The 72,089-nt window shown below is 36.4% G+C and overlaps 2 protein-coding genes, 1 long non-coding RNA gene and 1 pseudogene across 10 annotated transcripts; all 4 read right to left on the reverse strand.

The window, feature by feature from the left end:
• Window positions 1–3,052: 3,052 nt before the first annotated feature.
• LOC122056743 (uncharacterized calcium-binding protein At1g02270-like) lies at window positions 3,053–7,784 on the reverse strand. 6 transcript variants are annotated; one of them, XR_006133374.1, is made up of 11 exons: window positions 7,511–7,565; window positions 7,320–7,424; window positions 6,917–7,241; window positions 5,521–6,831; window positions 5,356–5,432; window positions 5,172–5,286; window positions 4,970–5,095; window positions 4,173–4,208; window positions 3,978–4,088; window positions 3,791–3,898; window positions 3,053–3,562 (listed from the first exon to the last, which is right to left on the reverse strand). XR_006133374.1 is itself a non-coding variant. In XM_042618837.1 (10 exons), exons 1-10 carry the CDS (start codon window positions 7,583–7,585, stop codon window positions 3,317–3,319), a joined length of 1,281 nt encoding a protein of 426 aa, XP_042474771.1. In that variant the 5' UTR covers window positions 7,586–7,784; the 3' UTR covers window positions 3,053–3,316. The 6 variants fall into 6 exon arrangements, 5 of the variants coding, with proteins under 5 accessions (XP_042474771.1, XP_042474769.1, XP_042474770.1 ...); XM_042618837.1 differs by lacking the exon at window positions 4,173–4,208 and having other exon boundaries at window positions 3,053–3,559; window positions 5,521–5,741; window positions 7,136–7,241; window positions 7,320–7,418; window positions 7,511–7,784; XM_042618835.1 differs by lacking the exon at window positions 4,173–4,208 and having other exon boundaries at window positions 3,053–3,559; window positions 5,521–5,741; window positions 7,136–7,241; window positions 7,511–7,784.
• Window positions 7,785–17,926: 10,142 nt separating this feature from the next.
• LOC121968429 lies at window positions 17,927–32,510 on the reverse strand. Its single transcript, XR_006108138.1, has 3 exons — window positions 32,116–32,510; window positions 31,611–31,670; window positions 17,927–18,202 (listed from the first exon to the last, which is right to left on the reverse strand). It is a non-coding gene; the product is annotated as an uncharacterized LOC121968429 (long non-coding RNA).
• A 1,034-nt stretch (window positions 32,511–33,544) lies between these two features.
• Window positions 33,545–33,667, reverse strand: LOC121968740 (annotated as a pseudogene).
• Window positions 33,668–34,035: 368 nt separating this feature from the next.
• LOC122056744 lies at window positions 34,036–41,037 on the reverse strand. Of its 3 annotated transcripts, XM_042618842.1 has the most exons (8): window positions 40,855–41,037; window positions 40,528–40,603; window positions 39,997–40,400; window positions 36,343–36,480; window positions 36,218–36,260; window positions 35,395–35,457; window positions 35,188–35,302; window positions 34,036–34,384 (listed from the first exon to the last, which is right to left on the reverse strand). In XM_042618842.1, exons 3-8 carry the CDS (start codon window positions 40,374–40,376, stop codon window positions 34,251–34,253), a joined length of 873 nt encoding a protein of 290 aa, XP_042474776.1. In that variant the 5' UTR covers window positions 40,377–40,400; window positions 40,528–40,603; window positions 40,855–41,037; the 3' UTR covers window positions 34,036–34,250. The 3 variants fall into 3 exon arrangements, with proteins under 3 accessions (XP_042474776.1, XP_042474775.1, XP_042474774.1); XM_042618841.1 differs by lacking the exon at window positions 40,528–40,603; XM_042618840.1 differs by lacking the exon at window positions 40,528–40,603 and having other exon boundaries at window positions 34,038–34,384; window positions 39,997–40,476.
• Between the last annotated feature and the right edge of the window lie 31,052 nt (window positions 41,038–72,089).

Genomic DNA, 72,089 nt, shown 5'->3' on the forward strand with positions numbered 1-72,089 from the left:
GTTAAGGAAGACTTCATTGAAGTTTAGGTTGAGGTTTGTTTCAAATTTTGAACATTTGAACCTCAAAACTTCTAAATCTGGGTTTCCTAAAGGTTTAGGGATTCCAAGTCATTGTTGGTGCAATGACAGAAGTTTACCACCATGTCTTTAGGGGGAGGGACTCTTTAAAGGCATGAAAATTATTTTTCATGAACCTTGAAAGGTGGTTAACCTTCTTTAAAGAAAATGCTCATGGACGAGCTTTTGAACTTGAAATGGGGAGTGGATATCCTCATTATTTCAAGTGGAAACTCAAGTGGTTAGAAAATGCTCAAGGTTGGGTATTTGTCTACATTGAGGGAGAAGTTAAGGATAAATGAAGGGTATGAGACCTTCATTGTCGTGTTGATCACAACGAGTGATGTTGTGAACAACGATGAGCAACTCTTCAGGGGGAGAGTTTTTCAACAATGGATTTGTTGAAGTGTGCCCAAAATTGGAGCATCGGTTGATGTGTGTCCAAAGATGGGTTGATGTGTTTTATTAGTAAGGGGTTGATGTGTGCCAATAGGGGAAAGGGCTTGTGAAAGGGAGTAAGTTAGGCTTTCATTACCTAGAGGGAGTTTGCCCTCTTAGGGGGAGAATGAAGAGCTTAACTTATGCTTTCATTACCTAGTGGCATGAAGAATGAGGCTATGGGATTAGCCTAACTTACATGTGGTATTGTAAGTGTGATTGTAGTATTGTCAAACATCAAAAAGGGGGAGATTGTTGGTGCAACATCCCTCAGGTCAAGGTTGACCTGGTTAACCAAGCTGAGTCTTGGTTTGGGTTTAGATGTTTGACAATAAGATATTGATCGAAGAAGAGTCAAGTAGGTCAAGGTTGACCGGATACTTGACTGGGAAGTCCTAACTGGCATGTTAGGCAGAAGGAAATCCCGTGAGTGAAGCGGTGAAAGTCCTAGTGAGTGAAGCTAGGCAGAAGGAAATCCTGGTGAGTGAAGCCAGGTGAAAGTCCTAGTGAGTGAAGCTAGGCAGATGGAAAACCCTAGTGAGTGAAGCTAGGTGAAAGTCCTGGTGAGTGAAGCCAGACAAAGGAAATCCAGATGGATCAAGGATGATCGGACATCTGGTGTTGGGAAGTCCGAGTAGGTCAAAGGATTGACTGGATACTTGGCAAGGAAGGAAATCCAGATGGGTCAAGGTTGACCAGACATCTGGTGGAAGTCCAAGTAGGTCAAAGGATTGGCTGGATACTTGGCAAGGAAGGAAATCCAGATGGATCAAGGATGATCGGACATCCGGTGTTGGGAAGTCCAAGTAGGTCAAGGGAGTGACCGGATACTTGCCACGACGAGTAAAAGTCCAAGTGGGTCAAAGGATTGACCGGACACTTGGTGAGTCTGGCAGGTCAAGGGAGTGACCGATGCTAGGCATGATGTACCAACAGTCAAGGTTGACCGGATGTTGGTTAGGAGTTTGGGACTTGGTTTTGGGCAAAACCAAGTCGGATCGATCCGTGGATCGATCCAGCTTGGATCGATCGCTGGATCGATCCATCTCTTGCACAGAGGAGCTCTGGATCGATCCGTGGATCGATCCAGAGGTCCCGATCGATCAGCCGATCGATCGGGCCGCTTCGCGCGATAAGCGCCGGATCGATCCGTGATCGATCCTGCGCTGGGTACAGAGGCGCTCTGGATCGATCCGTGGATCGATCCAAAGCCTCCCCGATCGATTCGGAACATTTGAATCGATCGGGATCCGACCGTTGGCGTCGTTTATAGCTGCAGGCGTGCGATGGCTGCGAGCATCTCTTAACCGATTCATTCCAGCTCTTCACCAGCTTCTCCACAGCTCTCTACAAGCACGTGATCGCCAGTTCTTGAAGGTTCTTGGAGGCTTTCCAAGTTAAGAGGCGGATCCATTGCAAGAGGAAGAAGTTAGGGTTAGGGTTTTCACTGCATTTCTTGTAAGCTTTTACTTAATCTTTACTACCCTTTCTTCTTCTTGTACTGAGAGTCTTGTAGGGCTTCTCCGCCCTCGGTAGTTACCGAAAAGGAGTGTTTCATAGTGGAGGGTGCGTGCGTGGTGTGGATCCTTGGATTAGTCACCTCCTTTGGAGGTGGATACCAAGTAAAATCCTAGTGTTAGCGTGGTTGTATTTGTTTCTGTATTTTCCGCTGCATATCCTTGAAGAAACAAGCAACGCCAAGCGACGAGCACGCGACGAGCTATTCACCCCCCCTCTAGCTACTTTTGGTCCTAACACATGCTTCATGAAGGCGCCTTCAAGCTGGTTTTCCAACTTGTGCTTCTTTTCCAGCTCCATTGCATTGCCTTCCGATGCTCCGATAGTTTGGGTTATTCGGCCAACCGAAATAGGGCTCACCGGAACCCAATTTCCGGCCTTCCTCGAACAGGCTTCCATCCGGCTTCTCGTCTCTCGAACGCCGCGCACGTTCTTCTCGTCCACCGGAGTACTCTTCCGGAGCTCTCTTGTCCTTCGGACGCACCAAGCCCGTCGGCTCCCTTCCCGTGTCGTCCTTCTCGCTAGCTGCGTCTTCCGCTCGATTTTCTGCGCTCCTAAGCTCCTGCACACTCAGACACAGGGATCAAACATAAAACAAGACCTAACCAACTTGGTTGATCATATCAAAACACCCACGGGATCAACATATATTATTCTTTTAATGAGTTAAATTTAATATATTAAATTAGTCATTAATTTAATGATCTCATAATTAACTCTCAGAACTAATACCAACAAGATCAACATCATATTATATCAACTACGAATTATAACTATTATAAATTTATTTAAGATAATACTAATTTGTCTTATATTACCATAACTATAAAATTATAATTATTACAATTATATTGTAGCTATAAAATTATAACTTCTACAAGTATATAACTACTACAATAATATTTCAAAAGGTAACATGTGCGTAGACGAAATTCTTTTTGATAATAAATAAGAAAGAGATGTTAGACTATTCCAATTAAAAGGAATGCCCTTTCAATTTTTATCAACACTTGTAATCGCTAATATAATAATGGTAAAATTATCAATAAAAAATATGGATACATTTCTTTTATCATGGAAAATTTATTACAGGCACACGAATAATATGTATATTTTTACAAGTACAAAGATATGATAAAAAAAAAATGAGAACTGAATTTTTGACCTGTTCATTGATATTTTCACACAAAAATATTAATTTGAGCAAAAACAAGATCAACAACAAAAAAGATCACTCAAGAAGCAAAATTTCCTTCAGCTGCATCAGCATTTTCAAGAACTGCTCAGCAAATTCATCAGAAGTTCAGAAACTTTGTGGAGAAAATGACAAATTCACAGGAGAAAACACCACAGTTAATGGTGCATGGTCCGAAAGCGAGTAATTCTCCGGCCACATCCCCTCCTCAACTTCCGGCGGAAACAGAACTGCATCTTTAACACTGAATCCTAATGCAACAGGCTTTGCGGTGTTTGATCCCCACTCGGTTCCCAGCTCTATGCTTTCCTGAGGATGCTCTGACCATGTTGGACTTGGACACCAAATTCGCTGCTGAACAATGATGTTTTAACCCAGTCGAGTTAATTTCCAAAGAAGAGCAGTTTCGAATAACATATTCAGAAATGAGAAGGCTAACACATTCAAGGATAATTACTGAGTTATGCTGAAATGTGAGATTTTTTCCAAGTAGCCTCGTTCAAATAGAATTTGAACATGCCGAATGATAGTTTACTATACATGAACTTGGACGATAAGGAACATCGCAGACTTGAAATTTACCTGAAATTCTTCATGATCCACCATACCATTTCCATCAATGTCAGCTTCAGTCCACAAGTCTTTTGCATCTTCAGGAATAAGGCCATCGCGATGACCAGTCAGACCTAACTGCATCGATTCAAGGAATGAGATCATGCACTTTAATAGTGTTAAAAAGGGTAGCCTAATCTTTATCAAACATTAGTACCTGGTGGAGTGCCTGACAGAACCCGGGATAGGTAATGTAGTCACCAGGACTGTCGGCTTTAAGGAACGCAAAGGCATTTTCTTCAGAAAGAGAAGCTGCTTGCAAAAGATACTGAAACAACAAACTGCAAATAGTTAGCGAAATCCCTTTGTGAAGAACTTTCTCTGTGCGTAACCTGGAAAAGAAGGCCCATACATTCCACAAGCACCATAGTTCATTTAGTTAGGATACCTGCGGAATATAAAAGAACAGAGAATGATTTTAAAACTCGTACGATGCCAAAATTAAATCTCTGCTCAAAATCCAACAAACTCTAAATGTCTAATTAAAACTCATCCCAAAGCCCCAACTGTAATTTTATCTCGCTATTCCGTGGGCTAACATGTTGTTTTATAACACATGTTATTTGATGTGAGTTTATATGTGTAGAATCCATCAACCCATATTCTCTTATTATTAATGGCTTGATAACAAAACTGTATATAGAAGGTGTTGTCCCCGTAGAAAAGGATAACTTGAGACCTCCCCGCTTCTCATTGGCGAGGAGAGTACGGCAACCTTACCGTAATCCTTATGGAAGATCCGCCTGCTGTTCTTCTTCTCAAGACCACCAGATTTCATGGATGAAACTAAGACGATGACAAATTCGCTACATTCAGATTCATCATTTTTATTTCGTTTATTAAATTTCGATGTAACTAGATCCTGTGCACGAATTTTTTTTGAATTCATGAGGTTTGCTAGAATTTGCTTTAGGATTCATGATTAAGAAAACCTCAGACACCAACCCCACAGTTGTGTCATCTAATAGCTGCATCATTTGCACAACCCTTCATATAGAGATGTATAGGTCTATTTTTCATTTTGTTAGTTAAGATTTAAAATCACCAAGCAAAGCAAACTGCCAACTTTAGTATGTACTTGTCAATCGAAATGGGACTATGTATTTATAAATGAAAAATATACCTCAGAGTTTGAGAAAGATTATTTACCTTAATAATGGCAAAGGCTGATTCTTTCCAGCTAGTTCGAAGAGGTTTCCTAGAGTTGTTCGGATTTAAAAGCCATATAAAATCAACACCGCAAATGTTCCCGTGATGGTTACGGTGGCTCACCCACTACAAATTAGAAACACGATAAGGAAAGCAAGTTTAGAAGTATCTGCATAACGCCTGAAATTATATAGATTTTTACCCTGTGGCAATCAGCATCGCTGTCGGTATAATGGTGAGCTGCATCGTACGATGACACAAAACCTTGTGATATGAGAAACTTGTATACTTGACCTCGTTTGCTTCCGTTCCAATCTCTGTAGCAGATGATAGATTACAGAAAATCTGATTCAACTCAAACTTTCAAAAGGCAATGAAATACCAACCCACAAAGTATGATAGGAATAGGACTAAGATCGTTCTCCTTTTGATATGTCTCGATGGACTGAAGTATCTTGTATACCTAACAATTACAACGACAAAATACAGTCCCTGTCAGGGTTCCTTTGGACTGAAAAAAATGAAATAGATCAGAGACGATAATATAGTACCTGTTGCAAGCGGACTATACAGAGACTAGCATCGTGTGGAAATAGCAAATGTGTATTTACGATAATAATTTGTACATTTATGCTGCTACTACACCCTTGCCATAAAGGAACAACTGATTCAACACGTAGTAGCTGCGCAACACGGTCTCCCAAATCATTAAAGAGCATCTCACGATAATCTATAATCGTAAAACAGTCTCTCCGAACAGCAGTGAGGAGCCCTGTAATACGAGCATACGAATTTAATTCAACTAGAGATTCAGTATCAAGTTGCATGATGAAAAGGAGATGAAACATTCTGATTTCAACTAGCGATCACTGAATCGTTAGGCACTAATCATATATCTAGTTCAGGATGTTTCCATCATAGAATATGAAGTGTCTGATTTCACAAAATATGTTGAATTTTTTAAATATGATTTAAGCAACTTCAGCTAGGAATCCAGATGATCTTTGCAAAATGAAGGGGAATCTAATGGCTAATATGGCATTTATGTAGGGATTCAATGCACAAAAGGCCGTCATACTTCAAGACAAAAGGCTGTCAAATCAAATTTCAACCCTTGAACTTTGAACAATGATACCGTTTAAGTTTATTTGCTTACAGACATCCATTCACTAGAACCTAGGTCATACTTGCGGTTAATTATTTAGCGATAAAAATAATAAGGGAAAAAACCTATAGGCTTACACCTCACTCTAGAATCTCAAAAATTCTATGACAACGTCTTGGACCTAATGCAGATCTGCTATAATAAGGAACAACTACACTTAAACTGCCGTTGAATTACAAAGTTTCATAGAATTCCCTTGATTGCTCTGTCGTAGCACCAAAGATACACAATGTCAAACAAAAAATAAAGAGTTGAATAGAGAACAAATTACTCAAGAGAAAATCTGATTATGCCAAAGATATTCAAACATAATTGGACCCTTTTAAAACCCCAACCTAAACAAATTTGGAACAAATCAAATTAAATTAAACTTCTCCGAAAAACTACCCTACACTCCAAACTAAGACAATTAGCAACCCAAAGATTTCTTTTAAAGACTTATTTTCCCATAAAGAAGACAAGGACCTACTAAAATGAACTTTGATAGATCTACAGAACAAATACAATAAAGTAGCATTATCATCATCATGATCAATCAACTGATAGTTATCCCAACTATTTGGGGTCAACTACATGTATCCTATCCCTCCATTTATCTCTATGATTACCTTTAGCTGAAAAAGGGCATGGATTTCCAAAAGCAAGAAGCAAGTAAGCAACCAACACTGGCTCCCTTTGAAGGGGAGCCTCCGCGCAACTGTAAAATTACTGTCGTGTGAAATGGAGGTCGCATGTTTGAGGCATGGAAACAATCACTTGCAAAGCAAGGTAAGATTGCGTACAATAGACCTTTCTCTAGACTCCAGATTGACGGGAGCTTCATACACCGGGCTGCCCTTTTAACAATGAAAGACTATCTACAACAAATACTAATGCAACTACAATAAAAGATGCTGAAAGATGTCGGTATATGGATATTACCATATCAAATAATAATGATAGGCATTAGCAATTCATAAACCAAACCAAATTCTGACAAGGGGCAAGAACTCAAAAGGCACCATCGCCGCGGTTGTTTGTCCGAGGAAGCTTGAAGCTGATATACCCAGCATCTCCAAGCCTCTTCTCGTACATATCCACCAGCTCCTCGTTCCCCATCCATACCTCCTGCAAAATCTCAATCAACAACCATCGCCCAAGATGCGATCTTTGTACCAAGAGGAGCAGTAGCATCGATTACCCCACCTGAAGGCAAATGATGGAGGACCGGTCTCCCAGGAGTCGGTCGATGATTCGCTCATTCCGGCTCAGCCAGTAGCCCCTGTACTGGCTCTCTCGGCAACTCTGATCCTAAAGGGAAAGCGAAACCAACGCCGGAAACCTAAATAGAAGGAACAAGAACGGAAAACGAAGCCAAATCGACTGGATTCAGGTACCTTCTCGCTAAGGCGCTTGTAAATGGGTGCGAGGATGTTGAAGGTGGTGCAGGAGACGGACAGCTTGGAGATCATCCTAAGGAAGTCGTGAGTGGCGCGCCGTCGTTGTTGGGATGGTGAGGAGGGAGACGCGAGGAGGAAGCGGGGATTTGGAAGGGGGAAGATTTAGAATTAGGAGGAAGCAGGAGAAGCCATGGGCGGAGAGGAGAAGGACAAGCAACGATGGAAAGCGACCGCTTGTCCCGGTTGCCGCCACAACCTTTGCTTAGGGCTGTAAACAAGCTTGGCTGGGCTGACCCGGACTTTGGAATATTTAAATTTATTTAATAAGGTAATCAGATTAAGTCAAGTTAAATTTAAAATAATCAAACTTTTAAAAAAAAACATTATCTTATCAAGTCTTCTAAGACTGATTTAAGGCTGATTTCATGAATATAAAGAGAGATACATATAGATATATAGGACATAGATATATAGTGGAGTAAATTTCAGGTCGTCAGTTTCTGAAAATTGATCTCTGACCATTATGTCAGAGATATCATGCGCCTACTGTCTACGCTACGCCCTGAGGGCATGAATCAAGCTTTTAAAATGATTATTTAAGTTTGACTTAGTTTATTTTTTATGAGCTTAACTTTATTGAAGTTTGGCTTGAGCTTAGTTCACTTAGATGTCATCAAACTCTTAATTCAATCTTGATTATTTAAAACTTTTACTTATTTGATTAGTCATTGAGCGTGATAATTCAAATTTATTATTTATTTTATTTTATTATTTTATTTATATAGTATATTGATAAGAATTTTATTAATGAATATTGATCCTGTCCGAAGGCTGAATCAATGGACGCTGGGCACGTGGCGCTCCCCGGCTGCTGATGTGGATCTTCGACTGGTTGCAGGAACCTCCAGCGAACCTGCACAGAAGTCGGGCCGGGAAGGGGTTCCCGGCGGCGACCCTCGACGCTCAAGTCAGGCAAGCAAGCAAAAAAGAGTGGCTCCAAAGGTGTTGAACGCGTACCTCCGGCGAAGTATAAGGTTCTTTATAAAGAGCGGTGAAAGAGCTCACGCACGTCCACCGAGGCGCATACGTGTCCGTAGCCCATACCGCGGTATGCGTCTGTCAGAAAGCTTACCTCACGCCTTACCGCTACAGTCCAAGCACGCCTTCGATGGGACAACAGGACACCTCGTTGTCAGACTTGGAGTATGGCCTAGCCATAGGACCTGACAGTTGTCATAAGATGTTTTTGTCCTTCTCTACCCACCACAGGCCGGGGCGCCCGTCCGTCCGGCTGGACAAGGAGTCCGTCCGTCCGGCCTTCATCTTACGCTCCGGCCGGATGACACTCACATCACGTCCGGCGATCCGTTTGCATCGATATGCTGGGTAGATCCTCGGTAAGGTGCTATGGGGACTGCTAGCGGTAGGTGACCTTGTCTTCGGCCTTCCGCTCGGCCCTTCATACTGTTCAATTGAGCGTCGGAACCCCGACTTCTGTCGGGGCGCCTTTTGCCATCGGTTATTCACCGGTCGGCCGGCCGGGAGGTCGGCCCATCTTTATCCGGTCGGCCACCTGGCCCTTTGACTCCCACGTGGCATTGACCCCTCAGAATGGGGGTCCCCTGTTCTAACCGCCGGATCACTTGCCTCCCCCTCAAGTCTAGTCGAAGGAGGCGAAGTCCGACTGACTGGACTGCCGATCTGACTGGATAACGGCCGCTACACTAGTCCGCTCGGCCAGGCATAGAGGTGCTCATCCGTTCGGCGGTGTCTTGCTCGTGCCTTGTATTCCCTTGAAATCCCTATCAAATCCTTTCCCTTACTGCCAATCACGTGCGCTGCGCACGGTAAGGTGCGCTCATTAAATGCGACCTGTGTCCTGCTGACACGTGGCGATTCTGCTCTTGTCAGCGTATGGCGGTGGCGTTACCTCCGATGGGGCAGCCGCCGTTTGAAATGAACGGCTGGATGATGACCTCGTTCTTCGCGACCTGAATCGGACGGACATGGCCGTTCGACGCTAACGTTATAAGTCTCGCGGCCACTTCTCTCCGCCGCCTTCTTGTTTCATCGACCTTCTTCTCCACGCTGCTCTTTCTGCTCCGGCGATCCTTATTCCCCGTCTGTTTGGTGCGCTCGCCATCTTCTTCCTTTCCTCGATCTTTCTCGTACCCGTAAGCCTTCCTTTTCAGCTTCCCGCCTCCTGTATTGCTTTCTTTTTCATTCTGTTGGCATTTTCTTTTAGTTTTTCTGTCAATACTTCTTCTGTTTCGACCATGGCGAGTACTTCTACGCCTACAGTCGGCGCTCCTAGTCTCTGGTATACGACTATGGAGAGCCGATTCGATGAAGAAGACGCATTGCGTCTCATTCGGACGTATGAAATTCCGGCTGACCATGAGATAGTTGTGGCTACTCCTTCCGATCGGCCTAATGATCCGCCGCCCGGCACCATTTGCTTCTTCCGTGATCAATTTTTGGCCGGGCTGCGCTTTCCTCCACATCCGTTCATCATCAAAATATGCAACCACTTTCGCCTCCCGCTCGGCCAACTAGTCCCAAACTCAAATAGGTTGCTGAGCGGGGTGATAGTCCTTTTCAAGTTGAACGATATCCCCTTGGACCCCCAAATCTTCCACTATTTCTTCTACCCAAAACAATCCGAGTGGGGGACCTTTATATTTCAATCTAGGTCGGGTTTCGTCCTATTTACCAACATGCCGAGCTCCAATAAGCATTGGAAGGAGCATTTCTTTTTTATGCGTCTCCCCGAGCGGCCGACCTTCCGAACGAAGTAGCAGACGGCGGTGCCGAATCAACCGGGTCTTGGCAAATTCAAGAGTCATCCGGCGTATCTTCATGCGGCCAACCAGATGGTCGGCCAACGTTACGATATCGACAAGTTGCTCCTTCCTGGAGTAATGCATATATTCGGCTTATCTCCCATCCAAGACGATCTGCCTTGCAGCATGAGTAAGCGATTCTTATCCCCCTTTTTCTTTTGTGCTAACTGATTTATTCTTTGTTTCTGCAGCTGAAGTTATGTGGCGTGCTAAGGCAACCGAAAAGCTCAAGCTAAAAGCCGCCAATATTGAGGCGGTGAAGGAAAAAGAGGTAGCCGAACGGGGTTTGGTTCTGACCGGCCCTGCAACTGAAGGGAGAGAGGGAGCTCAAGTTGCTCCCGAGGCATCGGCCGCCCGCGTCTTCACCGACGAGGCCGCGGTCGATGTCACAACATCTGCCCAGGCCGAGGAGGAAGGCCGATCGGCTGACGAGGCACCATTGGTGACTCGAAAGCGTCGTCGGCTAGAGCAAGCCGCTCAACAAACTCCAGCAGGAGAGCAACTTTCTGAGCGGAGCGATGATGCTCATGCGGTTTTTGAGGCGGTCTCCTCGGAGCACACTCCGACTTAGCTTGACTTGCCACCGACCATCCCTGAGGCGCAACCTTCCACCTCTCGGACTTTACGTCGTCTTAAGCGACTGGGCGACCGTCCGGTCCCGATCGGCGAGTCCTCTGGCCATGCTGCTACATCTCAAGATGACTCGAGCGGGCCGAGGGTGATTAAAACCGTCCTAAGATTTCCCTCGGAGGAATACCTACTGGCCGCCGATCGGCCATCGGTTCCCGAACAACAGATCACCCTCACCGGTCCGCTCGCCAAAGTCTGGGAGGACGCGCGCGTACGCGTCGCGCTCATGTCCCCCAGTCAGCTAGGGGACAGTAACCTGCAGCAGGCGACTGGGGTTTGCCTTTCTGCTTTATCGATACTTTTTGTTTTAGCTTTTAACTTAACTGCCTTCGTTCGCAGAGTTGGGTAGAGCAGATTGCGGTTAGCAATCGACTGGCTGAGCTGGAGGAAGAAATGAAAAAACTCAAACTTTCGGAGGCAAACCAAGGGCAATCCACGGCTGCTCTGGAGAAAAGCAAAAAGCTTTTGGAAGCCGAACGGAAACGAGCTTCTGATCTGGCGAGCGAGGTCGCTCGGCTTGAATCTGTGGTCAAACAACGGGATAAAGAGGTCAAGACGGCGACCACTCGGAAGCGCAAGGCCATCGACGACATGGACCTAATGAAGGTGGAGATCAGAGGGCTAGAGCAACGCATCAAGGATCTGGATGCCCTTCTGGCCACCGAGAAGGAGAGCCGTTCGGCCGATCGGCTTAAATTTGAAGGGGATTTAAAGGATCTCCAGACTGCCAATGATGCTTCCCGAGCCGCGCTCAAAGGGTATCAGGATGGGGAGTCGGCTCGCTCTGACGAAGTGAGGAAAGCATTTGTCCGCTCGGACGACTTCGGAGAGAAATTCACCGACAAGATTTCCCTCACTTTCGAAGAGTCGATCAAGTCGGCGGTGGATTACTTGAAGACTAAAAGCCACCTTCCCGCCGAGCTGACCATTCCCCCAGAGGATTTGGCTACCGTGATGGGCGGCATTCCTGATGCTCTTTTTGATTTTGACGCGTGAGGAGTGATTATGTTTTTGTACTCTTGTTGTTCGGCACAACTTATTTTGCTGTAACTTCTTTTGTTTGCCCAGCGTTTGGAGTAAATAGATCATCATCTTTCTGTTCTTGCAACTTTTGTTTTGGCAAAAAAATTTTCTTTCGTCATGTTTAAAGTGTTCTTTAGAACTCCTCCGCTCGGCTTCATACTCTAACATGAGCTCAAGCCGATTGTTTTCAAAAAACGCCTTTCGCCATGCGACTGCATAGCCGCTCGGCGCGCGAACGTCATTCATTCACGCGCTCTCATCTTTAATTCTTATTAACAATCTTTTGCCTAGCACCTTACCTCAAAGGGGGTTTTCATCTATTTTTGCTAAGCGAGCCGCTCGGCCGTATGTTGGCCTTAAAGAACAGGCTCTGTCATCGATCGGCTCTTACCGCCGGAATGTATCACGTAGATGGCTATCCGCTCGGAGGGTTTATAGACGCCGGCTCGTCTCTCGATATTTAACGTCGGAGCTCGACAGTCTTCCGCTCGGAGGGTTTATAGACGCCGGCTCGTCTCTCAATATTTAACGTCGGAGCTCGACGGTCTTCAAGCCGGGGTTTTTATAGTCACCGGTTCGACTCTACGATTTAACGTCTGGGCTAGATGGTCTTCAAGCCGGGATTTTTATAGTCGCCGGTTCGACTCTACGGTTTAACGTCTGGGCTAGACGGTCTTCAAGCCGGGGTTTTTATAGTCGCCGGTTCGACTCTACGATTTAACGTCTGGGCTAGACAGTCTTGAGGGCTAATTCAAACCCGGCCGATCGGCTCGGGGGTCTTCGCCATCGAGCCTGTGGCTCGTATATAATCCGCCCGGCCGATCGGCTCGGGGGGTCTTCGCCATCGAGCCTATGGCTCGTATATAATCCGCCCGACCGATCGACTCGGGGGTCTTCGCCATCGAGCCTGTGGCTCGTATATAATCCGCCCAGCCGATCAGCTCGGGGGGTCTTCGCCATCGAGCCTGTGGCTCGTATATAATCCGCCCGGCCGATCGGCTCAGGGGTCTTCGCCATCGAGCCTATGGCTCGTATATAATCCGCCCGGCCGATCGGCTCGGGGGGTCTTCGCCATCAAGCCTGTGGCTCGTATATAATCCGCCCGGCCGATCGGCTCGGGGGTCTTCGCCATCGAGTCTGTGGCTCGTATATAATCCGCTCGGCCGATCGGCTCGGGGGTCTTCGCCATCGAGCCTGTGGCTCGTATATAATCCGCCGGCCGATCGGCTCGGGGGTCTCGCCATCGAGCCTGTGGCTCGTATATAATCCGCCCGACCGATCGGCTTGGGGGTCTTCTCCGGAGGAACTAATGCAAATCATATAACTGACAGAATAAATAACGGGAAAACTGACCGGGGTCATGAGAATGGCAGAACTCTCCGGCATCGTCCATCTTCACGTTCAAGATCAGGCGCGTTCCCACAGACGACGCCAAATTAATCCTGTCCGAAGGCTGAATCAACGGACGCTGGGCACGTGGTGCTCCCTGGCTGCTAACGTGGATCTTCGACTGGTTGCACGAACCTCCGGCGAACCTGCACAGAAGTCGGGCAGGGAAGGGGTTCCCGGCGGCGACCCTCCGACGCTCAAGTCAGGCAAGCAAGCAAAAAAGAGTGACTCCAAAGGTGTTGAACGCGTACCTCCGGCGAAGTATAAGGTTCTTTATAAAGAGCGGTGAAAGAGCTCACGCACGTCCACCGAGGCGCATACGTGTCCGTAGCCCATACCGCGGTATGCGTCTGTCAGAAAGCTTACCTCACGCCTTACCGCTACAGTCCAAGCACGCCTTCGATGAGACAACAGGACACCTCGTTATCAGACTTGGAGTATGGCCTAGCCATAGGAGCTGACAGCTGTCATAAGATGTTCTTGTCGTTCTCTACCCACCACAGGCCGGGGCGCCCATCCGTCCGGCTGGACAAGGAGTCCGTCCGTCCGGCCTTCATCTTACGCTCCGGCCGGACGACACTCACATCACGTTCAGCGATCCGTTTGCATCGATATGCTGGGTAGATCCTCGGTAAGGTGTTGTGGGGACTGCTAACGGTAGGTTACCTTGTCTTCGGCCTTCCGCTCGGCCCTTCGTACTGTTCAATTGAGCACCAGAACTCCGACTTCTGTCGGGGCGCCTTTTGCCATCGGTTATTCACCGGTCGGCCGGCCGGGAGGTCGGCCCATCTTTATTCGGTCAGCCACCTGGCCCTTTGACTCCCACGTGACATTGACCCCTCAGAATGGGGGTCCCCTGTTCTAACCGCCGGATCAAATATGATTCGTAAATATTATTCGATATTAAATATTAACGAGTTGAATATTTATACGTTCAACCTTATTTATTTAATTTAACTGTTCAAATTTATTTATTTAATTAATCTAATAATATATATTTTGAACGAATATAAATAATCTCTTCTTAACTTGAACATCAAACTTATTCAAAATGTTAAATTCATTTACAGCACTACTCACTCGCTCGTTGGCCTAGATCCGTAAATGGGACGCTCAGCCGGGTGACAACGCTGCATGTGTAGGGCGGCAGCACACCCGCCTTACAACATAACATTAAGAACATCCACCTGAGTATTAATGCAGCTAGCTACTATCTGCCATGTTGAAATCTGAGAAGGCATTTTATAGTTTTTTTTTTGGGGTTGAAAAAGCATTCTACGAGCTTTTTTTTAATAAATTTAAAATTTTTTAAATAATAATTTTGAATCATCGTAAATGGTAATATGGTAATAGATAATTTTGAATAGTAAACTGTAATAACCTTGAATGGTTAAAATTAAGGATGGATATTTTTGAAACTATTGAATTCATGATTCTAAATTATCGATTTCGAACCACCAAACCGTCGAGTCGGATCTAACTACCTGTTGAGAAACAGGAGGCAGCCGGTCATCCGGGTTGGAGCCGCCAGATCTGTGGTTTTGAGTGGGTATCTGCTGCTGGATTTCAGGTGGCAGCCCCCGGATCTGTGATTAGGAAAATTTCTATTTCAGCGAGGGAGATTAGATTACTGTCGGCTAACTTCGAAAAGAAAAAATTCTACAAAATTAAATCTTTACTTTTTAGTATTTAATAAAAAGTTTCTTCTACTTGTCACTAAATTACACAGCTGTTGGTACGTCATTTTTTTTATAATGTAATTGTGTAAGTTTTTTAATAAAAATTATATAGAAATCTAAAATGTCCGAATATCAAAAGACTCAAAAAGAGACAGTAAATCCTCAATAAAATCTAGTATAATATTTCTTATTACATTAAATTAATTATCAGCTATAGTAAATTTAATACTTATAATTTTTCGACATACAACATTTCCATATTTGTAAATTTATTATACCATCTACATCTATAAAATACTACATAATTATAATTACATCTATAAAAATACTACATAATTATAATTACATTCCGATTGAAATCCGACTGCAATTAACTGCAATCTCCTTTTAGATTCTCATTCTCATCTATATTATGATTTAAATTGAACAGACGATCAAAGACTACTCAAGCGGTCATATTATTATAAGTGTCGAAAAATTATAATTATTAAATTTGATATAACTGACAAATAATTATTAATATTATAAAAAATAATATATCAAATATTATAAAAAAATTATTCCCCTTAAAAAATCGTACCTCATCTCATTTAACTCTCCTACCAAAAGTTGATATATTAGTCTTTTTCAAAATATCTCTCCTCTCTCTATTCTTTGACTGTTGGCTATAACACATATGGTGGGCGCATGATATTTCTGGCGTAATGATCAGGAGTCGATTCTCAAGAACTGATGACCTGGGGTTTACCCCGCCATGCGCCTATGGCCTGTGTACCTGCATAAACCTCCCTCCATATCCATGGAGTCGGTACTAGGGGGCCGCTAAGATAACGAATCTACGTTTTTGACTGTTGACTATAAATTTATTTCATAATTTATGTTTATATAATTTAAGGAATAAGCCATAAAATACACCTGACATAAGAGTAATTCATTTGATGAACATAATAAAATTTAAAACTTAATTATATTATATTTTTGTATACTCAAATTTTTTTTTTTTAAAAATAAATGTTAAATTTAAGATAATCCTCTCAATTTATCCATTTTTATTTTAATTTTAAAATTAAAAAATAAAAATATAAAAAAAGTTAATAAAAAGTAAAAATATTAAAAATATTTTTTGTATTTTTAATTTTAATTATAAAAGAATAAAATAAATTAATAAAAAAATAAAATAAAATTTTATTTGAAAAAATTAGCAACCACTCTATTTGGTTTCCATGGATTTTTTCCAATAGGAAAAAGAAAATAATATACATTATTTATTTTTATTATAATAATATTATTTCCATTTTTTAATTAGTACACAAAAATAAAAATTTATCCATTTTCAAATAGTTTTTTATTTGATTATATCCCGATCCAATTAAGAATTTAGATAGATAAGAATAATACATTTACACATTTATCAAAGAAAATCTTTTTTTTTAACTTAAAAATATTTTATGATTTTCTTTTGTGGTGTTGGTTTTGAACCTAGTGGTGCTGATTAAAAAATCAATATTATTTTATGGTGTTAATTTTTAAAAATCACATCACATTACTTTGTTCTTCTCTTATAGGTGTGTTAATTTCTAAAGATTAACACTAATACGATGTTTTTAGAAATTAGCATCGTACTGGTCTTCTAAAACTCACACTGGAGTGCGTGTCAATTAGCATGTAATCATAATTTTATTTACAAGATTCAGGATGAGACTTATACATTATATCCATCTCTCTCATCCACTATATCCATCTCTTTCCACTGTACTTTTTATTATATATTAATATTTTCCCTCCATATTCATGGGACTGACATTAAGAGGATCACTAAAATAATGAATCTATCTTTTATTATATGTTAATGTATCATAAATCTAAATACTTTAGATCTATAATGAGTTTAAGTTAAAACTCATTGATAAATCAGATATGAGTGAACAAAAATTTATTAAAATTGAATTAACTTAATGAACTAATCGAATTTAAAAATTCATTTTTTGTTTTTTTTTTTAAAAAAAATTGGTTCAATTTTTTGTTATTTAGTTCAGTTTTAAATTTTATAATTTGATTAAACTAAATAAATCTAGTAAGAATATTAATTAATTTATTTTTTATTAAAAAATATAATTAATTAAATGAATATTGGGGTTTTAGTTAAAATCGAATAAGATTTTAAAATTTCGGTTAATTCAATCAAAAATTGAATTAATTGATATTTGATTGATTTGGTCAATTCGATTTTCGTAGGAAAATTCGGTCGGTTCAAAAAAAATTCAATTTATTCAATTTTTGGTATATTTGGTTCGGTTAGTTCAATTTTGACCGAATACTCAACTCTACCTAGAGAGCTTTGATCAAATTTATTCCAAGTGCTACAGGTTTATGAAGTGTCCCATAGTCTAGATCTATTATCTTGAATTCATTAACGACAGTGATCAAAAAATTTTCGAAGTTTCAGACTTTAAGACAATTAGGGCTTACACATAATTTATCATAAGTATGTCAGAACCAGATATAGAAATCATAAATTTCTTCAATGCACTCAACTCTTCCATTATATGTCAAATTTTAAGAATCTAAATCTCCTATGTCTATTAATGATTTCAGTTGAAATTCAGTGATATATTTAAAAAACTCTGATTAAACTCATTCTAAGTGTTATATGTTTTTGAATGCCCTGAAGTTTATATATACCCAAAGCGATTAGCTTAAAGTCATTAACATCAATAATCAAAAGGTTTTCAAAATTTTAGACTTTAATACAATTGACATATATATATATATATATATATATATATATATATATATATATATATATATATATATATAAGTATCCTGGAGTTCATTTGTTCCTAGAGATATCAGCTTAAAATCATTAACAATAGAAATCAAAATATTTTTAAAATTTTAGACTTTAAGACAGTTGACACTGCTATGGGATAATCAGAAAATTCCATGTGGATAAGGGAGATCAGTAATCCTACGGAGGTAGCAGTTCAAGTTAAGGGAAAATCGAGTCAACCTTAACTCCTTGACTCCCCCTGATTCCTTGGTGCCTCGACTCCTTGACGACTTCGTAGAGCCCCCCATCTCCTTGGTGTCCATTCCTTTGGTGCTTTAAATCGAGATTTCATACTCTGGAAAAGAATAATATGTGCATAGAATCAGGATTTCATACTATTTCAAGAAGAGAATAATACTTACACCGAATAGAGATTTTTGACTATTTCAGAAAATGAATAAAGCTTAGTGGTTTTTGTCTATTTCAAGAAGAGGATAACGATCATGTGAATTTCGAGATTTCAAATTATTTCAAGAAATGAATAAAAAATTGTGTGGATTTCGGAACACATGGGAACATAGGTCAATTTTTTTAATAACAAATCTCAGGATTTCTTTCATTACATGTCAATTTTTCAGAAATTCAAATTCCTTAGTTCAATCGATCAATTTCGGTCAAAACTCATTGATGAATCTAAAGAGCTATGCTCAAATCCATTCTAAGTACTATAAGTTTCTAAAGTACCTCAGAATCTATATGTACCCTGTGTTATCAGCTCAAGTCATTAACAATAGTAATAAGAAGGTTTTTAAAATTTCAGACTTTAAGACAATTGACGTATATACATAATTTATCATAGAGATGTCAAAACTATGTATGAATATCATAAATTCCTTCAATGTACTATCCTCATTACATTACATATCAACTTTTCATAAATCTAAATATCAATGGATTTATATTAAAATCCATTGATGGATCTAAAGCGTTTTGGTTAGATTCATTTCAATACCTGTGTGTTTCTGAAGTGCCCTGGAATTTATATGTATCATTCTTTACTAGTTTGAAGGTCTTTCCAATAGTGCTCAAAATATTTCTAAACTTTCACAACTTTGTGGTCTAGTTCTTCTAAGAACAGTATCATATTGGTCGGTTATGATCTTCATAAATCAATATTGCTTTGTATTAAAAAAATAGAATACTATGATGTTGGTTTTTAAAAATTAGTATCATAGTTGAAGGATCGAAATAGCGATAGAGGGAGGAGGGGTGAATATTGCTCGTTAAAAATCTTTTTCATTTCATAAAACTAAATCAAAGTTTAGCAGCGGAAAATAAGATAGCAAAAGAAATACTCAAAAGACATAGATGGAAACTTGGTTCGGAGTCTGTGTCGACTCCTACTGCAAGATCTGCGATCCTTGATCGCACCGTTGGGTAATCCACTAAAATTTCTCTTTCCGAAATATTCAGAAAAAAGGTAATTCGAACAATGAGATTTACAAAGAATTATGTAAGCTAAGTAAATATACCGACAATGAAGATATAAAATGAAGAATTATCGGAGCTCTTCAGTGTTGTAGCTTGCACACAAAGTTGAAGCGTAGATCAGTAGCAACTTGAACAGAGAGGAAGAAGATCAGAAGGTTGCACAAGAATTCATTATCGTCAGCTAGGATGTCGAGGTCTTTTTATAAGCTGTGTACGGTCAACCGAAAAAGCCTTCAGTCGACTAATCCTTTTGGTTGATCAATCTCCCTATTGGTCGACTGATCATACAGAATTCCTTCTTGATCTGATCGTCACTTTATTAATAGCATTTATTATTCGATCGACTGGTCACCTTGATCGGTTGACCGATTTAGCTGATTTCCTTCTTCGCTGAGATTCAATCTTTTTCGTCATTAATGTCTTTTAATGCTCAGTCGACTTATCCCTAGGTTCGGTCAACCAATCTGCATAACTTCCAAGTTTTACTCTGTGTTATCTGAATCCTACCACCAGTGACGAATCCAGACAAAAAGGAAGAGGGTGCTCAAAGAAGGGAGCTGGAGATTGTCTTCCTTCTCGCTGCCCCTCGGACTACAGCATACTGGTGAAATTTTCCGAGAGCAAGGGGGTGCTCAAGCACACCTCCGCTTCCCCTAGATCCGCCACTGCCTACCACATCAGCTAGGTTTGGTTGACAAAATCTCCTGTTTGATTGATTAATCCCTTCGGCTCCTACATAACAGAGTTAATTTCATAGTATAAAAAAATAACCCTGCAATATAAAGTTAGCACAATAGTATAATAATGCATGAGTAAGAAAAGACAGTAAGACCTATCTTGATCTCAATTTGAAAATATCTCAGTTTCTTCAGTTGGACTAACTAGGGTTTGTCCCTTCTCAGGACACGACCTCTCGTCGCTCCACTCCAGTTGCTTACCTCAACCTACCTATCAAATATTAGATCCTCTAGACCTGTTTAGACTTTGGCTCAACATTGGATTGGCTCTCAGGGCTTCCCCTTAATATCAGATCCTCCAAACCTATCGAGTCCAACTGCCAGGTGTCAAGTCCTTCACCCACTTGGACTTTCTACCTAACTTCAACGATTTGCTAAGACTTTCCTACCTAGCCGCGACTAGGACTTTTCCCTATTGAGTAAACAGTCTGCACACTTAGTCAATTTATCAGATAACAATAAGACTTAACTTGAACATTTGACACCATCAAAACTCAGGTTCGATTCTGATACACCTTGTACCAATAATCTCCCCATTTTTAATATTTGGTAATCAAGGTTCACAATTAAGTTTAAACATAACACATAAAAATTATGGCACATGAATTTTATTAAAAAAAACTTTTAAAAGAAGAACTCCCTCTTAAGTAAAACTCCCTCTATATTATACCATAATATCTCTTCCTTTTTAACACACATAAAAAAAATTAGGATATTAGCAAGAACAAAGTTTGAAACATTCCAAGAGGAAAACTAAAGTTTGGAGTTAGAAAAATTACTTGAAAATTTTCTAAACAAACTTTTCTTATCAAACATGTATGATAAGTTTGAAAGTAAAGTTTTGAAAATATTTTAAGAAAATCTAAGAAAATAGATTTTTGAAGAAAACATCTTGAAAATTTTCATGGATAAGTAAATAAGTTTAGAAAATTTTCAAGAAAGCATAAAATAAGTTTTGAGATTTATCTGAAAATTTTCTATGGGAAACCAAAAACTAATTTTTAAAATTAGTCTTTAGAATTTAGAAAACTTTTTGAAGGAAAATAAGTTTTGAAATTTTCTAAGATAAAAATTTTGAAGAAGAAACTTTGAGTTAAAAACTAAGTTTTGAAAAAAAAAATTAAGTATATTTTTTCAAATGAGACATATTTTTCTAAGGAAAAAAATACATAAGTGTATAATATTTGTAATGTTTCCTAAAGAGAATTTTGAAACATATTTTGAAAATCCATAAGTCTTTGAAAAAAAAATAAAGAATAGAAAATTTTGGACCAATAAGTTTTGAAAATAAGAAATTTAAAAATAAAAGTTTTGAAAATATTTTAAGGAGAAGAAAAATATAGAAAATAATCTTTAAATAAATGTTCAACCTTCATACTTAACTAACTACCACAAGATAGCAGCTACTAACTCAGATTAGTCAATTTAAGTTTTGGTCTCTAACTAGTTTATTACTAGCTAGATTACTTAAATTAATAAATATATTTCTTTAAAGCCCAGATTGATATTGATGTACTGACATAGACATCTAAAATGTAGGCTAAGTCCTAAGTGTTGGAGCAATCCCAATGGTCCGTGGAACCATGTGTTTTGGTGTTTGGGCAAAAGGTTTAAGTTAGGTTTACCCTCGTTATTTGATATGTATACTTGAGTTGTGCAGGACTGCATGTGACACATGTGACTCAGGTTGACGGCTTCGGGTCCGATGAAGGATGGAGCATCCGAGGGACCGTGGACAAGGCAGCAAGGACAATGGCCGAGGGAAGCGACTTTGAGGCATACGCGAAAGATGACATTGGGGACGAGCCGCGGGCTTGGATGCATCCGAGGGTCGAGAGCTAAAGGAAGTAGGCTTGAAGGCAAAAGGTCAAAGCTGTAAAGAAGAGTCAAGTGAGTCGTGAGGGTCCGAGTGTTGAGAGAAATGTACTTGGGATGGGAAACCCTAGGTTTAGGGTTGTACCAGTCAACTGATACTGGGACCAGTCGACTGGTGGTGAGCACAGAGAGCTTCTGTGCCCGAAACGGCTGGGATCAGTCGACTAGTCCTGGGACCAGTCGACTGGTAGAGAGTCGTTGGGCTGGCACCAGTCGACTGGTGCAAGGACCGGTCGACTGGTAATGGGCAAATCAGCAAGGCTGATTTCCTCAAGCTCTATAAGAAGGAGCTTGGGATAACCGACCAAGTTGACGAAATTAGACTTGGTTAAAGCCTAATTAGTAGTCACCAAAGTGCTAAAGGTCTCTTCTGTCCAAGTGTTCTTGGTTGGTGTTGTGGTGAGGTTTCTCCACCCACAAGGAGGTTGAGCTAGCCGGAGTTTGCCGGGGACTAATCCACCGACGGATTGAGGGATCGTCCACCTTACGGACACGCCGTGGAGTAGGAGCAAGTTATCTCCGAACCACGTAAACGAACGTGTTAGCGGTTTGCATTTCCATTCTTGTATTTGGTGTTTTGCTTTCTATTTGTGTTCGTTTGTATTCCGCTGCGCTAACATCGTAGGAAGCAAGGATTTGGGGGCGTCGTCCATTCAACCCCCCTTCTAGCCGGCCGCAAGATCCCCCAAGACTAAGTATCTCACACTGTTCTATGTTTCACAATACACAAAAAAGAGATCCTACTGTGCTTGTGAGATGCTGACTGTTAAAATTGTCGGATCATATTTTCTACAGTATTACCTAAGCTAATTCCTCCATGATATATTTGAAAGCCTAAGTTTTGTAAAATATGGATATAAAGGAAAAAGCTTTTGAAAACTAGCAGTTAAGAATAATACAAAAATAAAACGCTATTCTATAACGAGAATGAGTAAAGAGAGTGATAAAACATTAGTACTGAATATATAATAGCATAATCAAAATGTCAACAAAAGGTCAAACATAATAATAGTCTAGAGGTATGTTAAATCATGCATCATTGGGGGGATTGATGGTCAACTTTTTCGCATATGTTGGGATCAAATTTATATCATCGGTCGTTTGAACCATGTTTTCGGTCGACGGATAACTTAAATCAAGTTATCCATTTCACAATGTCTATATTGTGGGGTTTGGTCAACCGAACCTAGGGTTCGATCAACTGATATATTTTTTTTAACTCATCTCATCATTTCTAAGTTATTAACCATGGTTAACCTATAGTTTATGTGAGATGATTTTATTTTAAGTTGATGAAGTTGAGTTTAATTAAGAGTATTAGTATTACTTTTAAATTTAAAGTTAATTAGTTAAAGATTAAGTTTTCAAATTATGAAATGTTGATAATTGGGTTTTATTAAAAAAATTTAAGTTGTGATTAAATTGAAGTTGCTGTTTTGAATTAATAATTATTTTTGGATAAAGTTGATAACATATTTATGAATTTGATTGATTGCATATTAGTTAAATTATTTTGTTTTAATTAATTAAGATTATTTTTATTTAAATGCTTACTTTCAGATTAATTTAGATAATTATTTAATTAATTTTGAATTAAATTAGGATTAATTAAAGTAATTTATTAATTAATTAAAGTTATTGATTAATTAATTAAGGTAATTTAATAATTAGTTAAAATTTAAATTAATTAATTTTAAATTTAATTAATTAAGATTGATTTTAAATTGTTAATATTAATTCAGTATTAGTTTATTAATTAATTTCAAGTTAAATTAATTAGAATAGTTAATTTCGAATTTAAAGTAATTCATTAATTGATTTGAAATATTAAGAATTCTTATAAAAAAAAAAGATTATTCAATTCTTGTTAGATTCAATTAGTTTTGGATTCATCAAGAAGAAGTTTATAGGGTAAATTTCTAGACTATGGTGAATCATAATGAAAATTATTAGAGTAACCACATTTGAAATAACTTCCCAAAAATGATCAACCTAAAGAACTTAATATTAAGTTTTAGTCTAACTAGCTCATGTTTAACTAGGGTAGCTTTAGCTAGATCCATTAGGTCTAGTGCATTAGGTAGAACACATATAATTCAGCCTAGACATGCCTTCGATAAAATTTGCTTGGCGTACTATCATTCCAATCTATTCTGACACTATGTTATTAGGGTTTGTTAAACCTTTTTAACTAATCGTTCTAAGTTAATTAGAAAAGTAAATCTAAACCTAACTATGCATATTCAATCAATCAATTAGGGTGAAGAATTTTTCATTTTACCCCCTGAGTTATAACTTAGATATGATCTATCTAAGAGATAGATCTGACTCTTGTGGACCCAATATTGATTTGGTTCATTTTATTTAGTTAAACATGATTTAGGGACTCATGTTTGGACTTGATTTCTAACGTTTTGACTAAGTAACGATAAATACGATTTGTTGGATATGTTTGGCTTGTAGCTGAGTCTGAATCTATTGTACACGATTCATTGCGATTCAAGTACTATATTTAGACACTTAGATCCTAATTTGAACTTTTCCAACTTCTTCTTGAGTCGCTCCACTTGACCTTTCAAGTTAGAATTTTCTCCTTTAAGTTTTACAACTTGAGTTGAAGTTCCAACTTGAATTTGGTCAGTCAAGTGACTCAAGCTAACGTGCTCCTTAAGATGATCAATTTCCTTAAGTAATAAGTTATTTTGTTCCTTGGACTTGGTTATTTTAAAAAAAAAACATTTTACTATTTTAAGTAAATTAGATTTAGAAGAAAATGTTACCATATTGAGACTTTCGGAAATGGATGCATATACATGACTTCTTTTGGACTCATCATTGGACTCAGACTTCTACTCGTCCTTGGACTCGGAATTAGAATCAAAATCTTCATTTGTTGCCATAAGTGTAAGGTGGCTCAAGTGCTTCAGTTCTTCCTTGTCGGACTCCTCGGAAGATGACTTGTCCCAAGTCGCTTAGAGAGCTTTCTTTCTTCTTGTGGGCTTGGACTTCTTCTTCTGATTTGGGCACTCATGTTTGTAGTGTCCCTTCTTGTTGCACATATAGTAAATTATTTTCGATTTGATTTAATTTGAGTCAGGTGGCATCTTCTTTTGTACTCCTTTTGAATTTCTTCTTATTGAACATCCTTCTGACCATGTTCATCAATTCTTCTTCATTTCTTGAGTTTGAGTCTGACTCACTTTTAGGTTTAAGCTTTGTTCGGGATTTTGTCTCCTTACTTGGCCCTACATACAATGCAATTCCTTTCTCGACTTGACTCAAGTTAGACTGTTTATGTAACTCTAATTCGTAAAAAAGTTCGTCTAATTTAATAATTGAAATGTCCCTTAAAACTTTGTAGACATCTACTATTGATGTCCATAATGATTTTCGACAGAAAACGTTTAGAGTATACCATATAATGTCGTAGTTTTCCGGTTGATGTCCAATTAAATGGAGTCCGTTGAGGATGTCTTTGAGTCATACATGTAGTTGAATTGTAGTTTCTCCAGGCAATATTTTTATATTAAATAAATTATTAAGTAAAAGATCTCTTTTTGTTACCTTGGAATCGTCGATTCCCTCATATAGTTTTACTAGAAGATCCCATAGTGCTTTGTTCGAAAAGCAGTTAAGTTAATTCAGAGCGTCTGGCTCTAATACCAATTGAAGGATCGAAATAGCGATATGGGGGAGGGGGGAGATGAATATCGCTCATTAAAAATCTTTTTCATTTCATAAAATTAAATCAAAGTATAGCAGTGGAAAATAAGATAGCAAAAGGAATACTTAAAAGACATAGATGGTTACTTGGTTTGGAGCCTATGGTGACTCCTACTCCAAGATTCGCTATCCTTGATCACACCATTAGGTAATCCACTAAAATTTTCATTTTTAAAATCTTCGGAAAAGAGATAATTCGTACAATGAGATTTACAAAGAATTATGAAAACTAAGTAAATATACCAACAATGAGATATAAAATGAAGAATTGTCACAGCTCTTCGGTGTTGTAGCTTCCACACAGAGTTGAAGCGTAGAGGAGTAGCAACACAAACAGAGAGGATGAAGATCAGAAGGTTGCACAAGAATTCATTGTCGTCAGCTCAAATCTCAAGGTCCTTTTATAAATTGTGTTCGGTCGACCGAAAAAATCTTTGATCGATTAATCACACAGAATTCCTTCTTTGCCGAGGTCTAATCATTGCTTCATTAATACCATTTATTGTTCGATCGACTGATCACCTTGATCAGTTGACCGATCTGGATGATTTCCTTTTTCGTTGAGATTCGATCTTCTTCATAGTTAATGCCTTTTAATGTTTGGTCGACTAATCCCTGGGTTCGGTCGAACGATCCACCTAACTTTCAAGTTTTGCTCTACGCGATTTGAACCTTGCCACATCAACTAGGTTTAGTCGACTGAACCTCTTGCTCGGTAGGCTGATCCCTTCGGCTTCTACAAAACAAGGTTGTTCCATAGTATAAAAAAAATATTCTTGCAACATAAAGTTAGCACAATAGTATAACGCTATGTAAGCAAGAAAAGACAATAAGATCTATCTTGATCTCAATTTCGAAACCTTGTGGTTTTTTCAATTAGATCAGCGGCCTAGGGTTTGTCCCTTCTCGGGACACAACCTTTTCGTCGCTCTACTTCAGTTACTTATCTCAATCTACCTGTCAAACATCGGATCTTCCAGATCTGTTTGGACATCGACTCAACATCACATCGGCTCCCGAGGCCTTCCCCTTGATATCAGGTCATCTAGACCTATCAAATCCAACTGTCGGGTGTCAGGTCCTCGACCCACCTAGATTTCCTGTCTAACTTCCATGATCTGCTAAGCCTTTCCTATCTAGTCACGACGTGGTATTATTTTTTTTATAGTGATATTGATATTTGAAATACAGAACCAACATGGTATTGTTTTTTTTTATAAATAGCACCATGCTATGTTTTCAAATAAAATTTTATTTTATTTTATTTTTATTAATTTATTTAACTTTTTTTATTCTTTTGGAATTAGATATTAAAAAATAGGGAAAATATTTTTTATTAATCTTCTTTTGTAATTTTTATTAACATTTTTAAATTAAAAGTAATCCTAAGATTAATGATTAAATTTTTTAAAAAAATAATTTAAGTATAGAAAAGTTATTCATAATATAATTAAATTTTTATGGCATTTTTAATCTTGATCGGACTGCACAAAGAGGAGAGAAAAGAGATATTTTGATATATATATATATATATATATATATATATATATATATATATATATATATATATATATATATATATATATATATATATATATATATATATTCTCTCCTCTTCCGTGAGGCGTGAAATAGGAATAAAGTGCAGTTTTTAGGTTTTTAAATGAAATTTAGGGTTTATTTGATTTAAGTTATAGGATTATAAATAACTTAAGTATTCGTGAATATATTTAATGTTCGGCTAAGAATTTATTTATATTCATTTAATCTATACAAGTTCAATTAAATAAACAAGTTTGAATATCTCGTTAAACTAAATAAATAAATTTAAACATATATGTGTTCAGCTCGTTAATATTCGTGAACACGTATGTGAACAATGTTCACAAACCATATTCATTAATAAAATTCTATCAATATGCTAAATAAATAATAAAATAAAATAAATAAATACATTTAATTATCAAGATCAATAACTAATTAAACAACTAAAAATTTCAAACAATCAAATAAACTTAAATTGATAGCTCGATAATATTTAAACGAATCAAGCTCAAGCCAAACTTGAATTAAGAGCTCAATAATATCTAAACGAACTAAACTCAAGCCAAACTCCAAATAAGCTCAAACTCATAAAAAAAATAAACCAAGCCAAGGTTTAACAATCATTTCAAAGGCCTTGGCTGAACTTAACTTAATTACCTTATCAAACAAGCTTGAATACTCCAAAAACTTAGCTCAGCTCAACTTGTTTATAGCTCTATTCATGTATAATGTTGGTTATGTGATTACCCTCGATTATGTGATTCTCAAATAATCATATAACCAAGATTATGGAGAATAAAATATAACTTAATATTATTTAGTTGAACTTAGATAATGCACTAAAAATTTATTTATTCAAAAGTTTTAATACATAATCTAATTTAATATTTTACTATATTATCCTTAGTTACAAAATAAATTATACAAATTATTATTATTTTTCTTTTTTAACTTTACATTTTTTTTTTTGAACTTTATGCTATTTTAATATTATATATATATAGCTAAATAACTAATCAAACAACTAAAAGTTTCAAACAATCAAATAAGCTTAAATTAATAGCTCGATAATATTTAAACGAATCAAGTTCGAACTAAGCTCAAGCTCAAGCTAAGCTTGAATTGAGAGCTCAATAACATCTAAACGAACTAAGCTCAAGTCAAACTCCAAATAAGCTCAAGCTTACAAAAAATAAATCAAGCCAAGCTTAAACAATCATTTCAAAGGATTTGGCTCAGCTTGACTTGGTTACCTTATCAAACAAGCTTGAATACCCCAAAACTTGGCTTAGCTCAGCTTGTTTACAACCCTATTCATGTATAATCTTAGTTATATGATTACACTTAATCATGTGATTCTCAAATAATCATATAATCAAGGTTATGGAGAATAAAATATAACCTAATATTATTTGGGTCAACTTAGATAATGCATCAAAATTTTATTTATTTAAAGATTTTAATACATAATCTAATTTAATATTTTACTATATTATCCTCGGTTATAAAATACACTATATAAATTATTATTATTTTTCTTTTTTAGTTTTTTTAAACTTTATACCGTTTTAGTATATATATATATATATATATATATATATATATATATATATATATATATATATATATAGCAAAAAAATTTTATTAACCCCAGAATCAAGAAAAATCTCATTTTTTTTTATTCTGGGTTGTATGCTCCTTTTACATACGTATCAGGAATGGATCATTACCCGAGAGTCACTGATTACCTAAACTAAACAGGGTTTTCATTGATAACCTTAGTTGGACAATTAAGGTTATCAAAAATTGTCACGCCCCATGGGTAAGGTTGGCCGACGAAAATTGGACACACCTCCCCTGTAATAGTGACAAATGAAATCAATATACATTGTCACAAGGCTACTCAGAAGCAAACTACAGCCAACACTGTTGAATGTAAACACAACCATGCAGTTTATAAGCAGCCCACACGGCTGGAAGTAAACACAACCACGTAGTTAATAAACAACTCACACGGTTGAAATAAAAAGACATCGGAAGTCATAAAATAACGATCACAAAACCACAATACAACTAACTGCGAGTCGGCTCGGCTTGACACGACAACATCAAATCAAATATTAGAAACCATAAAGCCGATCTCCATACAAAAGATATATATACATGAATAAGTCCAAAGCCGATAATACAAACGGAAGCAATAACAGAAGAAGTCGCTCGATGTAACATGGGACTAGTGGACAGGAGCTCCAGACGACTCCATAAATCATTTACATGTTACCTGGAGAAATAAACCAGTTCATGGGGTGGTGGGTGCTGGGACTCAGCGGGTAATAGACAGATAGTGCATGAGTATAGTAAAGAACTAGAGATATGAAGATATCTAACAAGGAAAATAGCAGATACCACAGTGATATCATAATAAATATCCGTACATGAAACTATATCCTAGGCTAGTACTAGGAGGTTAGGGGTAGTAAGGTTCTGCTCATAACTACAAGAGTATCATGTGAGGTACGTACAAACTACCAATAAGTAAGTTAGTGCCTAACATAAGGAATAAGTATATATCTCCACATATACGAGCATATCACATAGATATAATAAGAGAAATGCATAATTAAACAACCAACTGCATAATCAAACAAAATAATAGCATCGTATGCACGGATGGTCACTCCCGCCCATCCCTCTGCACCATGATCCCTGTATGGTCGAAAGACGAGGTCAGTGACAAACTGTACACCACTCCAGCTACCATTACTCTCGAGTGGCTGAGGGGACAGTTGCATAGTAACTAACTAGCTACATAGCGATGGGGATCCTTGCTGCCCACAACTCCAGTTATCACTACCCATGAGTGAGCGAGTGGGAGCACGAAATGATTGTTGGATGATCGGTGGTTGGCTTGAAGGGGGGTTGGATAGACGACACCCCCAAATTGATCGCTTCTCTACACGGTTAGTTTACGCAAGCGGAATATACTAAAATAAAAACAATGAAAGCAAAGCAAGAATGCAAATGCTAACACGATTCCTTTTACGTGGTTCGGAGATTCCTTGCTCCTATTCCACGGTGTGTCTTTGAGGTGGACGAACCCTTGATCTTTCGATGGATCAATCCCCAGCAATCTTCGACTAGAACTTACTCCTACTCGGTGGAGTATAACCTCTCACAAAAGCTCTCTTCCTCTTACAAGATGAACTTAGGTTTAGGAGGAAGAGAGTATGGCTTGGAAGCTTTAGACAATGACAAGGAGTGATTCAACAATAATCAGTAACCTCCTTCATGCTTAAAGCTTCCCTTAAATAAGAGGAGAGAGTTGATCAATAAATCAACTCATCTCGGCACCAGTCGACTGATAGTTCCATCAGTCGATTGGTGCTACCGTTGGAGGTAGTCAACGACTACTTCACAGCACCAACAGTCAGCCAACGGTCACTTACCGGTTGACTAGTAAAACTATCAGTCAACTGGTCGATGCGAGCTGAGCGAACATAATGCTTCTGTTCGCTCCCAGTTGACTGAGTAATCGACTGGACCAGTCGACTGTAACTTCTAGCAGTCGACTGGTCCGGTTACACACTCTCACTCATCCTCTCTGGAGTCACCCTCTTGAAGCCCTCTTCCTCGGCCTTCGTCCCTCAGATGCACCCAAGCTTGCGACTCCTCTCTGTGTCATCCTTCATGTTACCTTGAAGTCCACTTCCCTCGGCTCCACTCTGTTGCTCCTCGTCCGACGACCCCTCGGATGTCTTCCACACCATCCTTCACCGACTCAAGGATCCGAGTCCTTGGATGAGCTTCCCAAGCTTAGCTGCACCAAGCTCCTCATGTGTGTTTCACCAAGTCCTGTAAGACTTAAGCGCACATATCAAACATATATGAAAACCTAACTTAAACTCTTTGACACACACATCAAAACCATGATCGTACCGATCAAACCTAGGTCGATTGCACCAACAAGAACAAGCGGCACACTCCAGCTATCATTACCCATGAGTGATCGAGTGTGCGACCCTAACTGACGACTCTCTTACGCCACAAGGGAGACAATGGTCGTCAGTATGCATGCAATGATATGATGCGCAAGATGCAACAGTCATCATATATATATAAACAGAAATTAGGTATGCTATAGTAAATCAGCTTGCTCAATAAGGTATGTGAATAAACAACAATCAAAGCAAGTAAGCATGGTATCTAGTATCTAGTAAATATCATAGATAGCAACGAGAGAATGTATAGATATAGGAACGAGTAGCTCAAAGATCGAGTGAATAAGCATCAAACACAGGAAAAATACTAGTGGAGTCAAGATAAACACAGTAACTATATATAGCTCATGCACTAAGATCAATGTACTAAAGAGACAAAGCAGAAAGTACCCACCTTTATATGTCGATCGTGCTAAACAATCCCATGTCGAGACGTACGTCTCGAATCAACGTCCTGCAAATCACATGATGTACAATTTAGTTAATCACATATATAACAACTAACCCAAAATCCAATCCTAATTCAATTAGGTAATCATGTTTAATTCCACCTAATGATCAAAATCTAATTAGATAACAAATTTATCCTTAATCCACCGATCAATTCCTTAATTCTCGTCAATCAATCACTAATCAAAACTCATCATAAATCCTTCTAAATCCACTAATCATTAGTTAACTCACAACATCAATTTAATGATTCTAATAACACTCATGAACTCATCTAAATCAATCAATCAACTAACTATCCAAACTACAACCAGAAATGAAATCAAATCCCATCATGTATCAACTGATTCCAAATATGGCATAAATCCAAATCAATTGATAATTAACCTAATAAACCAATCTCCTAACTGGAAATTCAAAATTTAATTAAGCTCATACCTAATCCTTACCTTCGTGTATACATCGGCGTTGGAACAGTGGCGACCCCTCTGGTGAATGGCCCACAGTGGATCCCAGCAAGTGAAGAGGGCGTCAACTCCTATAATAGTCAACAATGTCATCCCTCCCGACAATCTTGGCTGCAACATCGTCGAGCTGACCTCACACTAAGGGCGGCGACATCAAGTTAGAATCACACTGTGAAAGGGCCACTGCGACTCGATCAAGCCAGGGCTCGGGCTAGGGCGGAGTGGTTTCATTCTTGGCATTGCAACAACATCAACTCTCGAAGGAGGTCAGGCCACCTACGATCAGTCGTGCACGCGAGGAGAAATCGCATGGCCAGTGACAATGCGAGGAAAAATAGGCGATAGAGGCCCTCACATCGCTGATGGCTGGATCGAGTGGCTCCGGCACTCAGGGGTAGGGCAGCGGTAGCAAATCTAGGGCACGCAGACGGTGAATCAGGAGTCGGGGTTGACGAATCAGGAGTCGGCATCGGCAATGGGAGCTAGGGCACGACTCGGAAATACTCGGGAGAAGGGGCAGCAACAGACGAGTGATGCCGGCGTAATCGAGCGACAGCGTCAGGCGGTGGTTGGCACAGCAGGGATGGAGACGGCAGAGCGAAAGGGAAATGACCAACGAGGCGGCGTGGTGCTCAGGAGGCGACGACATCAGGCTTGAGAGAAGAGGATCGGCTGAGGAAGAGAGTGGTCAGCGACGATCAAGCATCGGTCGTGGTGGCCGGCGTTGATGCCCGACGATCGGCGACGAATCAAGATCATTGTGCAAAAAAAGCGGGTCCCGCCGCCCAGCGGCCCCTAGGCCTGGCCCTACAGGAAACTTAGGAGGAGGTAAATCAACGATGAATGTTGACGGCGACAAATCAAGATCGCGAGAGGGGAAGGAGGGTTGGCGGTGAGTTGGAGGACGAGAGGAATCAAGGAAAACGATTAGATTTTATATATATATAAAATTTAAGTTTAATTAATTAAATAATTCTTTAATCAATTTCCACTGAATGTTATTCCAAATAAATTTTCTTGAGCTTAATTATTAATGTCATACAAATTTCGTTTAAATCTTAAATTTTTTTTAAAAATCAAATAAAATTATTTTTTTAATAATATTTATTATTTATTTTACTATATCTTATAAAAATAACCCCAATTAAATAGATCCTTCAAATCATCTTTTACCTAAATAAATATTTTTTTATTTAGTAGACATATAATCGATAAAGAATACATTTTTATAATAAGTAAATATTTTCTAAAACTTTGAAAGGGTATGCAATTCTTTTACGACGGATACGCAATTTTTAAAGGAGATATATCATAAAAGATATTTTGTCTTTTATATGAGAGAGGGCAAATATTTTATCTCCGTTGATAATTAACCTATGATTTATTAAAGTAATTACTTATGCAATCGTTAATCCATGGGGGCATGGACTATTTTTTTAAAAAATTACCCTTACAAAAACTGATTTAGTGGCGAACACAAGGTATTCTATAGTAACAGACGAAAGAATAATTCGCGTTGTCTTCACCACAGCTGCGGATGTAAATATTCTTAAACTAAGTCCTAGCTTATTAATTTGTTTCCATATGGTATTAAATGGCAATTAAGGTTATTACTTTTTTTTTATATGAGATCAAATGATAATTAGGACTGTAATAAATACTAATGAGCAAATTTAATATTAACTTATGTTATATTCATTTAATATATAAAAAATAAACTTTAATATTTAAATATTAAACTTCAATCAAACAAATTTAAAGTATAATTTTAAAAAAAAATCAAATAAGCACAAGTTTGATAACACCCAACCGAATCAACCTCAAATTAAGCACGAATCAAACTTACACTCATCAAAAATAAAAACAAACTTAAATACAACTATTTTAACGTATTAATTTATTTTAGACTTGATTTGACTCAATTATTTTTTTTAAACAAACTTGAACAACATAATTGATTTAGGTAGTCCACATATATAGGACTAAGAGTTGAGTTTGTTTAGCAGATACTACATAATCAAGACACTCCCCCAATTAATAGCTAAGGCATTTTGTAAGGTAAAAAATAAACAAAAGATGCCAAAATCTATACTGCATTGTGGTATATACAAATATAATTAGACTCCTGGATGATAGAGAGGGTTCGAAGAAGTGATATCGGTATGAACATGGTCTCTCGTCACGCCCAATTCTTTACAGCATTCCATTGACAGCCGCAAAGCAGCAGCCAGGCCAAGAACAATAAGAACACCTGCATCAAGGGGAGTAAGTGATTCAGGGCTATCTGAAAAGAATCCTTGAAAAACAAAAAAGAACAATCAGGGAAGAAACTTAGAGCATGCAGTTTTACCTTTAAGGCTATTTCACAAGAATTTAGGATGGTATTTAAATGACAAGTAATTTCAGTTAAATCTTCACATCGTTTGGTCGATCCAGATAATTGTCAATTGTGCAAGAAAGATCGAGACAATCTTGACATTTATGACACTTGGAAGGGTAGGGATAAACCTTATTTTCATAATACAACAACCTTTCAAATGATAACTTCATGGTTATCATCCCACAAACTTAAACTTTTGGCAAAGAACTTTTGTATTGCCTCTAGAATTTGAGATAACCAACACATGGGCTAATCGTAGAAGTATTACCGAGGAACTAAACCCACTGAACAAACAACCATATCAATCTAGCATAGACACTATCTATGCTCGGCACGAATCCATCCCTAGTCCTTCCCACACTCCACATTGGCAGAGGTGTTTGCAAGCCAAGATTACACCTATCACCTCCTGCCAAAGCAAGTTGGGCACCATCTATTGCATAGTTTTGTGTTGGTCAAGAAGGCATCCATGTTCGAGTTGAGAACATGTTTTAAAAGTGAACAGAAACAAGGGAAGCTTCTTTTGGCTGGAGCTCTCAACACCTACATGTATATGCATTTGATAATGCTCCAAAAGAAACTTCGATGATGCAAAATATGCAGACGGTATTGTTCCATAGGCACTATGCAGAACCCGACAGATAAAGATGTTCACGAGAGGATAAAGAATATACCCGTTATGACATTCACAGGTAGCGAAGAAATACCAAGAGAAACAGATACTAGCACATCCAAAAATAATCCTCCAATTAGAAGGGCAAATGCAACCCAAAGTGGATTCAAACATACCTGTTGGCAACAAGGCATGGGTTATTAAAGACAATGACAAAGAACAAAGTAGTGGCAGTGAGAAAAGCACTAAGTAAAGCCTACTAACATACCCTTCCATTCTCTGGTTGTGCTCTACCTTGAACTGAATTGACTCTCCAAACCTGGTAATTTGTCTGTTCAATGAAAAGTTTACAAAAATAAGAAAAATATAGGTTAACACAGAGGTTCCATAGCTGATAGCACAAATATTAACATCTATTTATGAGTAAGAATAAAAATATATAAAAATGAGGATGCCAAAAAAGAAAATTACTCCTTGAAGTAGTTGATTCAGTTTTCAAGATGGGCTGAATTAGCAAATAGTGGTAAGCACAACACCACCTACAGCACAAGCACTACCAAACATGTCATCTAAAATTTCAATCTTTTTTGTAATATTAAAAAAAAATATTGTACGTTTATGAATTTTATAATTTTATGGTTTCTACACTCTATGCTTGTTATTAATTTAAATTAAATCATTTATAAAATCCATTTATATTTATTTATATCTTTGTGCTAAAAATGGATAACCTGGGAAAACATAGACAATCTTTCCTTCCTTTTTATGTGATTTATTTGTGTTCATATATATTTTACTAATTTATATCTTTATTTCTAATAACCATATTACCAATATTTATGGTGTCATGGCAATATTATCATTGACCTAGAGTGAATAAAACTAATTTAACCAAACCAAATATCAGAAATTACAGAAATTATTTTCTTAGCATGGCATTTTATAGTTAAATTTTTTTAGCATGACTTTTAACAAAACAAAATAAGCCTAGAATGATATCTCACACAAAAATCATGGTAACTTCAGAATCCAAATATATCTAAGATTGCCAAATATCACTAGAAGTGCAAAAGTTTGTATAGAAAACTTACACTTGGATGGGACTCAGGAAATGGTACATTTGAAGCCACCTGCCTGCGGCAAAGCTCACATGTTGAAAACCAAAATTCTAGCCGAAGTTTAAAACTAAAAAGATTTCAATTTGCAGAACACATACTGGCATATCTCGCATTTGTTGGACCCTTTAGTATGGAACCAAATTTCTATGCAAGTGCGATGCACTTTTGCCAGTTCACCTCTGCATCCACATCCAAGATCAATCAGCAGTTCTTCTGTTTGCTGCTGCTGACAGATTCTGTCAAGTAAACACACCTCAAATTCACATGTAAGCACTACATGGGTGATAGAAATCCCAAATGAAACTAGAAGCATCTAAAAAAATACAGGATATGAGAGAAGAATCACACAGCTACAACATCTGCCAAGTAAATACTTGATGAAAAAAAAATCATCTTATGAGACCCAATCAATTAATTATAGAGCAGTCTGAGTAGCGCATCACAGGAATTATCTTAATCAGCTCAAATAAGATAAGAAGAGATTAGAAGAAATAGTATGATGTCGTCTTGATGCTTCTTGTAAGCATCTTTGTCGGCTCGCGGGGCATTGGCAGGAGGAGCCTCCGGAATGGGCTGCTCCAGAACGTACAGCTTACGCTCCTGGGTGAGAACTATTCTCAAGTTCCTGTACCAGTCCAGGAAATTCGCTCCGTTGAGCTTGTCCTTCTCAAGGACAGATCGCAGGGAGAAGGAATTCGTGTTTTGCATTAATGGTGGTGCTGTCAGCTGGAAGAGTTCGAAGCAGGATACAGTAGCTGATTCTACAACAGAAGCCGAGTATATTGCTGCATCAGAGGCAGCAACATGAACTTGGGGTGGTTCCTAGCATCGCTGACCCAGTTGAGCTCTATTGTGACAACAATGGAGCTATAGCACAGGTGAAGGAACCTCGCTCACACCAGCGGACCAAGCACATACTACGGCGCTTCCATCTCATTCGAGAGATTATCGATAGAGGAGATGTGAAGATTTGCAGAGTACCGACAGAGGCTAACCTTGACCAAGACTTTGGCACAGAGGAAGCATGATGGTCACACTAGGTCTTTAGGCCTTAGAGCCTATACTGATTGGCACTAGTGCTAGTGGGAGATTGTTAGTTAGAGCCCTAGAGTCAATCATTTGATGATTGTATGGACTCATGTATATCATATTCTTGTATATTAATAAAGGCTTTTGTTTGGTTATTATACTTATTTATATTAGTGCCAAATAGACTAAGTATAATAACGTTCTTAAGTAGAAGGTTCATACCTATATCAATCGATTAGTTGAATCGATAGTAAGATGATATAGGGAACACTACTCTAAATTATTTCTAGTCGAGTATTAGCATTCAGGGACAATGTTACTGATAAGATAGCATGTAGGTCACTCGATGACTTGATCTCACGTCGTGGATATAGAGATATCAGTTGACACAGAATGTATACTGAATGACCATGAGAAAGTATCATGGATCGTTATACGAGTGTCATATACTTTCGTCATGGCTATTAGTACGACTATTAGTCCTTAGATGAAGTCACTGGATCCCTACATAAGGGTTATGTACTTAGTTTCACAAACGTCACCGAATCGTGGACTATAAAGCGTTCTGGGTATATAACGAATTATGTAGAGGATGTGATGATGTAGATGGGATCTATCCTCCCATATGACGGGAGCGACATGGGTATTCTTGATAGAGGTGCATGGTCATGCCCAAATGAGTCAACATTAGATGTTGAGCTCATTTGATCGAGTGAGTCTACTGGGTTCAAGATTTAGATTGATTAGAGGATGACACGGTCTATGCCTCATATTGATCAATCTAGATGTCTAGGATAGAAGGACACTTGTCATTATTTTGTGAGTAGTCACAATTGGTAGTCACAAGGTGATGTCGGATCTCGACATTCTTGTAACTTGGGTAATAATGATGTGTTGCTAGATACCTCTCATTACTTATGCTCCTAAATGGGTTTAGGGCATTGCCAACGTTACAAGAACCTATAGGGTCACACACTTAGGACAATTAGGTGGAGATTAGGTTCATTTGATGATCAAGAGGATTAGATTCATTTGATGAATCAAATTGGATTAAGAGTAATCCTAATTGGGCTAACTTGAGTTCGACTCAAGTTGATTCATGTGTTAAATGAGTCTAATTTAGATTTTGACTCATTGAATCAATTCAATTTAATGAATTAGATTCATTATATTAAGTTGGCTCGAATCAAATGGTTGGATTAGATCCACCATGGTAGAGATTGAGTCAAGTTTGACTTGACTTGAGAAGGAAGACCAAAGGTCAATTTTGACTTGACCTTTTGCCACCTCATTGGTGAGTTGGCATTAGGTGGACCAATAATGATGTTCCACATCATCATGGGTGCCACCTCATGGAAGTTACAAAGTCACTCTCTTAATGGTTTCATATTAATTGCAATTAATGCAATTAATTGGTAATGGTTTCATATTAATTGCAATTAATGCAATTAATTGGTGAGTTTTTGAAAGTGGCCGGCCACTTGGTTTTTGGGTGTGAATTTCATTTTTCCCATTCAAGTGGTGTAACTTCTTCTTCTTCCTTGTGTTCTTCCTCTCAAGCTCTCCCTCTCCCTCTCCTCCTCCCTTGGGCGAACCACATAGGTGCTAGCACACCTTGGTTTTTGGTCATCTCCATCTAGTGTGTCCGTGTGGATACTTCTAGAGGACCGGCGCTTGACGGTCTTGAGATCCGCATTCGCGAAGGGCGCGCATCAAGGGTAAACATTTTTCTCGTAGATCTAAGTAGTAGATCAGTTTTTGAACTCGTACAAGAAATAGTTTTTCGAATTTTGTATACGAATCTTTGCACGGATCTACGGCTTTGGGTCCTTCGGGGTTTCCGCGACGCGAAAAAGCGATTTTCGCGGCTCGAAGAACCCAACACGCATCACAGGAATTATCTTAATCAGCTCAAATAAGATAAGAAGAGATTAGAAGATAAAGAATTTGGATAGATGCATGGAAATCATAAAATAATCTGAGCTCAATACCTAGCAGATTTGAACTGAAAATGCTATGGGTATTGAAATGAAGAAACTATCTAGAAGTCACAACTTAATAAGTAGACCAGATAATAATCCATACTTCAAGGTTGATGTTGAATGTCAACACCAAGAAAAATACCAGCATCAGAAAATAGGCATACAAAGTTCAACATATTGGATGCTCAGCGACTGGCTGACTCAATTTAAAATGCTATCACATCTAAAGATATTTTTACTCTATCCTTTTTTGGAGGGGAAAAAACAAAAAAAAAAGTTATATATGTGCAATTATATGCATGTATGCTGCGATATTTATTTATTTAGCAAACAGTTTCCCGAGTCCTTAGAATAATTGTTCCAACATCAACAAGTCTTCACATGGAGAAGGGAAGGTAAAAACATGATTAAAGATTTCCTTAAAACAGAAGACCTTTTTATTTTTTATAGCATGCTTTCCCTGAATATCGACTGAATTAAGAAACTGAAAGGGAAAAAAACACTAGAAAGTGCCCTTTTTTTCTTTGCACTTTGACCGAATATACTAATAAAATTCTTGGAAATTTTGCCTTAGCTTTTTAGACCTGTGGCTGTTGATAATTTTTTTTCAAGTATTGTCTTGTACTCATATCCCAATTATCTTGAAATATTGTAGTTCATGGGCCTTTAAGAAGAAAAAAAAATGAACAAGAGACCGAAACTATTTAACAACCTATAAAAGACCACTATGCTACAATTTACCTGCACTGGTCTTTGAAGCTTTCAGACCTTGGCAAAGAAACCTTGTTGGATGTAGCAGTAGCAGTAGCAGTAGCAGTAGCCGTAGCCACCTCATTGATTCTCTCGTACTCATCCAAGGCATCAAGCTTTGAGATGCTCGTATTAGGGTCTGGACCATCATCCACTGGGAGGGAGATGACCATACTAACTGTTGGAAGATGCACAGCCCCACCCATGTGTCTCCCTTCTAAAGCAGCACCTACCCCGCCTCTCTTTTGCGTCACTCCATTTTGAGATGCAGAAGCATCCTTCTCACTGTGATTAGTGACCCAATTCAAACAAGGTTCAGGACAATCCTCGTGCTCACTTCGCTTCACTTTACCGCATTCATCATTCGGCATTGATTCTCAACAGGACTACACCTCCTAAAAATCCAAGAACAGCTTATTAAGCCTTTTCCCTAACCAAGCGATTGAGATCAGCTTTCTCCTCCTCTAATCACTGTGATAATCATAAAAACTAATAGCTCATTAGAAAAAGCAGAACATATACCATTGCATTCAGAGGCCCGTGACAACGCGTCTTAGATCTGTTTCAACCAATAACCACCAGATCTTCGAGGATCAAACTAAACAAGTGATAAAAGAAATCGAAATCCACATAAAAGATTGTTTCTTTGTCTCAAAACCCTATAAGAACTCAAAATGAACTCGGATCAGTGCCGAGGAAGCAACTTGAAGAAACGATCTGCTCGCTTAAACGCACAAGATTCGAACTTGAATTGGAGACAGAAACGATTAAGAACAGCACGGAGAGACATCAAAATCCGAACTTCGAGAGGAGTTCAGAGGCCACACGCATCGAGGAGTGACATTGTACCTGGCAAGCGAATCGAAGATCGTCGAGAGAGCACAGATCTTCGGGGGGCGGGGAGGTGCCTTGGGCATATTCCGTGCTCCGCCGATCGCGCAGAATCGACGGGAGTATCGAAGATAGTTTGGACCTGAAGGCGACGGGAGTGATCTAGTGGTCGGATGATGAGTAGGATAACACGTACCCTAATAACCATTCACCGAACCAAACCCGTTACAAAGAAGTCCTCAAACAGTGGGACCCAGATGGTAGGTGAGGGGCATAGGCTTGCGTCCAGGAACGCGCAAATACCAAATCGGTTTGGATTACCTTCCTAATTATTACTATTAATTAAAGTAGAATTGAGAAAAAAAAAACATGGATAAAATAATTCGGAGAATTAATAAAAGAAATAAAAAACAAAGGAGATGAATATTTTTGCAAATGATTTTTTAGTTTATATAAATTGTGTTGGGAAGTGATGTATTGATTAATTCAGTTAGACTCCCTAATTAGTTTTAGGTGATCGATCTAATTTTAAGAAATTTATTTATTAATTATTAAAATAAATTAGAAAGTGTATACAATGATCAATTTAAAAATTTAATATGCTTTGATTGTATGTTTCATTTGGAAATTTTTTTTATAAATATATTATATTTGGAGATAATATTTAAATGATAATTTAAATATTTTATCGTGATATTATACTAAGAGATAATTTTTCGAATTTATCTGACGTTGCTAATAAAGAAACATTTCTACTAAACGAAATTATCTAATGACCCAGAAACAACTGAATTATAGAAAAATAATAATAAATGATTTTTTAAATAGAAAATCAAAAGCTCCTAATTATTCGTATTGTATAAAGAACATTTCTTTTAAAAAATATCAAAATAACACACCACTCATAATTTGATATCGAAATAGTGTGCTCTACTCTTTGATCAAAGCCGCTCTCGAAGTTGATGAAATTTTAATAAAAACTGTTTTAAGATGGTGTAATATTAAAAGTGGTGCAATTTTGCCCCAGGCAATAATGTATAAGGATAAATTTTTCTTAATACATAGTTGGCGTAAGAACATTGAGTAGATAGAATATTCATTGTGAATATTTTTTGATTTATCTTAATGAAAATTTTTATAGTGCCTAATCAGTCATTTCAAAAATAATCAGTGTAAATTAGATATCTAGTGTAAGTAAAAAAGTGATGTAATTTGAGTCAAAATTACTCTAAGGCTACTACAACCTTCTAAAGCTTAGGGGTGGAAAAAATATCAAAAATTTCAATATAACATACATACCATACCGATATATACCATTCATACTAAAATTTTTAGAATACCAAAAAATTCCAGTACGGTATAATACCGTACCGAAATTTACGATATCAGTATTGATATAAAATTTGGTATTTTTTAGTATTTCGGTATATACTGAAATACTGAATAAATTATTTTATAAATTATTTATGGTACGTTTAGTTTGCACATTTTTCATTTTCATTTTCTAAAAAAAATACACGCTTTTCTAGAAAATAGAAAATGACTTTTAGACATTCTCTATTTTTCATAAAATGCTATCTATTATTTTAGAAAACAGACATAAAAAATACAAACCAAACACCATTTTTCAGAAACGCGTATTTTTCAGAAAATGAAAAAGAAAAACGCACAAACCAAACATACCCTTATTTTTTCAATTAAGATTTTGAGCTTTAATAGGTTTTAGTTTATTTAAATTTTCTCTTTTCCCGACTCCATTTTCCAATGGCCCACATGTCGTAGCTCACTTCAACACTAATCTAAATCTTTCCTTCTCACCACCTTGTCAATAGGTACGTACGGATATTATATAAGATACTACATGAATACGGCGATACGAAAAAATTTAAAAGATATAAGACATGATATAACTAGGATACCATGATTATTAAAAAATATAAAAATATTACATTTAGCGTCTTATGATTTAATCCGTCAAAATTTATGACATTTCAAAGTTCACTCGGTAAATACGTTGTAGCAGCTACTGGTTAATAGCTGTTATAACAGAGAAAATTATGTTGTAGTAGCTTTTTCTCTGTTGTAGCAGCTACTGGTTAGTAGTTGCTAAAATATATTTATCAAGTAATTTTGAGAGGTCATAATTATTGATTCGGGATGAACCATATAATGCACAATATATCAAATCAAAGATCTCTGAATGAGCTTCGATTTGATATATTGTGCATCTTATAGTTCAATCTAAATCAAAAGTTATGACATTTCAAATTTTATTAAGTAAACACATTGTAGCAGCTACTAACTAGTAACTGCTATAATATAATTTTCTCGGTTGTAGCAGCCAGGGTCGTCTCAACGGTTCCATAGACCCTTGGCAAATATTTAAAAAATATATATTTTTATGTCTAATTTTTTAGAAGTAAAATTACTAATAAAATTATATATTCAAGTTTTTTTATAATAATTTTTTAAATTTATAAAATATAAATTATATAATCTTTAAACATTATTAAAAACTTTATTAGTTTTAATTAAAATTTATTTTTTTAATAAAATTTAATATCTGAAGTGTATTTCATTCCAAATTTATTATTTTTTAAAAAAATATTTAATTCTGAAAATGCATCTAAATCATTAATATTAAATAATATTTCATATTTTAAAAGTGTTCAGGATTCATGCTAACAAAAAAAAATTTATATCTAAAAATACGAGATAGTCTTTTTTTTTTTAATTATATAGGAAAAAATTAACTTGATGTTTAAAAAAGTAACAGTGTTGTACCTAAAATTTTTGACTTTTTTTTGTTAGGAAAAAGACGAAAAAGTGAGTAAGAATATCCTTTGATAATATCTCTAATGAGGGAGAAGAAATAGGTTGTTATATTAGTCCATGTATGAGTTTTGTTATAATAGGGTTTAGGGTTAATTTTCAATGAATTTAAATATTTTGTTGGATGTCTAATTTCTCTCATGTAAAGTCATTATAATAAGACAAAATACCTCTATAATTTATTCCATTTCAGAGTGTGTGGAATTTTTCTGGAACAATCGCTAAGGTAGCGACTTCACTTATCCCAACTAATAAGGGAGGAGAAAGGCACAAGATCGATGAGTGAGAGAAAAAGAACACAAAAATATTAACGAGAGAGATAAAGGATACAAGACTACCGATGACTACGAGAGCGTATATTTTTAAGAGATCAATACAAAGAAAAAAGAGTCGACTAGGTTTAAAAAAACTAAGCTATACAATTTTTTTTTAAAAATCAACAAATAAAATTAAAAATCTAAAATTTAGTTATTAAATATTTTTAAAATTGACCTAAAATAAAAGTGAATGGTTTTTAAAAATAAATATAAATAATATATAAAAAAATTTAGGGCCCAATCAAATTAGGGCTATAGGAATAGGCCTTAATGACCTATGTCTTGAGCTAGCAGTGGTAGCCGTTACTAATTTGTAGATGCTACAACAGCACACGAAAGTTTTATTGTAGCAGTTACTGGTTAGTAAATTTTGAGAGATTAATTTTTGATTCTGGATGAACCTTATAATGCATAATATATCAAATTAAAGATCTCTAAAAGAGATTCGATTTGATATATTATTTGATATATTGTAAGTTATATGGTTCAATCTAAGTCACAAGTTATAAACCTCTTAAAGTTCACTCAGCAAATATATTATAACTACTAGCCAATAATTACTACAACCTAATTTTCTCTATTGTAGCAGCTACTTGTTCGTAGATGCCACAATAGCATAGAAAAAATTATGTTGTAGCAGCTATTGGTTAGTAGATGCTGTAATAGAGAAAATTATATTGTAGTAGCTACGGGTTAGTAGCTGAAATAATGTGTTTATTGAGTAAATTTTAATAGGTCATAACTTTTGATTTTGGATAAATTATATAATGCACAATATATCAAATTGAAGATCTCTGAATGAGCTTTGATTTGATATATTGTATATCTCATGGTTTAATTTAAGTTAAAAGTTATGATTTCTCGAAGTTTACTCAGTAAATATATTGTAACAGCTACTAACTAATAGCTGCTACAACACAATTTTTTTTTTGTTGTAGTAGCTACTAACAAGCAACTGCTACAATATAATATCTTCCTTCTACAACATACCAAACCAAATTTTGGTATGCCCAAATTTTCGATATGAAACTCATAGTATAATAAAAATTTGGTAAACCGTCGAAAATTTAGTATACCGAATTTTTGGTATCATATTGATATAAATTTTTTATACTAAATTTTTTAATATGGTATATGGTATAAGAATTTGATATCGGTATACCATATTGACACAACCCTACTATAACTGTCATAAGATGATGTAGCTTTAGTCAAAGTGAAAGTTACTGTTGTAAGATATTGTACCTTATTTAGAATAAAAAAAAATGATAATCCAGTTAGTCTCATTGACTATCCCTAGGATGATCGATCCGGTCCTACAAAAATTTTCCAACAATCATCAAGATAAATTGAGAAGCGCATGCGGCGGCCAGCCCAGAAGTCCAACATCCTTTGATTACGCCTCCCATTTAGAGAAAAAATTCCTACAAATACGCTGTAACTGGAGTTCGAACCACGAATGCCTGGATGACAACTTAGATATCTTACTATGACACCATGGCTTCCGGGACCCTTATTTAGAATAAAGCTCTTTAAGGACATATAGAAGTACATCTAATCCTGGTTAGGTTCATTTCTAGATGTGGTTGCACCACCCATTAATTAGTGAATCCATAATTTAATTGCTGGTTTAGCTTTTGGTTTGAACCGGTGATTAGCTGTCAGTAAATTATTTAAAACATAATAATTTAGATTTTTTAATTATAAATTTTAATTTATATATTTATAATATTTTAGTAATATTAACGGTGTGGTTCAATATTAATTAACCTATTCTATATTTCTATTCAAATTAATTTTTTAACTTATTTATCTGATTTTTTTTATCCGGGACTATTTTATTTTTCTATTTAAACTAAATTTTTAACCTATTTTCTTTAAAAATTTTTATGTGAAATTATTTTACCATTAACTTATTAAATTTATTGATTTTATTTAACTATCTTAATTACTAATATTCTTATTTTATTCATTTATTTTTGAATTTATAAAAATTATCAATGACTTGTATTCAAAACTATTTAAAATGATAATAACTTATAAAAAAAGAATATAATTTATTTAATAATAAAATTATAATTATCATTTAAATTTGAACCTATAAAATTAATTAAAAAAATATAATTTATTTAATATATATATGAATTTGATATCCTGCGCGCCCGCACAGTCACTGAATTTAGTATTTTTTTTTTTGAATTAAAAAATAATAATTAAAGCTATTTTTTTTTAGATTTTACCTCTAGGGTTCAGGCTTTGGGTTATAGTATCAAAACTATATTTTTTTTTAAGATTTTACCCCTAGGGTTTAATATATATACACACACACTAGAGACGTAACCGAGTATTCCTATCATTATTTTTTTTTGTAAATTTATAATTTTAAAATATTTTTTTTAAAAAATAATAATCTTGTCTATCTTTAATCATCATTGTGGCAAAAGGCGAATACTCTCGCCCCTAGCGCCCCCGCTAATTCGTCCCAAGGTCAACACGGAGGAGATAAATCACGGACGACTACTATCTTTAATCATCATGAACCATGGATTGAACGTTTCAAATCATAAATTATAATCATCTTAGACGGTTAAGATTAACGATCGACATTTTCAGAACCATTGAATTGATAATTTTGACCCGTCAAACCGATAATTCTAAACCATAATCAAATTTAACATAAGTGCCCTCATAATATATTTTTTAATGACATTAAAATCATTCTCTATTCTAATGCTATCTAAATTGACAATTATAAAACTGTTTTCTATTTTGTATAAGAACAATAAAAATTATCAATCATATAGTAGTTTATAAAATCAATTTAAAATATTCTCTTAACTAATATATAATGACGCTAACAAATATATTTTATGCTAATTCATAAAAATCTTTAAACTCGGCTATAGCCTTCGTTGTAACTAAGCTCACATAGCATCTTGATGGGGAGGGGAATGGGGGGCATGAATCGAGTCCTTGCTCCCTTTGGATTCTCCTCCAAGTGCGATCAAACTTCAAAGGACTTAGCAGTCGTGGGCGCCCTCGCAAGGTGCATGATCTTGTGGCCGCAAGCGACCTCATGAGAAAAAAAAATCAAAGAAACTTGGAAGGAAGTACCTTCTTCCCGTCAAAAGTCAAAAGTCAAAAGTCAAAAGTCAAAAGTCAAAGTTAAGTTAGGAGAGAAGGTTGGAGGGAAAAGAATATGAAAATAATAGTAAAGGTTAGTAAATTTGAAACGATGTTGGCTTATAAACAATAATCACATGTCCTCATAAATATTGAAGATAAAATTCACACATATTATTAATGATAATATATGATATATATAAATATCATTATAAGTGAAAATAAGAAAATACATAAATTAACAAACAATAAGTATTTCTTAATAATAATTATTATCTAATAACTAGGAGACAAATAACTATTTTCTAATAATAATTATTTTCTAATAACTAGAAATAAATAACTATTTACTTATAATAATTATTTCCTAATACGCCCTCTCAAGATGATGTCCTAGAAATGATACCAAACTTGTTACAAATAGTAAACAGCCGAGGTCGAGAAAGTGACTTGGTAAGTGCATCAGCCAACTGATCCTCAGCAGAAATATGAGTAACTCGCAGTTCAGAAGTTTAAATTATCAGTGAAAAGTACAGCATGCGTGGTACCCGGAAGAAGCAGATCTACCAAAAGTGACTTAATCTATTAGATCTCAGATGCCGCAGAGGCAATGACGCGATATTCAGCCTCAGTCGAAGAGCATATAACCGTACGTTGTTTGGAAGATGTGTAACGCCCCGGCCCGGGCGGGCCCCCACCTGGACCGAATCGGGAACACCACCAGAATTTCCCATCGGGTTGACGACTAGCTCCACAGACCACCGGAGGTCCTTTCAGCGTACTTTGTCCTCCACGCATCCTGGAAAACTTCCCAGGAGGTCACTCATCCTTAGATTTTTTCCAAGCCAAGCACGCTTAATTTTAAAGTTCTTACATCAGGTTGATGACTAGCTCCACAGACCACCGGAGGTCATTTCAGCGTGTTGTCCTCACTCGCGCGTACCCTGGAAAACTTCCCAGAAGGTCACCTATCCTCAGATTTCTCCAAGTCAAGCACGCTTAACTTTGGAGTTCTTAAGTTTGAGCTTCCGAAAAGGAAGGTGCACCTCGGTGATATGGATAGTACCATCCAACCTTTTAAGACATACTTAACCAGAATCTCAGAATCGGGGTATTACAAGATGAATCAAGAATATTTGTGAGAAATAGCCGGCGAGTGATGTTGTCAACGACAACCATTGTAGAAGGTGGTCGATGGGTATTCTTTTAGAGCAAAATCCATCAGTGTGATCAACGAAACGACGATTTGTTGAACTTTGCCTTTGATGAAAGAAGACAACAACTAGAAGGAGACGAGGTGTTGTTGTTTGAAGGCTGAAATCTGACTTGTCATCAGAATAAGAGCAACAGAGAGAGAAGACTGCATTTTGGTGGCTGCATATGCTGGAGCAGATGTAGAAAATCTACTATTGAACAAAACTTGAAAAAAAAAACTTACTATTTGGCCTATCAGAAGATGACTAAAATAATACTCATGAAGGAAAGATCATTATAATGCGTCTGCTGCTTAAAAAAAACAAACAAACAAAGGAGAGGAGGAAGAGAAGGATGAAATTTGATGTCTTTAAACTTAAAAAAAAAAGATAATAATATTACTCTTGCTACGAGAAAAAACAAGAAGAGAAGGAGAAAAGAGGAGAACTTGAACCTCGCTATTAATGGACCTTTTGAAAGAAGAAAATAAAATTATTATACGGTGGAAAAGAGGAAGTCAGAAAAGAGAATTTTTTTAGGACAAAAAAAACATAAGAAAGGAAAATAGGAGAGAAAGAAGATTCTAAGAAAGCTAAAGAGACAAGGACGTCGGCGACGGAAGGCAAGAACTTTTTTTTTTGATGGCGATAAGGCCGATGGTGGGATGCCTTTGGACAACGACACCTCCTCTGGGCGCAGCAACAGGTGAACAGTAGAAAAGACGCGACAACGGCGAATCCTGTTAGCGTCAGTGGCAGAGAAAGGAGAAGAAAGCGAAGTTTTTTTTTTGAACCGTGAGAAAAAGGAAACGCGGAAGAGAGGAGAAAAAGAAAGGAAAAAAAATTAAAAAAAGATAACTGTTAAGCTTATCGCTTTGATACCATATTGACGATAGAATTCATACATATTATTAATGATAGCATATGTATATATAAATACCATTACAAGTGAAAATAGTAAAATACATAAATTAAGAAAATAATAAATATTTCCTAATAATAATTATTCTCTAATAATAAATAGATTAATATGATTCTTTATTTTTGAGATTAATAATTTTTAATAAATATCATTAGAGAGTGCTTGTAATCACATTGTACACGAGTAATGATATGTTCAAAGAAAAAAACTCAAGGAAAAGCTCAAGGATAGACACATAAAGTCATGACCTATCATTTCACTTTTTATGGGCCCCATCACTTTATGTGTCTATCCTTGAGCTTTTCTTTGAGTTTTTTCCTTGAGCATATCATTTTTCATTGTACACACTAATGTCACAATAGTGATTTCTTTTTAGTAGTAATAATTTTGATCAAAATACTGATGATGAAGTTTTGGTTAATGTTGTTACAAAATATTGTAGCTCTATAGTTAAAGTTGTTGCTTTAAGGTGGTGCTATATTTTGGTCAAACGTCGTCTAAACTTGTGAAACTTGGGTCAAAGTTATTGCTTCATGGTAATATAACTTTAGGCCAAACTATTCCGATAATAAAATATTATCAAAGCTGCTCTCAGACTATAACTTTGAGAAAGTAGTTGCTCTAAGATAGTGTAGCCTTAAGAAAGTAATTGTTTTAAAATGGTACATTAATTTTGATCAAAATTGACATGCAGTTTTAATCAAAACTCTACGATAACGTATTTTTAGTCAAAATCAGTGGCATAAGCAGGATTTTAGTTCAGGAGGGACGATTTTTAAAAATTAATATACATCAATTTTCAATTCAAAATCTAAATTTTAAATTTAAATATTTAAAAAGAAATTATTTTGACCATTGATTATATTTAAAATATTGATCCGTCATTCACATTATACTGGAGGATGTTCTTTTTTAATCTAGGATAACTAGAATGCTCATTCGAGTTAATATCAAGAAGTGGTGAAAAGACAAAAGAGGATGAGGAGGTGGTAGAGGGAGGGATACTGTTGGATCGAAGTGTTCGATAGAGAGAGAGGGATGAATATCGATTAAAAAAAACGTAAAGTACATAGTGGAAAGGTAAAGACAAAATGGTAAAGCAACGCTAACAAAAGTCGTTTTTACTTGGTTCAGAGCCTGTGTCGGCTCCTACTCCAAGGCCCGTACACAAGGGTGCTTTCGATGGGTAATCCACTAGCAATTCGAAATGAATGTTACAGAAGAAGTACAGGAATTACTTAGCAAGGAAAAACCGACAATAAGAAAAACAAACAAACTAGCGCTAGTCGGAGAATCTTCACAGCGTCGCAGGAGCACAATAGAGTAGATTGTGAGTTGTTTCGTTGCTGTATTGAGCTCTAGCCTTTACCCTCCTTATATAGGATGTTCGGGGCGTCTGAATCCTTTTGGGCGCTCTGAATATGACGTATCCGAGCCAACTAGGGATCTTCACGCGGCGAAATGACGTTTGGGGATAAAATTCACCTCCGGGCGCCCGGATCCCTCCCGGGCGCTCAGACCCTGGTTTTCCAACAACTTCCTTCATGCAAGAAAACATTAGTCCGGAGGCAAACATATGATATATATATCCTGCAAAACAAAGTGTTAGCACAGTTTAAGTAGAGTATTAGCTAGATTCCGTCTCCTCGAGACCAGAATCTAGTCACGATATTGACTTAGATTTCCAAAATGGATCTAAGTCGGATCGACACCTAATGTTTGTTGGGGTTGCAAGGTTGCAAACATAGTCCCATATTGGAAACACATGGGAAAGATCATGGGTTTATAAGAGAAAAGATATCTCCATTGGCATGAGGCCTTTTGGAGAGAGCCCAAGAGCAAAACCATGAGGGCTTGGCCCAAAGTGGACAATATCATGCAATTGTGGAGATATCTAAATTCTTTTCGATCCAACAAGTGGTATCAGAGCCCGGACTGCTAGAAGGTTTAACCACCGACTGTGCACAAGAGCTATGGTCTGATTGAACCATGTGAGTACAATATTGACCTCGAACAAAGAAAGTGGGGGCTCCTATGTTCGGATCAAGAGGACCAGACACTAGGCAGGAAGTCCTAGTTGCGGCTAGGCAAGGAAAGTCCTAGTAGGTCGGGTGGACCGAGGGGCAGGAAGTCCTAGTTGCGGCTAGGCAAGAAAGTCCTAGTAGGTCGGGTAGACCGAGGGGCAGGAAGTCCTAGTAGGTCGGGTAGACCGAGGGGCAGGAAGACCTGGTGGGTCGAGGATCGGACGTGGGAAGCCTATGGTCCTTTGTTTGAGGGGGGGATTGTTGGGGTTGCAAGGTTGCAAACATAGTCCCATATTGGAAACACATGGGAAAGATCATGGGTTTATAAGAGAAAAGATATCTCCATTGGCATGAGGCCTTTTGGAGAGAGCCCAAGAGCAAAACCATGAGGGCTTGGCCCAAAGTGGACAATATCATGCAATTGTGGAGATATCTAAATTCTTTTCGATCCAACAATGTTCTCTTCTCGGGAACGCGTCCTCACAGTCACTCCCCTCCAGTGACTTATCTTCACTTACCTGTCAGACTTCAAGGCCAGCCCTTCGATCCGTCTGGGTTTTGTGCCAGCTATCAGGCCAACCCATCGACCTAGCTGAGCTTCCCTGCAACACTGAGTTAACACAGTATTAACAGAATGCAAGTATAACCTAGGTTACCTCCTAGGGTTGCCTAGCTTCACTAGGACTTCCATTGCCTGGCTTCACTCACCAGGACGTCCTCCACCTAGCTTCACTCACTAGGGTCTGACTTCACTCACCAGGACTTCTTCCACCTAGCTTCACTCACTAGGGCCTGACTTCACTCACCAGGACTTCCTCCACCTAGCTTCACTCACTAGAGCCCGACTTCACTCACCGGGAGTTCCACCACCTAGCTTCACTCACTAGGGCCCGACTTCACTAACCGGGATTTCCACCACCTAGCTTCACTCACTAGAGCTCTACTTCACTCACCTGAACTTCCACTTTGCCTAACCTTTGGTTAAGATTTACCTTTGCTAGTCATCTAGTCCTGATTAGACATCTCTCTCTCCCAAACATCAAGTCCTGTTTGGGTCAACCCTTGGTCATATTGTCAAACATTGAAACCCTAGAGGTCAATTGCACCAACAATCTCCCCTTTTTTGATGTTTGACAATTTTCTTAAGTTAGGCTTGAGTCTTTTGAGGGTTAATTCTCAAGATTCGAAAAAGTTTGAGAGGAATGTTTTTAACTTAACTTAAGATTTGTCTAACTTAAGATATCACTCTCCCACTTTGGCACACATCAAAAGGATATGAACTTAAGAGTTAATTTCTATTAGGTTTTGCACCAACAATGTGCGAAATCTTTTTGAAAGTGAGTTTTCTAAGTGACAAAAGTGACTTTTGAGAGTTTAAGTTACGTTTTGATAGTGTATTTTCAAAATATTTTTCAAAGTGTTTTCACAAAAATTTGTAAAGCAAAGAGTAATTTTGTAAAAGATTATGAAAATAATTTTTCAAACTTAGTTTCAAAGATTTTCAATAGTAATTTTTGAAAGATTACTTTTAGTCTTTTAATCAGGGTTCCCCCTTAACTTGACACATTCTTAGGATTTTTTGTTAACCACAAGTAAAACTTCCTATGTGTCTAGGGGTTTGATCTAAATTAACAGAACACGAAGTTTGAAGGTGAGTTTTCAAAACATTTTTCAATTTAAAAATGATTGTGCACAAAAACATTTTAAGCAGAGCTTGTCAATTTAAATTTTCAAAATGTTTACTAAGTAACAAAATAATTTTTCAAAAATATGTTAATTCAAAATAATTTTTGAAAAGCATAGAGTATATATATATATATAACTAAATTTGGACAATAGTTTTGTTATGAAAATATTTTAAGAGTATTTTTCAAATAAAGTGTGAGAGGGGTTTTCAAAATATTTTATAAAAATAATTTTTCAAAAGATTTCAAAAACACCTCCACTAATATCAACACTCCCTCTGCAGCCAACACTAGGGTTTGGACATAATTTCAAGGCTTTAACATATTTTTCTACCTAAGTGTTTAAGAGATTCAGTGTTAATAATACTTATATTTATCGAGTATATTATTTACATAAGTACAGTTAATGTTTGAAGTTATTACATTAATTATTTATTTATTAATTATTTAATTAAATTTAAATTATTTGTTAAAATTTAAGTTATAAATTAGTTTGATCTAGTTTAATTTTAAATGGAGTTTTAAATTTCAAACTTAAGTTCAAGTTTGAAGTTCAATTTGAAGTTAATCAAATGTCAATAATTTCGTTAGGATTTATATTTAGTTTAACTTTAAATTTAATTGAAATGCATTCTAAGTTTAAACTAAGTTGTCACGCCCCAAGAGTAAGGTTGTCCGACGAAAATCGGACAGCACCTCCCCTGTAGCAGTGACATATAAACCAATATACATAGCCAACAGATATGCACATGCAACATATAGCCAACACGGCAAGAACTAAACACAACCACGCAGATAATAAGCAGCCCACTCGACTGGTAAATCAAACATAGCGGAAAATGAAATAGCAAGTACCATAATACCAAAAGAACTCACCGTGGGCCGGCCCGACTTGACTCCTCGACCAAGCAAAACCAATCATAGAATAACATCAAATCCCAAAAAGGGTTATTACAATATCAAACTCCAAAGTTCAACTCACAACCAGAAATCTAAACAAAATCGGAAATCCGTCCTCAGAAGCAACGTGGGACTGGCAGTCGGGATCCCCCCAAGTGTACCGGTATCACTATCGGCTACCTGGTGAAATTACCAATGTACGAGGTGGTGAGTATAAAACTCAGCGAGTAAAGAATAGATAGTGCATGAGTAACATAAATAGCCAAGAGTACAACAGGATACAGTCTTGGGAAGATAAATAGCAGATACTACTGTGTAAACAAAGTATATATATCCATACCTGATACCAAATCCTAAGTTAGTAGTATAAGGTCTGAGGTAACATAAACTGCTACAGTACTGCTCATAACTACCAAGATCACAGATAAGGTATACTATCACAGTAATCAGTGTCTAAGCATATAAACAGGTATATGATAACAGAAATTGAACAAGTAAGCATATAATAGCAAAAGCATAAATAACAGAGAAATAGCGTATGCACGGATGGTCACTCCCGCCCACCCCTCAAGTACCATGACCCCAGTATGGACGAGAGGCCGGGTCAATGACAGACTGTACACCCTCCAGCTACCACTACTCTCGAGCGGCCGAGGGGACAGTTGCATAGTAGCTGAATAGCCACGTCTGCGACGGGGTCCCTGCTGCCCCCGACTCCAGCTATCACTACCCAATAAGTGTGCGAGTGGGGGGCACGGCAGGACATGCGACACGCTCCAAGCTACCACTACCCATGAGTGGCCGAGCGTGCAACCCAGGCCAATGACCGTCTCAACCACAAGGGAGCCAAGGTCATCGGCGATGCATGTAATGACATGATGCGAACAATGCAGCAGTCATCATATATACAAAATCAGGTATGCTACATGAAGCCGCATGCTCAATACAAAGCATAAATAAACAGTAGTCCAAACAGGTAACATGGTATCTAGTATATGCTAATTATCAAGAATAACAACAGGAGACTGTATAGATACGAATGTGAGCTTCTCGAAGATTGAGTGGATAAAGTATCAAGCATAGGACATAATACGAGTGGAGTCAAGGTAAAGCTCTACTTTATTCGAACTACTCATGCACCAAGAACAATAACTAAAGAATCAAGTCAAGAGGTACTCGCCTCTAAGTGTAGGCTGAATCCGACGTCAACTTCGTAACGGCACCCGCCTCGATCAGAGTCCTGTGTCAACCTATAAATTTTAACTAATTACATATGAAACTGAATAACTATACTAATGTACTTGACAGGTGAATTTGATCCGAGTTCCATTTATTATCCAAACGAATCCACACTGAACTACTTAATACTAGACCCAAGCCTTAATCTATCTGTGCCCACAGATCCCACAATTCTAGCTGAAACTGATCAACAAGAGGAATTCTAAACATGCATTGATTCCATATGAACTGATACAGTACAATAAATGGTCGCATTCCTTAACCACATCTACAACTTTCAATCTTCTGAGAACAATACTAACAAATTTCTAAACTTCTAAAAGGATCACTATAATTTATTACCTGAACAGAACATACCTTAATCACCTCCCACAATCTCAGATCTGATCCCCACACTCAACGTAGGATTCGTTATCAAACCTGCAATCCAATGCTTCCACAAAGCTACAATTGGTACAATCACATTAATCAACACCCAATTCTCACCGAATTCATCACCTAGATCTACAAATCGAACTCCTGGAGTGGTGCAAACCTTACCTGATGTTTCCCGAGTGAAAAACAGCTGCTGGAAGTAGATCCGAGCCCTTCACAACAAGTCACCAGTGACTCACGGCCAGAAATCCCACTGCTGAGGAAGTCCACCGGTGTCCGTTTGTTGCTGGAGAATCCTGGCCAAGCTCCTCATAGCGTGATACTGCCGGAACAACACCTCAATCAACACCACATCACAATCTAACCTCAAATCACAGATCTAAAGTACCAGAACCCTAATCGAGCCATTCCATAACTCCACTTACCTCAATGGCAGAAACCCTCACAGTCGGCGACAAGCACCCGATGGAATCAGCTTGGCGTTAGGGCTAGGGAACGTCGTGACCACCGTCTGGAATGCACCCTCAGCTAAGATCGAGCTCAGGGTTCCGACGTTTTGACCCTCCGCGTCTCCGGTGCTTGCCTCCCCTCTCCCGGCCGAGAATCCCCAGCGCGACTCTACGCTCCAAAGAACTCTGTCGTCGCGACCTCCGTTAAGGGCCTTGGGGACCACGACTATTCGGTCTGTGACCAGCCGCCGACGATCGAGCGCAGCCTGGTCGAACTCCTAGCTGTGGATCGGCACTCTCGGGAGGAATGACATGAGAAAGGGGAAGAGTCGGCGTTTTTAGGGCTTCTCGGTACTGTAGGTTCATATAGGGTTAGGTTAGGTTAGGTTGCATCCTAAACACCCCTTAACCCTCCTCTAATGATGATTTTCATTACCATCTTAAGCCCAATAATTTATCCCCTTAAACACCGTCATATGTCCTCCAATTAAATCTAGAAAAATATCTAAAAATTCCTATAAATTATTTTGGGTTATTCCCCTATGATCATTTATTATTTATTTTGCCGTATGTCACAAAGTTTTTTTAAACTAATTTCAATAATTTTTTTTTAAAAGAATTTTTAAAAGAATTTTTAAAATAATTTTTTAAAGTTTTTAAAATAATTTTTAAAAGAATTTTAAAATTTTAAAAAGAATTTTAAAAATAATTTCTAAAATAATTTTTAAAGAATTTTATTAAAGTGAATTTTTAGACAATTTTTAAAATTATTTTTAAAGGATTTTTAAACTTTTTTTTTTGGATATTTTTTTAAACGATTTTTTAAACAAATTTTAAGTTTAACAGATTTTTTTTAAAATAAATTTTAAGTTTAAAAGAATTTTTTAAAATGAATTTTAAGTTTAAATGAATTTTTTAAAATAAATTTTAAGTCTAAATAAATTTTAAGTTTAAATAAACTTTAAGTTTAAAAGAATTTTTAAAATAAATTTTAAGTTTAAAAGAATTTTTAATTTTTTTTTTAAATAATTTTTAGAATGCTTTTTTTTAAAGAATTTTTAAAATGATTTTTTAAAGAATTTTTAAAATGATTTTAAAAGAATTTTTAAAATAATTTTTTAAAGAATTTTTAAAATGCTTTTTAAAGGAATTTTTAAAATGATTTTGAAAAGAATTTCTAAAAGAATTTTTAAAATGATTTTTAAAAGAATTTTAAATATGTTGTAAAAGAATTTTTAAACTAATTTTTAAAATAATTTTTAAAATAATTTTTAAACAAATTTTGAAAATAATTTTTTAAAGAATTTTTAAAATGATTTTTAAAAGAATTTTTGAAATTATTTTTTAAGAATTTTGAAATAATTTTTAAAATAATTTTTAAAATGTTTTTTTAAAGAATTTTTAAAATGATTTTTAAAAGAATTTTCAAAATGAATTTTTAAAGAATTTTTAAAATGATATTTTTAAAGGATTTTTAAAATAAATTTTGGAAAGAATTTTTAAAATGATTTTTTAAATATTTTTTTTAAAGAATTTTTAAAATGAGTTTTAAAATAATTTTTAAATGTATTTTAAAAAAATTTTAAATGATTTTTTAAAAGAATTTTTAAAATGATTTTTAAAAGAATTTTTAAAATGATTTTAAAAAGAATTTTTAAAATGATTTTCTGAAGAATTTTCAAAGAATTTTTATTATTATATTTTTTAAATAATTTTTAAAATAAATTTTAAAATAAATTTTTTAAAAATAATTTTAAAAATTATTTTTAAAATGATTTTTAAAATGATTTATAAAAGAATTTTTAATTGATTTTTTAAAAAATCTTTTAAAATAATTTTGAAAGATTTTTTGAAATGATTTTTAAAGAGTTTTTGAATGAATTTTAAAATAAATTTTAAAATGATTTTTTATAGAATTTTTAAAATTAATTTTTAAAGAATTTTTAAAGAATTTTTAAAATGATTTTTAAATAATTTTAAAAAGTATTTTTATATGATTTTTAAAGAATTATTAAAAGAATTTTTAAAATGATTTTTGAAAGGTTTTTTAAAATGATTTTTTAAAGAATTTTTAAAATGATTTTAAAAAGAATTTCTAAAATGATTTTTTATAGAATTTTGGAAAGAATTTTTAAAATGATTTTTTTAAAAGAATTTTTAAAATAAATTTTGAAAAGAATTTTTGAAAATAATTTTAAAAAGAATTTGTTAGATGATTTTTAAAATAATTTTTAAAATGATTTTAAAATAATTTTTAAATGATTTTAAAATAATTTTTAAATGATTTTAAAAATAATTTTTAAAGAATTTTCAAAATAATTTTTTAAAGGATTTTTAAATAATTTTTTAAATAATTTTTATTAGAATTTTAAAATGATTTTTAAAAGAAGTTTTAAAATAATTTTTTAAAGAATTTTTAAAATAAATTTTAAAAGAATTTTTAAAATGATTTTTGAAAGAATTTTAAAATGATTTTTATATGAATTTTTAAAAGAATTTTTGAAATGATTTTTTAAAGAATTTTTAAAATGATTTTTAAAATAATTTTTAAAATATCTAAAGGAATTTTTCAAAATGAATTTTTAAAGTTTTTTTAAAATTTAATTTTAGTTTAATTAAATTTAGTTTAATTTAGTTTAATTTTAACTTTTATTTAATTTAATTGAATTTTAATTTTAATTTTAGTTTAATTTAATTTACTTTAATTTAAATTTGATTTTAATCTAATTTAATTTTAGTTTTAATTTAATTTAAATTTAATTAAATTAAATTAAATTTTAATTTAATTTAATTTATTTTTAATTTTAATTTAATTTAATTTAGTTTGAATTTGAATTTGAATTTTATTTTTATTTAATTTAATTTAATTTAAATTTAGTTTAATTTTAATTTAATTTAATTTTATTTTTAGTTGATTTAATTGAATCCTTGGTCATCTCATCAGATCAACGTTTTCAATTAGGGAATCCTATAATTTTGTGAGATGAATTAGGTTCAGTTTTACGGTTTGGTTTAACTTTGTGTTAGATTCAGGTTTAGCTTTGGGTTCAACAAATAGACATTTTCTGGATAAACTTCTGGGCTATGGTGAGTCACTTGGACATCATTAAAGTAACCATACCTTCGAGGTTTTCCAAATAGTCCTATCCATTGAACTTAATACAAAACCTTGGTCTAACTGGTTAGGATCCATAAAGGGTAGCTTCGGTTAGTTCCACTTAGCCAAATGCATCAGGTCGAAGCCATATCTTTCTAGACATGCATAGACTAAGCTTCTCTAATGTACTATCATCCAAAACTTCACCAGTACCATAGGTCAATTTAAACTTGATCCTTTTCTAACTAGTCCTAATTACCTTGCCGGGGTAGCTTAGTTTGGGTTACCCTGTCGGGTAAGTTAGTTTCGAAGGTGCCAACTATTCTGGAGCCTCCCCCAGAATTATTGGCCTTTATTTTTGAGTTTTAGTGAAGATTTTGAATTTAAATTTAAGTTTTAAGTCTTAATTCAATTTAAGTGTTAATTTAATTTTGAATTAATTAAATTGTTTGAATTATATCTTGTTGATTAATTTTATAATAAAAAAATACTTGATTATATCTTAGATTTGGTTTAGACTTGTAATTCAAGTCTAGATTTAATGATTTAATTATTTGTTCTGGTTTATTTTTCAAAAGATTAATTTATTTTTCTAATTTCCTAAATCTTGAATAAAAGATTAAGGAATTACATTCTAAATTATTGCTTAGATTTTTATTTGTTAATTTATTTGGTTGAGCATGCACATCTAATTGTTGAGGTACATCTAACCTAGAGCAATGATAATTATCTAATTTACTACTATGTGTAGAAAAAACTGGATTGTAACAACCCAAATTTCCTCATTTCAAGTCCTAATAGTACTTAAAAATATTTAGAAATACTTTAGAAAAATTCTAGAGATTTTTAGAGTATTTTTATGTAATTTTTGGAGTTCGTTTGGTTTTTTTATCAAAAGAAATAAGTTGCAAAAAATAAAGAAAATTAGCTGAGATTCGAACCTGCAACCTCAGGCCGAACCAAGCCTTAAGTAAATCCGGCTGACCAAGCGGTCAAGCAGGCGGTTCTGTTTAGAAAAGGTAGCAAAATTTATTTAAGATAGTTAACAGAATATTGGATTATAAAAGGGATAAGTTGATGTTGGATTTGTTTGTTTAGAAAAAGTAGCGAATTTATTTAAGATAGTTAACAGAATATTGGATTATAAAAGGGATAAGTTGATGTTGGATTTGTCTGTTTAGAAAAGGTAGTGAATTTATTTAAGATAGTTAACAGAATATTGGATTATAAAAGAGATAAGTTGATGTTGGATTTGTCTGTTTAGAAAAGGTAGCGAATTTATTTAAGATAGTTAACAGAAATATTAAGTTATAAAAAGGGAGAACTTAGGGGTTATTTTCCAAAACCTAAACCTCTCCTCTCCTTTTCTCTCCCGACGACACAGCGTCTCTTGTTTGGGCGAAGGAAAAAAGGGGGGGGGGATCTAGGGTTCCTCTTCGGCGGCCGACCAAAGGAGATTTCCGGGAGATCTTCACATGGTTGTGATCCTCTCGTCAAGGGGAAACTGTGAGCACGAAGGAGGGGTCGAAGCTTGCAATTCCCGCAAACCCTAGAAGTTTTCTTTCCGGTTGTAAGCCAAGAACGCAAAGGTAAGTGCTTCTCACCTGCAGTAGGAGTAGTTTCAGAACTTTGTTCTTCTTGAATTCGAAGCATAAGAAGCGCTTATAGTGCAGATTTTTAACTAAGCCTATAGTGCATATTTTAATTAAGCCTATAATGCAGATTTTTATGTAGAGCTTATATTACAGATTTTAATTAAGCGCTTATAGTGCAGATTTTTAATTAAGCCTATAGTACAGATTTTAATTAAGCTTATAGTGCAGATTTTTATGTAGGCTTATAGTGCAGATTTTAATTAAGCTTATAGTGCAGATTTTTAATTAAGATTATAGTGCAGATTTTAATTAAGCTTATAATGCAGATTTTTATGTAAGTTTATAGTGCAGATTTTAATTAAGCCTATAGTGCATATTTTAATTAAGCTTATAGTGCAGATTTTTAATTAAGCTTATAGTGCAGATTTTATTTAAGCTTATAGTGCAGATTTTAATTAAGCCTATAGTGCAGATTTCAATCAAGCTTATAGTGCAGATTTTTATATAAGCTTATAGTGCAGATTTTAATTAAGCTTGTAGTGCAGATTTCTTAGAGCTTAAAATGCAGATTTTTTAGAGCAGATTTTTTTAGAGTAGATTTCTTTAGAGCTTGTAGTGCAGATTTCTTAAGAGCTTATGGTGCAGATTTCTTTAAAGTTTATAGTGCAGATTTTTGGTGGAACTTGTAGTGCAGATTTTTGGTGGAATTTATAGTGCAGATTTTTGGTGGAACTTATAGTGCAGTTTTTAAAGAAAAAGATTATAGTGCAGTTTGGTTAAGTATTATAGTGCAGAATTTATGTTTGTATAGTATGCAGAAATAGTGTAGCATAGAATGTAGAATCTTGATTAGTATAGTATGCAGAATTTTGATTAGCATAGTATGCAGATTTTTTGTTTATGCATTTCAAAGTTAGAATTTGTTTAAACATTTCAGTTTTTAAAGAAGTCTTCTTTTATTAGAGGTATTAACAAGTATAAGAAAGATAAAGAAAAGAAAGAAAAAGGTCAAGGTCTTAAGTAGATCCCAAAGTCAAGACTTTAGGGATTTTGGCACACAAGGTGCTCGTTAAAATGCCAAGGCATTTAAAGAAGAAGTAATTAAGATAATAAGATATTTTACTTTGAAGAGGCTAGTACCTGACTTCCGAGGTTGTCGTTAAACAAATCCAGGTGTCCAATTCCGAGGTCTTGGCCCTGGTAGACCGAGGTCTGCTCTTTTAGGATTGGTGACTCGCTACCCCAACCTATTAGGGAACGCGCATAAGATGGTACTAAGCCTGAGCCCAAGAAGAAAGTTGATTATTATTTTGAAGTATTATAAGTATAAGCTTTTGAACAAGTCAAATAAGTTTCACATAAGTATAAAAGTATTAAAGTATAAGTTTTAAACAAGTGAAATAAAAGAATAAATTTTTAAGCAAGTGAAAAAAGTTTCAGAAAGTGTTTAGAATTCAGCAAGTTTTAGTTTCCCTTCTGCTAGCATGTTATTCTGATTAGCTTTACATGTTTAGCATTCTAGTATGCATTATTCTTTTGCTATTAGATGAGCATGTGTAGTAGTTTTCTTAGAGTTTTCAGTTCTTGGATTTCAGTATGTTTACATGCATATTCGAGTTTTGTGAGTTGGATAGCGCTTACTAAGCAATTTTGCTTATAGTTGCATTTCCTCTTACTGCAGATAAAGGAAAGGAAAAGTTATAGCAAAGGAAGGCGACAAGAAGGTGCAGATGGATGTGTGATGCCTGGACTATAGAAGCCTTGGGACCTAGCATAAGAATTTATTAAGATTGTCATTTATTAAGAATGTATTACATGAGTCATTTAGTCTTCCGCTGCTAGTTAATTGTATGTTTTGTGTTCTCCGAGAGTTTTAGGAATTACTATCAACATGTGAACAAGGATAGTTAAGTAAAGGTAGTAGTCCAGTAGCGCTCCGCCCTCACAGTCTAGTAGTGAGGAGGGTGGGGTGTTACATGGATTGTCATGTATAGTAAAATTACTGACCTTTGCTCCCCCTGGATCCTTGGATCTTCTTTCTGGACATTGAAGTTTGTAGTGACCCATCTTTTTGCAATTTAACATTGGATATGCTCCTTCCCTTTTTGAATTTTAGGTGTCGACTTCTCCTTTACCTCTAGTTGTGTGACTTGAGTCTTATAGGTGGGACACTTACTTTTGTAATGCCCTCTTTCACTGCATTTAAAACATATTAAATGATATTTAAAATTTGAATTTTCAAATTTACCTTTAGAATCCTTGTTAGGATTCTTCTCCTTGTCCACCGTCATCTCAGATTCGACTTCTGAGTTTTGTTCTAACTCTGATTCTGATCCTTCTATCTCTTCTTGTGCCATTAAGGCCATAAAGCTTGTTTGGTCTGATTCTGAGGATGACTCTGGGGATTCGGACTCAGATCCGAACTCTAGTTCGACTTGATCCTCTAGCTCCATCGGCTCCTCGTGAAGCTTGGACAGGTAGGTCCAAAACTCGTGGGCATCCTTGACTTTTCCTATCCTGCAATTAACTTTGTTAGGTAATAATTCTGAAACTAATTTTATTACCTTTTGGTTTGTTTTCGAGTTTTGTGTTGATCTTCTCAGTGCCAAGCCACTATCAAAATCACTAATTAAAAAAAATATTATTTCAAATTTTGGTAAATATGATATTTTATTAATATTAACCAATGATGAAAAAATGAAAATGAATTTTTCAAAAAGATTTTTGAAGGGAAAAAAATGAAAGGCGTAAGAATATATTTTAAGAACAAACGATATCTGATTTTTCTTTAAAAAGACCCTCCTTTGCCTGATTGGTGGTTGCACTAAATCAGAGCGGTATCTGCTTTGATACAACTTGTTGGATCGAAGTGTTTGATAGAGGGGGGGGGGGGGGGGGAATATCGATTAAAAAAAACGTAGAGCGCACAGCGGAAAGGTAAAGACAAAAAGGTAAAGCAACGCTAACAAAAATCGTTTTTACTTGGTTCGGAGCCTGTGTCGACTCCTACTCCAAGGCTCTCACACAAGGGTGCTTTCGATGGGCAATCCACTAGCAATTCAAAATGAATGTTATAGAAGAAGTACAGGAATTACTTAGCAAGGAAAAACCGACAATAAGAAAAACAAACAAACTAGCGCTAGTCGGAGAATCTTCGCCGCGTCGCAGGAGCACAAGAGAGCATATTGTGAGTTGTTTCATTGTTGTATTGAGCTTCAGCCTTTACCCTCCTTATATAGGATGTTTGGGGTGCTTGGATCCTTTCGAGCGCCCTGAATATGACGTAGCCAAGCCAACCAGGGATCTCTACGTGGCGAAGTGACGTTTGGGGATAAAATTCACCTCCGGGCGCCCGACCTATTCCGGGCGCCGGTATCCCTCCCGGGCGCCCAGACCCTGGTTTTCCAGCAACTTCCTTCCTGCAAGAAAATATTAGTCCGGAGGCAAACATGCGATATATATATCCTGCAAAACAAAGTGTTAGCACAGTTTAAGTAGAGTATTAGCTAGATTCCGTCTCCTCGAGACCGGCATCTAGTCACGATCTCTACTTAGATTTCCAAAATGGATCTAAGTTAGTTTGGCGCCTAATATTCCCTTCCCGGGAACGCGTCCTCACAGTCACTCCCCTCCAATGACTTACCTTCACTTACCTGCCAGGCATCAAGGTCAGCCCTTCGACCCGTCTGGGCTTTGTGCCAACTATCCGGTCAGCCCGCCGACCTAGCTAGCTTCCCTGCAATACTGAGTTAGCACACTATTAACAGAATCCAAGTATAACCTAGGGTTACCTCCTAGGGTTGCTAGCTTCACTAGGACTTCCATTGTCTGGCTTCACTCACCAGGACTTCCTCCACCTAGCTTCACTCACTAGGGTCTGACTTCACTCACCAGGACTTCTTCCACCTAGCTTCACTCACTAGGACCTGGCTTCACTCACCAGGACTTCCTCCACCTAGCTTCACTCACTAGGGCCCGACTTCACTCATCGGGACTTCCACCACCTAGCTTCACTCACTAGGGCCTGACTTCACTCATCGGGACTTCCACCTAGCTTCACTCACAAGGGCCCGACTTCACTCACCGGGACTTCCACTTTGCCTAACCTTTAGTTAGGACTTACCTTTGCTAGTCATCTAGTCCTGACTAGACTTCTCTCTCTCCCAAACATCAAGTTCTGTTTGGGTCAACCCTTGGTCATATTGTCAAACATCGAAACCTTAGAGGTCAATTGTACCAACAAATACTTCATCTTGCATTTTTTTAAAAATACTTCAAAATTATTATTTCACTTAATTTATCATTAACATAATATTTTAAAAATATAATTACCTAATTTAATGACTAAAATTTTCTAATAATTCAAAAAACAAATAACTAACAAAATGGATAGCAAAAAACTAACTAGCAAACAAAAGCATAAATATATAAAAAAGGGCGAATAACTCTTATCGCTTCTAGTCTTGATCTCATGCTCATTGTTTGAATGAACAATGAAAACTTGAATCACTACTGAAACTACATGCACAACACCGGGATTTCCTTGGTATCCGTCTCTTATGCAACTACTTCAAAGTCCACTCCTAGTGATCTTCTTCCACTATAAATTTCTCATTTTCAGATACCTTTCGGAAGCGGAGAAGTCTCTTACAACATGTTCTTATAAGAACACAATAAGAAAATGAATACAAAGATAAATGAAATTGAAAATGACTTTACAATGAGAAACTTGTTTTAGATGCTTTCTTATTGCTTAGAAATATCTCTTGTTGATTTGGAAATGCACCAATTCTTCACCTCAAAATCTCTAAGAACCTGCCCTGAGAAACCTTCTTGAATCCTTTTTATAAGGCTATTGTTTAGTCTGATTTTCATCTAGCAATCGATTACTAGACTTCACCAATCGATTGTTTTCAAATCCGACCATTTAAACCTGTAGAACAATTCTTTTTTATCTCACCAATCGATTAGTAAGACTCACTAATCGATTGCTTGCCTCCAGTTGAATAGGCCAAACGATTTAGAAGCATTCTGTTCGCCACTACAGTGCTAGGAATTGATTAATATTATAGAAAAAAAATACTACAACAACAACCCTAAATGCGATTGCTACAGTAAACCACAATTACTGTAGCAAACCATAATTTTTGAGTTTTAGAGTTAACAATAAACCATGATATTATAACAACCATAGTTACTATAGTAGAAACCGTAGTTATATAGCAAATCCTAAAATTTTTTCAAAACCTCAATTTTGAGATTTAGAGTCGATCGATATGCCCTCTCAATTGACTAATACTCCTATTTCAACTTTACTAAGTTGAATTCTTATCTTGCATGGTATGGTGTTGACCTCAACTGATTAAGACTTCCTTTGCTCAGCATCCGGTCAATCCTTGATCCGTCGGGATTTCATCGTTGCCTTATATTCGGTCAACCTTAACCTATCGGAACTTTCTCAATGCTTAGAATCCGATCAACCTTGACCTGCTTGGACTTCACGCCTCATGCCAACTCCCTATTAGACTTCCGATCGCTAAGTATCTGGTCCATGATCCACTTGGACTTTTCCACCATCAAGCATCGGTCAACCTTGACCTACTTGACCCTTCCTCAACTAACTAGCATATTGATCGATTGTCAAGTATCTGGTCAACTTTAACCTACTTGACGTCTTGACCAACTAATATATTGATCAAACATCGAAACTCCAACTCAAGTCAACTTGAGCTTGGTCAACTTTGACTCAACCTTGATCAAGAGTCGATTCACCAACAATCTCTCCTTTTTTTTATGTTTGACAATATATTTAAGTTATACTAAATAATTTGTCACACCCTAGAGGAGTCCCTACCAGACAAAAATCTGGCAATATCTCCCCTGTATTAGTGACAATCTGAAGCATACATACATACAAAATACATCAGCCACATACGGTTGGAATATGTTCACAACCACACAGTTATATATATTCAGCCCACTCGGATGGAAATAAACATAGAAATAACCACGCAGTTAATATACTCAGCCTACCCAGCTGAACAAAATGAAAACAACCACGTAGTAAATAACAACCCACACGGCTGTAAATAAACACAGTGGAAGTCACAAAGAAATACGAATGTATGACTAACAAAGTCATTAACCACAAAACTTGTAACCACCGGACTAGACTCCAAGCCCACATCGACTTATAAAAAAAACAAAAAAAAAGCAAAATCAATATACCACCAAACAGAAACAAGACTGAAAAGAAATCCGTCCTCAAGAGTGTAGTGGGACTGGCAACTAGGACTCTCCAAGAATCCTTGATTTATCTACCTGCTACCTGGCGAAAGAAAAACCAGTTTGTAGGGTGGTAAGTATTGGAACTCAGCAGGTAAAAGAAAGATAGTGCATGAACATAATATACAAATACAGAGTGAGCCAACAGTATATAGTCACATAAAGGAAATAGCAGATACTAAAATAAAACCGTAATATATGCTCATACCTGAACCATATCTTAGGATAGTAAAATCAGAAGTAGAACAACTCTGCTATAGAGTTACTCATAACTACAAGGGTAACATGTGAGGTATATATATATATTACCAATAGGTAAGTCAGTCTAAACACACACAACAGATGTATATCTCTGTCACACCCCAAGTAGTCCCTGCTAGAAGAAATTTCGGTAGCATCTCCCCTGTATGGGTGACAATATGAAATTTCCTACAATGACCTCAGGGCCATATATAGCTCATCCAACATGGTCGGAATAATAACAATAAATATTAAGCAAGCACCCACGCAGTTTAATAGTAAAAAACCAAACATAAGCAACGATAAGGAAAACATCTCAAATATCCTACTCAACTACACCCATAAAACTCAAATCTTATATCCTACTCAACTACACCCATAAAACTTAAATCACCAGCATACATCCAAATGAAAACTCATCGATAATAAGGGATCATACTGTTGGTTGCTACTCGGAAAACCCAATGGCTCCACTGTACAAAAATTTTGTACGTGATCTGAACCTTTCCTAGCTACCATGTGTTCTTTTAAGTTAAACTTGTATCTCCTGCGGAACTTAACACGTTTGATTCCAAGTTTAACTTATATGTTCTTTTAGGTTTAGATTTGGATCTCCTGCGGAACTTAACACGTTTGATCCAAACCACCTAGGTTATAAATTCAATTAAATATTAGTTTCCAAAATTGGCTTCCAGTACTGCATGGCGAGGCACTTGGCCTTCTTGGATATGAGAGCAACCACCACCGACTAGACAAAGCCTTTTAAGGAAAGTTAATATTTAATTTCCTTATATAACTCTAGGTTAACCAAAAGGAATAATCAAATCACAAGGAAAAAAGAAAAAGAACACAACATCGAAATTAAATTCTAAAAACAAGAATCGAATGCCTCTTGTATTTGGTATTTATACAAAGAAAAATTAACTAGTATGATGCGGAAATTAAATACTAGTTGTACCTCTTCCTTGTATGCTAAAAACCTCGAGATCTTCTGCTGTATCCCTCGCCTCCTCTTGGACGTCGTGTGGGCGACGATCCTCCAAGACGAACACCACCTGGAAAGCTTCTCCTCTTTCTCTAGAATTCGGCCACCACCATGACAAAGGAGCAAAAGAGAGCAAAGGGAAGAGAGGGAGAGGGGCTGGCCACTTGATGATCTCCAACAACACAATATCAATTGTTATGTTCTTCAAGGCCTCCCCTTCCCCCCCTTTTATATTAGTTTCCCAACGGAAAATTATGGAAAGAGTTTTATAAAAAATTAGACTCATTCTTATTTCTTTTTTTTTTCTTTTTTTTTCCTTTTAATTAATCAATCCTAGATTGATTTATTAATTAAACAACTATTTGTTGATGTTTAATTATTTGACCGACCCCTTGCTTGGGCACCAAGTAAGGTGGCCGGCCACTTATTAAAAGGGAAAGAAAGAATTTTTTTTTTTTATAAAATTTTAAAAGAAGAAAACTTCTAATAAAATTTTATAAACTCTCTTTTTTTTTTCTAATGTGGATATTAAAAGGAAAGTTTTAAAATTTAAAACCAAGTTTTAAAATTTAAAACATCTCTAATAATATTTCTTTTTAAAAGAAAGTTTTTATAAATTTTACAACTCTATTTTAAAACCTTGTGGCCTAATTTAAATTAGGAAAATTTTATAAATTTTTAAAATCTCTCTTTTTACAAATTGTAAATATCTGAGGAAATTTAAAAATTTAAAAATAACCTTCCTAATTTAAATATTGCGGCCGGCCCCCTTGCCCAAGGCAAGGGCCGACCATTTCTAGAGAATATGTAGCCGGCCATTGCTTGGTCACCAAGCAATGAACCGGCCCCTTCTTGGACACCAAGATAGACTTTTCTTTGGATGGACTTGAGGCTTTATTGAGGCTACAACAGGGACCTAGAGGAGAAATTGGTTTTGGCCTTTAGATGAGCTTGAGTATCCCGTGCTCGCCCCGAACACACAACTCAAGTTCATCGATAATAACTCATTCCACTAGAGAGTTATTATCGCACTACCGCACCAATCCCAAATTACATTATGGGCTCCTTCTTATCATGAGTGTGTTAGTCTCCCTGTGTTTAAGATTACGAATGCCCACTAATTAAGTGAGTTACTGACAACTCATTTAATTAATATCTAGCTCCAAGAGTAGTACCACTCAACTTTATTGTCATGTTGGACTAGGTCCACCTGCAGGGTTTAACATGGCAATCCTTATGAGCTCCTCTTGGGGACATTCTCAACCTAGATAACTAGGACACAGATTCCTTCTATAATCAACAACACATACTATAAGTAATATCATTTCCCAACTTATCGGGCATATTGATTTATCGAGCTAAACCTCACCCTTTGATAAGTCAAAGAAATAAATATTAAATATACATGCTTGTTATTATATTAGGATTAAGAGCACACACTTCCATAATAACTAAGGTCTAGTTCTTTTACTAAGTCAGTACAAAAAGAACTTACCTAAATGATCCTACTCAATACACTTAAAGTGTATCAGTGTAATTTATTAGTCAAGATAAACTAATACTTAATTACACTACGTCTATTCTGATGGTTTGTTCCTTTCCATCTTAGTCGTGAGCAACTGTTTATAATTTATAGAGAACCGACAACATGATCTTCTAAGTGTGACTCCACACTCCATGTTGTCTACTATATAAATTAATTGAACAATTACATTTAACAAATAAATGTAAACATTTGACCAATGCGATTCTTTATTTCAAAATAAATGTATACAAAAGCTAAACTTTTAAGTATACACTCTAACACATACAAGATCCAAGTGCCAAAAGGTACAAGTCTGGAAATGTAGACGATAACATAATAAGAAACCAAAAAGAAGATCCAAAACGGAAATCCTCGCATTTTGAAGGGGGAACTAACGGCTGGAACTCCTCTGGACAGTCTCAACATGAAATGGTAATAATAGGGGTGAGTCTAACACTCAGCGGATACCTAGTTGACATGCATAGTAAATAATAACCAGCAGTAATAAATATGCGTACAGTCTCCAAAGTAATGAAACAATGTAAAACTGAAGATAAGAGAGAAACTGTACTCACCAGGACCTCCTATCAGGATAACAAGGTCGTCAAACCGAAAATACATGTCCCTGTATGCATGTCAATCATATGCATCCATCCAATATGCAGCAAATAAAGTGCAGCAAACACAAGCAATAAATGCATCATGCATGTGATGCCAATGGCATGTCCTGGTCATCTTTGATGCCAGTCAGCCATCTCACACACGATGGTGAGATCGAGTGGGTAGGGCTGTGACAACCGTACACTCTGCCGTCACTGCTCCAGATGAGTGACTGAGTGGATGGGATGCTGTCGGAGTACACCTATCCTCCTACCCCAAATCATAAGTGGGGGAGCACAATGCTCTCAACTCCCTGAGACACTCCAGAGGAGGGATCCCTGTCGGCTACCATGTTGCATCACACTACCCATGAACGGACCAACGGAGTCAAACAGAGCAACCTGCTGTAACACACCCTGCCTAAATAAAAACCACTAACCCATGAGTGGTTGCGTGTGCAGATCCATGTAACTGGCGATATGCTCAACAATAATGGAGTCGACTATCACACAACATGTAATCATGCGAGATGGTGCATGCCACTAAGCATACAAATCCTGACCATATCTACCTCCATAAAACATGTACTGAATATAAATAGATCAAATAAACAGATCTAGGAACACAGGTCAATATGATAAATGACTAGTCTGATATATCACATGGCATGGTATGTCACTAGCTCTATATCATAAATAATAATAGGGGCATGAATGCTAAATAGGTAAAAAAAAAAACATGCTCGGAAACAAATAGTGACATACCAATGCAGATATAAACATAATTATTACTACTTGTTAAAATCTACTAAGCATATCAACATGACATTATCTAAACGATAAGTCAAGGTACCTGCCTCCAATGTAGATCAAGCTAATCAACCTCTATGTCGAAGTGCTCGTCCCGAGTCCGAATCTTGTAATAAATCATATGGTTTAGCTAAGTTTTATTATAAACAAAATAGCTAAACCAAAAATCCTTATTTACCAGGAACCCTAATTCATTCATTAACCTCGGTTAGCTTCCTAAATGAGTCTAATCCGAGCTGAGTTTAAATTCATTATTTAATCCCTAATTCAATACATAAACCTAATTCATCAACATCATGTATCAAAATTACTACACCATACCTCAAGCTCAGCCAAAAAGATTACTGCCGGAAGGAGGTCCTGTCGAAACCAAGGTGAGCTGCTGGATCAAAGAGCAACCCACATCACATAATTTCAAATCCACAGGATACAATACCTCTACCTCACATGCCATGCTTGTTGATCCACAGCACTCAACCTCACCTTACAACCCTCATCCGTTGATCCACATCCAAGGATCATTGCTGCTGGAACCCTGTAGCTTCTGTGGCAGCAACACAGACAATTTCCAATCTTCAGAATAGCAAGCACCAGGAACTAGGGCACGAGAGGAAGAAAGGTTACCTGAGCTAGGGCAGAAAGAAAGGCTGCTGCCGGCGGTCTCTCTGTGGCGATCTGTGTCGAGGACAACTAGGGTTCAGCTGGCCGGCGCTAGGGTAGAGAGATGGCAGCTGGCGTTGGGCGACCATCAAGGGTAGAGGAAGAAGAATCGGCCAAGAGAGATGCGACTGATATGGAGCTAGGACACAAGTAGCCGATCGGGAGAGGGAAACTTCAGCTGGCGGTGGTGATGATCAGAGGAAGGAAGAGGAGACCAGTGGCGTACGACTCAGGAAGGAAGAAATCGGTGGCGCGAGCTCAACGCAGAAGAATCGAGGTGGTGATGTGAAGAGGGGAAGAAGAGGAAGGGGATCGGCTTGGGTTTTGTATGCTCGGGAAGGAGGAGCGTCATGTTGCCGTCGGTTGAGGAAGAGAAGGAAACGACGGAGAAGAGGAAA

Source organism: Zingiber officinale, chromosome 3B (genome assembly GCF_018446385.1).
Source record: "Zingiber officinale cultivar Zhangliang chromosome 3B, Zo_v1.1, whole genome shotgun sequence".
NCBI lineage: Eukaryota > Viridiplantae > Streptophyta > Magnoliopsida > Zingiberales > Zingiberaceae > Zingiber > Zingiber officinale.

What these genes read in the sequence shown, in the direction of transcription:
- LOC122056743 (XM_042618834.1), bottom strand. Translation starts at nt 7,585, where the DNA reads ATGATCTCCAAGCTGTCCGTCTCCTGCACCACCTTCAACATCCTCGCA. An exon ending in CAGCCTTTGCCATTATTAAG is followed by an intron (nt 4,089 to 4,969) that starts GTAAATAATCTT and finishes TTGTTGTTTCAG; the next exon opens with TATCTTTTGCAAGCAGCTTC. An exon ending in TCTGTCAGGCACTCCACCAG is followed by an intron (nt 3,899 to 3,977) that starts GTACTAATGTTT and finishes GAATCGATGCAG; the next exon opens with TTAGGTCTGACTGGTCATCG.
- LOC122056744 (XM_042618841.1), bottom strand. Translation starts at nt 40,376, where the DNA reads ATGCCGAATGATGAATGCGGTAAAGTGAAGCGAAGTGAGCACGAGGAT. An exon ending in AGCTTCAAAGACCAGTGCAG is followed by an intron (nt 36,481 to 39,996) that starts GTAAATTGTAGC and finishes TTTACTTGACAG; the next exon opens with AATCTGTCAGCAGCAGCAAA. An exon ending in AACAAATGCGAGATATGCCA is followed by an intron (nt 36,261 to 36,342) that starts GTATGTGTTCTG and finishes GCTTTGCCGCAG; the next exon opens with GCAGGTGGCTTCAAATGTAC.